This window comes from Phragmites australis, chromosome 2 (assembly GCF_958298935.1).
Source record: "Phragmites australis chromosome 2, lpPhrAust1.1, whole genome shotgun sequence".
NCBI lineage: Eukaryota > Viridiplantae > Streptophyta > Magnoliopsida > Poales > Poaceae > Phragmites > Phragmites australis.
The window spans coordinates 6,200,706-6,261,653 of record NC_084922.1 but is presented as its reverse complement, the minus strand read 5'-3'; the positions used below and the strand labels follow the sequence as shown (position 1 = coordinate 6,261,653).

The 60,948-nt window shown below is 43.9% G+C and overlaps 3 protein-coding genes, 1 long non-coding RNA gene, 1 other non-coding gene and 2 pseudogenes across 7 annotated transcripts; 3 read left to right on the top strand and 4 right to left on the bottom strand.

The window, feature by feature from the left end:
- The first annotated feature begins 16,550 nt into the window (after nt 1-16,550).
- On the top strand, nt 16,551-18,703 carry LOC133896181 (transcription factor DIVARICATA-like). The gene is made up of 3 exons (XM_062336733.1): nt 16,551-16,820; nt 17,288-17,779; nt 18,101-18,703. The coding sequence occupies exons 2-3, from the start codon at nt 17,334-17,336 to the stop codon at nt 18,486-18,488; spliced, it is 834 nt and encodes a 277-aa protein (XP_062192717.1). The 5' UTR covers nt 16,551-16,820; nt 17,288-17,333; the 3' UTR covers nt 18,489-18,703.
- A 1,466-nt stretch (nt 18,704-20,169) lies between these two features.
- Nucleotides 20,170-20,937, bottom strand: LOC133909799 (uncharacterized). The gene is made up of 2 exons (XR_009908436.1): nt 20,796-20,937; nt 20,170-20,696 (listed from the first exon to the last, which is right to left on the bottom strand). It is a non-coding gene; the product is annotated as an uncharacterized LOC133909799 (long non-coding RNA).
- A 1,073-nt stretch (nt 20,938-22,010) lies between these two features.
- TRNAD-GUC (transfer RNA aspartic acid (anticodon GUC)) lies at nt 22,011-22,082 on the bottom strand. Its single transcript has one exon. It is a non-coding gene; the product is annotated as a tRNA-Asp (tRNA).
- A 766-nt stretch (nt 22,083-22,848) lies between these two features.
- On the top strand, nt 22,849-23,949 carry LOC133910326 (cytochrome P450 89A9-like; annotated as a pseudogene).
- A 178-nt stretch (nt 23,950-24,127) lies between these two features.
- LOC133896171 (sulfoquinovosyl transferase SQD2-like) lies at nt 24,128-33,655 on the bottom strand (annotated as a pseudogene).
- Nucleotides 33,656-33,749: 94 nt separating this feature from the next.
- Nucleotides 33,750-45,131, top strand: LOC133896161 (probable zinc metalloprotease EGY2, chloroplastic). 3 transcript variants are annotated; one of them, XM_062336705.1, is made up of 13 exons: nt 33,750-33,967; nt 34,054-34,123; nt 41,440-41,535; nt 41,719-41,805; nt 41,895-41,948; nt 42,166-42,273; nt 42,527-42,601; nt 42,692-42,797; nt 42,947-43,040; nt 43,495-43,648; nt 43,988-44,195; nt 44,376-44,536; nt 44,670-45,131. In XM_062336705.1, exons 1-13 carry the CDS (start codon nt 33,804-33,806, stop codon nt 44,928-44,930), a joined length of 1,638 nt encoding a protein of 545 aa, XP_062192689.1. In that variant the 5' UTR covers nt 33,750-33,803; the 3' UTR covers nt 44,931-45,131. The 3 variants fall into 3 exon arrangements, with proteins under 3 accessions (XP_062192689.1, XP_062192678.1, XP_062192697.1); XM_062336694.1 differs by having other exon boundaries at nt 41,716-41,805; XM_062336713.1 differs by lacking the exon at nt 33,750-33,967 and having other exon boundaries at nt 34,106-34,123; nt 41,697-41,805.
- Nucleotides 45,132-50,241: 5,110 nt separating this feature from the next.
- Nucleotides 50,242-55,166, bottom strand: LOC133896157 (uncharacterized). Its single transcript, XM_062336682.1, has 5 exons — nt 54,672-55,166; nt 54,439-54,544; nt 52,667-52,781; nt 50,819-51,919; nt 50,242-50,729 (listed from the first exon to the last, which is right to left on the bottom strand). The coding sequence occupies exons 1-5, from the start codon at nt 54,886-54,888 to the stop codon at nt 50,487-50,489; spliced, it is 1,782 nt and encodes a 593-aa protein (XP_062192666.1). The 5' UTR covers nt 54,889-55,166; the 3' UTR covers nt 50,242-50,486.
- Between the last annotated feature and the right edge of the window lie 5,782 nt (nt 55,167-60,948).

Here is a 60,948-nt window from a genome sequence, read left to right as displayed (position 1 = left end):
ATGTACCTGGGGGTTCATAGTGGTACCAACAAGCTGAGCCTTCAGGACTCCGGACTCCGTCGGAGCACGTTGTAGAGGCGTCAACACTTCCGTATGAGGATCCGTCATCATAGTACATGCAAGACCGAGTTAGAGGGTCTAGATACACATTCGGTGCGGGTCACACAGGGTGGGACGATGATGATGACGGTCAAGGGGACACGAGGCAGGGGCCAGCGCAGGCTGCTAGGATGAGGGCCACACACCCACCAGACGATTACACTCCTGGGGACTGCGTGCGTCATCGTCGTTGTTGAAGAGGCAATACTGTTATTCAGTGTACTTGTAATTCTTTATGACACATGTACTATTCACTACAATGTAATAGTTAGCCATATTATGTCTCATTCATTGTTATTGTTGTTGTAATTACTTCTAATTTATCTAATATTTGTCAAATAATTTTGGCACATAACTTTGAATTATCTAATGTTTGTAATAACCATACGACAGAGTTTTAAGCATTAAAAGACAACACCCCTATAATGAGACACCATTTAGACACGAAGTGACGATACGACTCAGCTTTCACCATAAAATTACAACACCTCTATTGTGAGTCACTCTTTAGACAGGAAGTGACTACACGACGTAGCTTTAATTATGAAATGACAACATCTTTATCGTGAGTCAATCTTTAGACAGGAAGTGACCACACGACGTAGCTTTAACTATGAAATGACAACTCCTCTGTCGTGAGTCATGCAATAGACATGAAGTGACTACACGACTCAACTTCCATAGGAATCCATGCCTCCATGCAGAGGCAACAATAACTTATGCTGAACTTTTGCAGAATGAAATGACCACACCAAGCAACCGCTTTCACAAGGAATCTCTGCAAAGCATCAGTGACGAAACTTTTCCAGCTTTCACATGGAATCCTATTCTCCAACCCCTAGCCATACTCATGCACTCAATCCATGCAACAGCCCCTAGCCACTATAAATAACTCTATCCTCATCCATGGATAGACTAGTCCATCCTCAGCTCTATCAACTGCAATATCTTACTCAGCTCTACCAAGCGCATCCAAGAAACATAGGGGGATTTCTATCCATCAGTGGTCGAACCGCCGATATGCTTCTGTGACGAACCTTGTAGGCTTCGCTAGTTCCAGGACATCTCCTACACATATGGTCTACGCTTCTTCATATGTGCTAACTACCAGTACGATAAGCCTCAACATGGACCATACGAGTTTCCACCATTATAGCGATATACATCACTCATGTGGTACTTTCCCTGTGATTTCACGCACTATCTTACTAATCTCTCATGTTCTTTCATTTGTCTAGTCTCCTCCACCTCTATGTGACTTCATGGAATGGCTAGATATGGAGCAAAGTGACAACCAGAAGCAGTGTGTCCAAATGAGCATGCGGTGAATGAGGAAAGCGTACGAACGCCGGGAGTACGAGCAACAGCAGGATGAACTACGGCTTAAGCGTCAGGAGGAAGAGAGCATGAGGAGGGCAGCGGAGGAGCGCACCGCGGCTGAATCTCGTGAGGATGATAGGTAAAGGAAGCGGGAGAGGGTCAGTCGCACTAAGGCTTTATCGAGGGTAATCCCTGACAGTGATTCTGGGTATGTTTGGACAGTGGGCGCGTGATCTTTGTTCGGAATGCGTATGTTGGACTTGGCTGTGTATGTGCAACTCAAGACACCGGGGTTTATCCAGGTTCAGACCCCCCCTCCGGGTAATAGCCCTACATCCTGTGTATTCTTCTTCTTATGGTCTAAGCCAGTTACAGATGATGTTCTTGCCCAACCTTCTACTTGTTGGGCCCAAAAAAACCCTCCCATCTACAAGCCTGATACTCATCCCTTTATATATCAGAGGGAGAGAGGAGTTACACGTGAGAAAAGACATAGACTCAAGCCTAGCTAGAGCTTCTCACCTAGGCACATCATTATTAAGAGTGGACGTATCCCATTTGCTCTACAGCGCACAGAGTCTGTCCCATCGCTCCACCGCCTGCATCATCCCGGTCGCCCGGACTGTCTTGTCCCGTCCCCACGTGCCGCCTGTGCACATGCAAAAGAACACCTGCACGCCTGTCATGTCGTCTCGTAGTGATTAATGCTACGGTATGGGTCACGGCCGCTCTACGCTGACTACGTAGTGGACGATCGGAAAGGGGACCTGAGGAAGAGAACTACTCAAATGAAAAGGCATTTATTGTGATTAGACCGTTTGGACACATACCTGCCCCGCGACCAGATGAGACTGGTCACGGGGTTTACTCCTGTGACCTGGGGACCGATCGCGGAGCTTGGTCGAAGAGTATGGTTGCGTGGTCGCTAGCTGGTCTCGCGGTTGCTGACTGGTCGTGCGGGAGAACCACGGTTTCGAACAAAACGTGACATGCGGCACCTGTTGATATCTTACCGGCGTGGATCCGCTCGCGAGGGACCCACTATTCTTTACACTAACAGTAGACCCCAAGCTCATTTGCAAATGCGGTAGACTGAACAGTTTGTCAGATGATCGTGGTTGGACTTGGTCAAAACACTTGGGCCCTAGGTGAACATGAGTTCACCCGGGGGGTGGTCAGTGATACGGTCCATTCTCATGGTCACCCCAAAAAACCGCATCCCGAGGAGAGGTTAACCGTCCATAGAAAAAGGATAGTGGGAGAGAGAAACCATAACGAGCGCTGGATTACAAGGGAATTTTGGTTCCCCAGACGGATCCTTAGGAGCCAGTGCGGCGGAACCGAGTTGATCCTATAAATGGGAGGACGGAAAGCCCAAGAAATATCTCTATCACCCGAGCTCTTACGCTAGAGACCTACACCTCCAGCCCTCACCGAAGCCTTTCAAACAACCACCACCGCATCCTCATGGCGCCGCGCACCGGAAAGGAGGCCAATTTCCCCAAGTCTAAATGCACCGCTACGAAGCTGAAGCAGATATACGAGAATCGTCTGCTTCCGCGCCCTTTGTCCTCCAGGTACCACTCTGGGGGAGATGTTCCTGCTCCCCGCCAAGGGGAGATTATAATCTTTGCTTCATTTTTCTTTGTCGGTCTCATCCCCTCTTTCTCCGAGTTCTTCTGCACCGTCATCTCCTTCTACAACATCTGCCATCTTCATTTAAACCCCAACTCCATCATCATGCTGAGAATATTTGCTCATATGTGCGAGAACTTCATAGGGGTCGAGCCATGTCTCGATCTCTTTAGATTTTTCTATGTGGCCCGGCTCCAGCCAGGGCCGGCCACCAGGAGCTGCGGTTTCCATCTCCAAGACGATGTCACCAGCTCCTACTTGAAGATGAACCTAAAATCATCGTGGTCGGGCTGGAGGGAGGAGTGGTTCTACCTTACGACCGATGACACCCTCGACAGCCTTCGTATGCCCGAAGTGCCAGCACGTCTTGCAGGGAGATGGGTGAGCTCTCCCACATCGATCGCCGAGCTACTATCCCTCGTCGACCAGGTTAGAGGGCTAGCGAAAGCCGATCTGTCGGGGTCGGATGTCGTGCGCGACTTCATCAAGCACCGGCTCTGGCCTTTATGGCGAAGGGCGCACCCGGCCTACCTGTATACCGAGAGCGACGATGATACCCGGGAGAGTTCCGCAGGTAATGTTACAACCATCTCCTTGCCTCGGGAGGCTTGATCGAGTGGTGTTTTACCATTATTATTTTTAGATCTTTCCGACGAGGTCATCGATCTGCGGGTCAGATCGATGATGGCGACGACCGCCAGGAAAGGAGGCCCTCCGTGCATCCCTCTATACGAGCTCCTTTCGGTGGATAGGGCGCGGGTTAGGCTGGTATGTTTGATATTTTCCCTAAATTCCCTATTCCAAGTTTTTTTCTTAGCCAAAGTATTATTTTCGTGCTATCTTCAGCATCTTCCCGAGGTCAATGCCCTGAGGCTAATAATCGACGAGGTCGACGAGGCCCTTCGGGAGATCAAACAGGAAGCGTCTGCCCTCGCCTTGGACGTCCATCGTCCTAGTTGCGCTTCGCACCTAAATGGGCCGGGGGGCGGCCAACCTCTGCAGGGCCCGATGATGGTCGACGGTGGTGGCCCCGTTAGTGGTGCCGATTAGTAGGACGCCGACCAAGTGCCACGCGACCGGTCCAGGACTGACCCGGCATCCTGCGGCCCGACCGGGACCGACCCGGCGCCTCACGGCCAGTCTGGGACCGACCCGGTGCCCTGCGACCAGTCCGTGTTAGACTCAGCGCCCCGTGACCGGTCCAGAACCTACCCGACGCCCAGCGACCAATCCGAGACCGACCCGGTGCCCCGCGACCAGATCCGTCCTGGCCAAGCGCAGTCCGACACTGGCACCGGGGACCTAGCGTCTGCACAGCGCGGGAAGAGGGCGGTGGAAGGATCGTTGGATGCGGGGGCGTTGAAACGTTCCTGCGAGACCCCAAGCACCAGCGGCCCACTCGTGGGGTTGTCCTCTCTGATCGGCTGATCTGGCGGGTTTGTGAGGTCCAAGCTAGTGCTTCGTTCTCCGTCGCAGAGGTAGGCCTTTCTGGGCAGTTGTGGATACTTTAAAGAACTCTTTTCTTCTTGATTCGGCAACTTTGCTAGTTTGTCGTAGGCCCTCGGCGACCATCGTGACCACCCCCCGACAGTGCCCCGGCCTAATGCCCCGATGCCCCTGCCAGTGTTGGCTTTGCCCCTCGGCGTATCGACCGTGGCTCCAGGCCCCACGGGCTTGGTCGAGGAGTCTGTTTTGATTCCTGACTTGCTCTCGTGGGTTGGCCATTTCCCGGTCATCGTCCGCAAGCTGGTCGAAGAGAAGGAGACGGCGACCATTAGATGCACCAAGCTGGAGAAGTAGCTAGCCGAGATGCGGAGGAGGTGCGGCGAGCTATCCCAAGAGAAAGCCGCGCTAGCCGCCGAGTGCTCCTAGCCCAAGGATGAAGAGCTCACTACCCTCAACATCCTCCGGGAAGCCTCCGAAGCGCTGGCGGATCCGCTGGGTAGCCTCGGGTTGGGGGTGATCGAGCCGAAGGATGGCCGCACCACCCAAGCCTGGGCCTACGCCCTCCGGGTCCTTGCGGAGCACTTCTCTAAGCTCCCTACCACCCTGGCGTTGAGAGGGGTAGATGACCTTTCGCAGGCGGTGAAAGCAACCGCGGAGTATATCTTTCGGTGCTACCGCATCCGTGACTTTAACTTCAACCTGGACTTGGTCTGGGAAGGGGCCTTCAGATCTTGATCCGATGTCCTGAGTTTGGGACATATCGGCTCCGTCTGGGTCGTACCCAACGAAGAACACCTTACAACAATTTGAATCCTGAATTCGGAAATGCGCCCCCCTACTTGGCGCGTCAAATATCGAGGGTAATCCCTGACAGTGATTCCAGGGTATGTTGGACAGTGGGTGCGTGATCTTTGTTCGGAATGCGTATGTTGAATCTGACTGTGTATATGCAACTCAAGACACTGGGGTTTATCCAGGTTCAGACCCCCTCCGGGTAATAGCCCTACATCCTGTGTAGTCTTTTTTTTGTGGTCTAAGCCAGTTACAGATGATGTTCTTGCCCAGCCTTCTACTTGTTGGGCCAAAAAAACCCTCCCCTCTACAAGTCTGGTACTCCTCCCTTTATATATCAGAGGGAGAGATGACTTACACGTGAGTTAAGACATAGACTCAAGCCTAGCTAGAGCTTCTCACCTAGGTCCATCATTATTAAGAGCAGACATATCCGATTTGCTCTACCGTGCCACAGAGCATGCCCTATCGCTCCACCGCCTGCGTCATCCTGTTCGCCCGGACTGTCATGTCCCATCCCCACGCGCCGCCTATGCACTTGCAAAAGAACTATGGCCACGTCTGTCATGCCGTCCCGTAGTGATTAATGCAAGGGGACATGTCACAGTCGCTCTGCGCCAACCACGCCATGGACGACCGAATACGGGTGAGCAGTGTTGTATTCGGCACCTGGGGCTAGTCTTTTTTTTTTTTTGGTGTTTCAGGTCCCGAAATTGGATTTTTAGATTTTCAGGTGCCGAATATAAGTGCTAGATTTGCAAATACACCTATCTATTACCTATTTTGATAAATACACCAATGTATGTTATCTATTTTTCTATTTTTACTTTGAAGTAATTAGTCATGAGCATTTTTCGGAGAATAACAGAAAAGGATCTTTGTGGCATGGTGGTCCATAATTGTTGGTGATACCGAGAATGTAACCAAAAGAACGACAAGAATTTGATGCCTTGGTATTTTCAGACGGTTACTTGAGTGGTAGTGATGAACACAGATAATGCATTCTATGAAGTTGAATTCAAGCATGGAAACAGCATTTCTTTCAGGTGGATTATCGAAATTGAATTCTAGATTCTTCTGGTCAGCTGATGTATTTGTGAACCTTCATGACCATCTGATTTAAGGATGATGCCTTCTATTGAGGGTTTTCAGATCATGCTGTGATTCAGACATATTTATCCATAGTAATCAACAATTTACCTATTGGTGCCCTCCCCATCTATGTTTGGATGAGTTTTATTTTCTTGGATAAACGAAAATGAGTTTGCAATTAGTCATTCAGCATTACACGTCTTGCTCATCTAGTCAACCTTTTCTTGATTGCAGACTCATTATTTTTATTGGAAAAATATTTTTTTAGGTCTGTGGATTGTCCGTGTGCAATTCAGTCCTATGTGGCATCTTCTATTGATGATGCTAGTTCCACCAAATATGAGATTGGAATTGAATCAGAATTCCACTACCTTGGCATCTTATATTTTCTTTGTCTTGTTTACCATCAGCTTTGCAAATCTTTTCCTTCTTCCTTTTGGTCCTGTTCTTTGCCTTCTTCAGAAAGGCATCCATAGATATGGGGCAGATCCTTGTGACAGCAGCATGGAAAAAAAATTTGGATTTAAAAAATCGGAGGGCATGAGTAAAACAATTTCGATCAAAATTTGGAAGTTTTTGTTCCAATTTCAGTCAAATTTTAGCTAAATTTGAATAATTTCGATAAATTTTGGCCAGTACCACAAATAACATAGGTGACCGGTAGGACCGAAAATCGCTGATTTTTAAACAAATTTTTTTCATATACAACATTACTCAAAACCCAAAACTTTTGTAGGTGCTCGTGCTTTTCTGTGTCCCGCCTCCCTCTCACTTTGCAAGTTGGAGTGCAAAAGAAGAACCACTCACTGCTGGAGACACTGTTGCATGGAAGATTCTGGTGTCATGTGGCTGCTGCTGCTTCAATCCTCCCTTTGAGTACTGTAGCACACTGAACTGCAGGCTAGCTGCCATTCCTGTCACCTTCTGATAGATCACTCAAACCAAATACTCCTTTGACTGGTAGATTCCATCGTGCAGCCTCCAAAAAAAAAAAAAAAAAAAACTGACCTTTAAAACTCGTGTCGCCTATTGAACCGTTGGACATCTCGATTCATCGATTGATGGTCTGACGCCAATTCCGGCCAAAAGAAAAGAGAGGCTAGATTCGATTACATGCTGACCGGTGTCATAGTTTATGTGTGCAGCCGGGTTTTTTGTCATGTGGCCAGCCGAAAGTACGTAGGTGCTGTTTTTTAGTTGGAAAAAAATGTAAAAACCTCTAAAAATCTATTGGATTTTGATTTTCCTCTAGAAATTATTTTGTTGCAAAAAAATCTCCAAAAGTTTGGTTTGTTGCAACCCCCCAAAGTTAAAAAAATCAAAAAAATTCTTAAAAAACTATAGACAATTCTAAGACCTTTTGTGATTTTTTTTTCAAAAATATTATCTTTTGCATCATATTTCATGAAGAGAAAGTTTGGGAAAAAAAAGAAATATGTGCAACTCATTTATTAACTCATGTTATTTTAACTTTTTTTCATGTCTACCATTATTTTTTCTACACAAATCATTGTTTAAGTAAACTAATAAAAGTGGTTTCACTAATTTTGGAGATGTTATGGATTAGTTATGAATTAATCTATCTGCAACATATTTACTCAATCATGTATGTTACAATAACTATTTTAAGATTTCATGTATTTTTAGAAGATAGAGGATCATGTAAGAAGACTAAACAATTTGTTTCATGATTTTTAGATTAGTAAATAATTAATTATGCATTTAACTCGAATTAATAAATGAGTTGCACGTTTTTCTTTTTTTTTCAAACTTTCTCTTCATGAAATATGATGCAAAGGATATTATTTTTGAAAAAAAATTCACAAAAGGTCTTAGAATTGTCTCTAATTTTTTTTTTTAGAATTTTTTGTGATTTTTTTTAAAAAACGAATTTTTTGAGGTGCTTTTACAACAAAGCCGAAACTTTAGGTTTTTTTCGCAACAAAACAATTTCTGGGAGAAGTAAAAATCAAGTGACTTTTTGGGGAGGGGTTTGCATTTTTTCCTTTTTAGTTTTTTTGTTAAATAGGTGACCTGGCGGTTTTTAAATGACATACAAACCCTGTCGGTGAAATGCAATATTGTTTATCTTCTAGATTCCCTCGTATTTTAGCCAGGTTGTTACGAATTAAAATTGTTCTTAAGTTCCCATGTACCAAATCGGCCATCATAAGCTTTATTTATGGTACTGTCGAAGGATTAACTCCTGTCGCAGGGATCCCGAGAGACTCCTTTTTAAAGATTCGGTCGGGGGGATGATCCTAAATAAGTTCGTCGGAGAAATAAATGGAAGTGGAAGTAAATGCAACGGCCGGTGGTGGGGGATGATCGACCTAGTGCAAAGGGAAGTAAATGCACCGGAGTTTAGACAGATTCGGGCCGCACGGGGGCGTAATACCCTACTCTTATATGGATGCAATAACTTACCCTGAGGGGGATCCCTCAGAAATATATCTAGTTACAAGGATATATTGTCTAACTAAGAGCTTGAGGCTCCTTGTTCTAGCTCTGCTCAGGCTTGCTTGCAATGTTTTCGTCTGAGTGTGGCACGGTCGACTGCTTGGGCTTGTCTTTTTTCCAATTGTTCTCTCCTCCAGTGTTTCAATGTCTCAATCTCTCTGTATGCCGATCCTTTTATGCACTCGCCGGCCGCGACGTACCCCGAACGGGAAGGAAGGGGCACAAGTTCCAAGATGCCACAACTGAGAAATGCGTCATCATTTCCTCTGGGCGAAGTGACAGGGGCGGTGGAAAAACGCGGCGCGCGTCTGGTCACTCGTCACTGTGGACGCCCTAGCGACGGGCGCCGTTGAGAGGGCCCACCGGGCAGCCACAGAGGCACCCGGCGTGCCCGCCCTGTCTTGTTCCTCTGCCACGGCAGGGCGGCAGGCGGAACGCCTTGATTCTGGCAACGTTATCCCGAGATACACCGGATGTTACGGGACGGGACCCGTGCAATTAATGGCCCCACGCTTCTCTGCCAAAGCATGGCAGGGACTAACACTGCGGCGGGAGCAGTTAGGGATGTCAAGCCGCGCACACCCATTAAATGCGGCATCGGACCTCTGACTGGTTGACACCTCATCGGCAGGCCCCTCGGGGGCCCTTCTGGGTCGTCGGGGCACCGAGTGCTCGGGGGTACGGTTCACCTCCCCGAGCACTCTCTCCCGAGCACTCTCGCATGAACCTTCGGGGAACCTAGTGCTCGGGGGCCGCCACGTACAACCCCGAGCACTTTCTCCCGAGCACTTTTGCACTGACCCCTCGGGGAATCGAGTGCTCGGGGGCTGCCACGTGCCACCCTGAACACTCTCTCCCGGAACTTAGCTCTTTTGGTCGTCGGAGGACTAGGGTGCTCGGGGGCGATCGGGCACCTCCCCGAGCACTTTCTTCCCGGTACTTGGACTCTGCGGGTCATCGGGGAACTGGGGTGCTCGGGGACCAAAGGCTGTGGCCCCGAGCACTTTCTCCCGGAACTTAGATTTTCCTCATCCCGCAGGAGGGACCTCGCGGGATGGTGACGCGTGGCGGACGACTGACCTGGCCTCGGGACTCAGGGACCCCCGATTTCTGATACACCGACAGGTATATATATATATATATATATATATATATATATATATATATATATATATATATATATATATATATATATATATATATATATATATATATATATATATATATATATATGCTCGCATGCAATAATGTTGCTCTAGTTCTATTGTATCCCTAGTATATAGTTTGCCCTCCTCAACAATTTTCTTTCAGCTCCACCCACTAATGATTCATCTTGTATTTATGACTTTTTTTTACCATGTAAATTCTCAAGTGTTGATTGATGTCGGAGTATTGAATAAGATGACATCTTGGCCAATAGGCCACATGGGGGTGTGACATCCTGTGCGAGATATTCTCTGAATCCTAACCCATCGCGCGACTAGCCCTTGGCTCGCATGACCAGCGCGAGACTTGCGCGATCAGACTTCTTACAATTTAATGTGATCCCACGATCATTGCTGGTCACGGGGCGTCCAGACCTAACTTGTCTAAGTCGCATTTACTGATATCTACTCAAGTATTTTTCTTCTTGAGACTCATCCTCCAGCGAACAAAGTCGTGGCCGGTGCAAATGGGCAACGTCGGTGTAAAGAATAATAGGGTCCTCTGGTAGGGGAACCCATGGAGGTCAAATAGAAGACTTTTCTACACGTTATGTTAGGCAGGAGCATGGTCCCCTGGCGCGTCCAACCAGTGACCACGTGACCAGTTTCTTCGACGAGTCCCCAAGTCTTAGAGGGAAACCCCACAACCAGTTTTCTCTGGTCGCGGGGCAGGTATGTGACTAATCATTCTAATTCCATTACATACTTTTTCACTCAAGTGTTTTCTCTTACCTAGGTCGTCCTTCCGAGCAGATCTAGGCGTGGCCAGCACATGCTTACCATGTCCCGTTCCGTAGCATTAAACACTACGGGATGGCTTGACAAGGCGTGGCAGTAGGTTTTGCAGGAGTGCAGACGACGCGTGGGGACACGAGATGGCAAACCAAACGATAAGGATGGAACGGGCGTGAGAGCAATGGCACAAACCCTGCAAAACGACAGGGCAAGTGGAATACGGCCACTCGCTCTAATGATGGGCATAGGTTAGAAGGATTAGCTAGACCTAGGTCTACCATAGATCCCTATGTAAGTTCTCTGCCTAGATATATAAAGGGAGGGAGACATGGAATAAGGTAAGTGTATCTAGTTTATTAAGACCCATATAAAAAATATATATGATGTAGAGCTATTATCCTAGAGAGGTCAGAACCTGGATAACTCCCGGTGTTCTTGACTTCATCACACACACGCAGCTAGGACATACGGCCCTAGGTCAACGGATCCCATGCCTGTCGTCAGGTATACCCCGGTATCATTGTCAGGGCAACCCTTGACATTTGGTGCGTCAGGTAGGGGGCGCATTTTTCACATCTTGGTAAATTTCTGTACTGTGTTTGGACTACTCATAGCTGGATCCACCGCAACCGACGAGCTTGGCTCCAAGGACTCGGGTTGCCTTGAGGTGTTCACCATGAAGCAAGATCCAGACAAGCCCGGGGGCTGTAGAGACCTTCACATTGCTGGGTCCTAACGATAGACTCTAGACCGTGTGCCTTGGGGGAAAACCGCCCTGGCAACTACAGGGCCATCCGGAAAGTCCCCCTCCATGACGGGATGGTTCGCCAACCGTCCCGTGCGTTTCCTCTTTTTACGGAATGACCTAGAGCCACCGGCAAGGTAAGATCCTTAATCAGGTAAAAGAGTACCCTGAAACTAACCAGATATAATCTCTCTTTGAGCAGGTTCATCTGGAGGACAAAAAAGGGTCTTTCGCTCTTTATTTTTTTTTGAAAGAAAGAACAATCACTTTTTTACGTATAGCAGGAAAAGAAACAACTTGTTTAGAACATTAGAAGACCACAGGTTGGAGACACGGTACGGGTCGTCTGGCAAGAAGGGCGTCCAAAATTGGGGATGAACGAGCACAAGACCATAAACGCCAATAGGTCATTCATGATAAGGGGAGCGGGGGCTGGAACGAGCTCGACCCCACCAACTAGCGACCTCCTCAGGTACATAGTTTAGTTATATTTTTTTCAATTATTACATGATATTACAGAGTATATGGGCATGTTAACTGGAATACGAGTAACGCTTGTACAAAGGTTAATACACCAACTAGTGATGAAAGACTCGTTACTAGGCATAACCCAAGTACATATAGGGCACCAGTGCTTGGGCCAGCCAATGGTAATGCTCCGAAGTAAGAAAGCTAGGGCGACACTTTATCGACTTTAAAGTCTAGCAACACCTTTACCAACTATTTCAGAATAAACCATGGTTGGAATAGCCCTTTGCCACATTCTTAGATCTCAAGGGAGCCACAAGTGCATAAACAAATGATCACCAAGACCCAAAGAGAGTCGTACAAATGTGCAATTGTGCGAGCTAATCAGGAGAGGAGGTGAGAGGAATCCCAAGTAACGCAAGTTGCGTATAGGGGCAGAGTGGCCCATGGTGCATGGTAGAGCCACTCCTCCTTGTTTCCTCCTTGAAAAACGGCACCCCTGTTGTTTCTCTGACCCCAAACCCATGTGTTTTCAGACCTCAAGTCGACAGCCCCTAAAAAAAAAGAAGTCATCCCAGCAGAAGTAACTGTGCTTTCTTGAATAAATAATTGTGATTTATTATTTACTTAAATGTTATATGCTAGTACAGTTGACGCAGTTTAAATTAAATATTTAGTGAGTCAAATAAAACTGTTTGCTCTTAAAAAAATAATTAGTGAGTAAAATATACAGTATATATATCTATTATATACCTAGGTGTATTGGAGTTTATTGTTACGCCACCCTGCAGTTATAACTAAAAAAACAGTATAGTTACGATTCACAAGATAGATCAGTTACTGCAAATATATATGGTCGTAACTGGTACCTTATCTAGTCGTAATTATACATTTTTTAATGTGATTGTAACTAGGTTACTTTTGCGCACGCCATCGGTTACGATTAAAAAGCAGTATAGATGCTATTCTAACTGACATTTTTGTCATGTGATCGTAACTCAATTATCTATGATGTCGTAACTGACTATTTTCTTAGTCGTAACTATAATCACAATTGATTTACCTCTGCGAACACCCTAATTACGATCCAGAAAGCAGTATAGTTGCTATCGTAACTAACTTTTTGTCATATGATCATAACTCAACTATTTGTGCTGTCGTAACTGACTATTTTCTTAGTTGTAACTGGGGGTGACACAGCAGTAAACTACAATACTTTTTATCATGTGATCGTAACTTATCTATATGTGTCGTCGTAACTTACTAGTTTTTTAGTCGTAACTGTGATGATGTGAAGGTGGCTGCAACAACTGAGAGTGACGCAACGTAGTTCACTGTTGCACCTAGATACAGAATAAACTCGCTATGTGTATATATGTATATATGTGTGTCTATATATATATATTGGAAGGCTTATTATGAAGCCGCAGCGTAATATTTTCTCTTTAGTACTTCCGATAAAATTGGAGCGACAAATAGCAAGCGGAGATAGGAGTACATCATTTTCAAATTCGAGTCCCTTTCCTTCGAATTTCCAGAGCATTTCTCCTGGACATGCTGCGTGAACACTCATGATTGGTCAGAGCTCCCAGGTGAGCAGTACTATTAAATTTTGTAGTACTAATAGCTTCCTGACAGCCTTACTTGAATTCAAAGCGAGGCTGTTGTTTAATTCAGATGCATGTGCGGTTCATTCTTTTGCTACTATGTGGGGTGCAGATCTTGACATGTCCTGTGGGCATGCATGTTCATCAGATGCAGAAAGCTCCGCTGCTTCCGTTGTACTTTCGCAGTCTTTTTTATGGTTCCTGCTCCTGCTTTTGTGGCGATCTCATCTGGTTTTTCAGTCAAGCAAGCATGCGCCATGAAATAATAAAACGTATGGGAAGAGAAATAGAACAGGCACAAGTTAGAAGAATAAGTCAGCACAATTTAGCTAGTGACATAGAGTAGCCTAGCTATTTTAGTTAAAGGAATTGCTTAAGTGCTCAACGGAAAAGTGGGAACAAATTCGGAAGCACATTGAAGACATGGTTTTGCAACACCCATCGCTTCACTACTAACAATATTTCTTCAATATTTTGCGTGATTTAGTAGATTAGCCTCGATAGAGTTCGATGAGCTCGAATATGTGCATTTTAGGTCTAATATCTTTGATTCTTATATATATATATTTCAGTGATACTTGATCTATTTAAGTAATTTGAACAATGAAACATGGTCTCATAGTGGTGCAGAGTCACGCAGGGAGCTACATCAGATGAGATGGCGTGGTTTGCAGCACCAATCATTCTGTTCAATGTTTGAGACCTGATAATTCAGATACCAAGCAGAAACTCACACCAGCTGCCAGCGGCACGGACCACACTAACTGCAATGCTTTTGCAATAAAAGAATGACCGCCCAATCCTTGTCCAGCAAATCATGTGTGCGCGTTACCAAACGGCTGATAGCAACAGATGAATGAAACCCTGAAAGCCATGTCTACTTGTCAACGGCAACCAATCATCCTTATCTCTCATGCACAAATAAAACAATTCATGCCACAACTCCACCACCACTTCCAAAGCTCCAACTAATCAAAACTCCACAGGCAACTAGATCAAATTAACAAAGTGAGAAATCAAATTAAAATATGCATTGGTTTATATACGATGACTGATCGATAAGTTTATCGATTTATTTTGTTGAGTTTTGGATTGTTTGAGCATTTTGGTTATGGATTAACTGAAGTTGGAGTTAAAGAAATGTGTTTGTTTGTCTTATGGTGTGTTGGCGAATGCAACTTAACGATCGATGGTAGGTGATCGGGGCTATGTTAGTGCTTGGTGCTGAACGATCAAGAAGGTCGAGCGGAGTCAAGGGTGATCCTAATTGTATACATGGAGGTCAAGCAAAGTATGAAACGGAGGATGAATATGGTGTGTTGACAAAGTCAAGTGAAAGAGATGCCGATACAAATGATAAGACGACCCAAGAGATCGGAAGCAGGAGAAACTTATCGGCGGTTAGGATTGCAAGATAGAGTACACGTGTTGACATTAGAGCGCTTGCTTAAGGTATAAGCAAGTGACGAGTCACGTTTTGAGAAGCGTGCAGAGGGTTTCACGGTTGGGCCTCAAAACCGTGAAAGGATTAGAGGAATATGTGACACTATCGTGAAGGTTACGTTGAGACGAAGCTAAGTTTGTGAAGGTGTCGTGGCTGTTCAATGGATAAAGCAAAAAATATATTAAAATACCATCAGTGGTAGGTAGGAGTATACTACAAAAGAGAGATATTTTGATAACAAGCTAAAAAACTCAGGGGTTAAGTTTTTTTAGCCTATAAATAAATGGGTAGGGCTATGGGAGAGTTTGAACTAGTCACTTGATCCCCTTGTGTTACCCATTTGAGAGTCTAATGTTAGGGTTTTAGAGAAGAGTAAGATGAGTGCTTAATCTATGCAATATGTGAGAATTTTTAAGAGAAAAATCCTTATAATCCACTTAAAATAGTATTGATCTCTTTGAGTAATGAAGTTTATATTTTTACATATACTTAAATTTTCTTCTTCTAGTTTTTCTATTGGTTCCCTTGCAAATTTATAAGTTTTTCTTTTTTGGTTGTGATTTTCTTATTGATTTTCGTTTTTGTCTTTGAGCTACGATTTTCAACCTTAGGAAGTTGTTCTTCTTATTGTTAGAAACATAAATATTCATATACTCATATATATAAGAGGGTTTGAATTCCTTTATCTCTAGACCATCAACTTGGATAGTTGCTTCTTTCAATGACTATCTTTTTGCTTTGTTAGTTGTTAAGTTTCAAGCTTTTGTGTTCAAAGATACATGAAATAGTCTTGAATAGAGCCTATAATTTTTATTTCATCTGTGGAGTCATATTGTTTTGAAACTTTTTTCTTGAACATTAGGTGAACAAGAAATAGATCATCTATTTTATAAGAAATTTATAAGACACCTATTCACCCCTCTAATCACCATTTCTATCCCACACAAAGATTGTTGCTGCTATTTATAATTTAGACACAGCTAACATTCCCCAACCAAAACCTCTCTAGCTAGGAGAAGGCATTGACACGCATCTCATGCACATGTTTAGCAATTCGTTTGGGCTTAATAAGTGTCATTTACCATTTTGTGTCGATAATAGCTAGTGTTGCACAAATACTTTTTTGGCTGTAAATACTTATTGTTTTAATTAAGATCCAGTCAAATTTTTAAAATTTTAGCTATAAATATTTTCTCAAATATTTAGTTTGAAAACATAAAATCACAGTATAGATTTATCTTAAAAAATACTTTATAACTATTTTTAATAGAATATAATAGTTAATGTTGCATGTTGAAGATAAAAAATAAAATATGATAAGTATTTATGATCAGAAGAGATATTTTTTATCTAGGCCAAACCCAACTAAAAAGAATATAAAATTAAAAGAGGTCCAATCAGAGAGAATTTTGGGCAAAGTAGGTTGTAGTGGTCTAGTGGAGGTAAAAGCGAGGGAAGCCAAGAACAACTCCAAGTGTGCATGCGCGCGCACGCACATATATGCGGCCTAGCTAGCCATACGGCTACACGGGTACACGAGCAGTACTATATATTGTTCAAAAGTCGGCCACAAGCTCCTAGCCACGGCCCAATCACTGGCTGCCACTCTCAAGAACCTGCCTCCCTCTGGATTGCTCTCTTTTCTAGTGCTCAGGGAAAGCTTGCTGGAGAGAGGAACGGAAAAGAATCCTCACAGAAGCTGAGCAAGAACCGAGGCAGTTCGCTTTTGTCCTCGTGCCAAGAAGTAGGCTGCCTCGAGAGATCAACAAGAGGTCAGAAATATTGATTTCTTAGAGATATTCAGTGTTCAGTGTGATGTGTGTTTTTTCATGTTCTTGCGGTTGCGGGCGGTGTTATTGAGGTGAAATTTTGGTTCTTTTGGTTATTTTTTGGTCAAATTGTTAGAGGAGATGTGATATTGGGGTCACATGATTCACGATTTTGGTTGTGCTTGGGGGTTAGTTCACAGGTGTTCTTGAATCCAATCTAATTTGTTCTTCAAGGTGCCTCCTTTATCAGGTTTTGTTGTCGAGCCCTTCGCAATAGATTCCAATTTTTGCTCATAAAGTTTCCACCTTTTCCCCAGTATTGCCTCCAATCCCATGTTCATCTTATTTGATTTGCATCGGCGACAGTTCCCATTCGGACAAAAAAAATCCGAGCTGTCACAGTGTTCTTCGAATCTTATCTTCTTCCGAGATTCAAAAAAATCTCACCTTTGAGTCCATGATTCCTACAGTGATTTGAGCTGAGCTGAGACAAGAAGAACGACAAGTGAACCGAAGATGGTGCGGGAGGCGTATATGGACGTGCTACCGCCGATGGACCACTATGCCTCGCGGGGCAACTGGTTCCTGGCGGCGCCGCGCAGCTGGTCGCCGGAGGAGAACAAGCAGTTCGAGCGGGCGCTCGCCGGGCTCGACCTGCGCTGCCCGGACTGGGAGAAGGTGGCGCGGGCCATCCCCGGCAGGACGGTTGGCGAGGTTGTCAGCCACTTCAGGAACCTCGAGGTCGACGTCCAGCAGATCGAGTCCGGCATGGTGCCCTATCAGGTCTATGGCGGCGGCGGCGCCAACTCGTTCACCCTGCAGTGCGACGGCAGTGGCAGCCACGGCGCCGAGGGCTTCAGACACGGGTACCGGTTCGGCGCACCTTGCGGGAAACGGCACCCTGGCCGCACACCGGAGCAGGAGAGGAAGAAGGGCGTGCCATGGACCGAGGAGGAGCACAAGTGAGTATACGACTTCTGACTTGTGAGAGCGATGGCTCTGCGTCATGTAGAAGACTAGCGAGATTTCCCTCTTGGATAGTTGAGTTTACATCATCTGATGGCCATGGTAGAGTTTGCAACTTGCAGTCGTTCAACTATCAACATTAATCGCATTGATACCGGGGAATTTTCTTTGTCCACTGGGATCTAAGCTATGTAACCCAGTCGTGTAGCTTGACGTATGATGGCTTTAGGTTTTTGTAGTTAGTGTAATTCAACCAAGGTAAAACAAGAATTGATCAATAGTTACTGGACAACATCATGCTTTGTTCTTTTGCTCAGGTTGTTCCTCTTAGGCCTGAAGAAGCATGGCAAGGGGGATTGGAGGAACATATCGCGCAACTTCGTGCAGACGAGGACGCCTACGCAGGTGGCCAGCCACGCGCAGAAGTACTACATCAGGCTCAATTCTGGTGGCAAGGACAAGAGGAGATCGAGCATTCACGACATCACCACAGTTAACCTCACGGATGACCGGCCACTTTCGCCATCGCAGTCCTGTTTGGTCAGCAACCAGTCCAACGCAAAGCAACACGGCGCTGCGAATTTGCCCTTCAATTCGCCAAGCCGGCCTCCTGGGATGACTTACGGGATGGGTTTGCAAGATCAAGGTCTGCAGTGTGGTCCTCTACATGATCAGTTGGTTGGCAACCAGAGCATGCTGTTTTAGATGCAATCCACTTTGCACCATGGATAAGATGTCTAGTGTATAATACGGTCTTACTGTAGCTTCAGTACCTGTATGGAAGTAATTAGTCATGGGAATGTTTTGGAGCATAACAGAAAAGGATCTTTGTGGCGTGGTGGTCCATAATTGTTGTTGATACCGAGAATGTAACGAAAAGAACGTCAAGAATTTGATGCCTTGGTATTTTCAGACGGTTACTTGAGTGGTAGTGCTGAACACCGATCATGCATTCTATGAACTTATTACATTCAAGCATGGGTCCAGCTTTTCTTTCAGGTGGATTATCGAAATCCAATTCTAGATTCTTCTGGTCAGCTGATGTATTGTGAACCTTCATGACCATCTGATTTAAGGATGATGCCTTCTATTGAGGTTTTTCAGATCATGCTGTAATTCAGACATATTTATCCATAGTAATCAACAATTTACCTATTGGTGCCCGCCCCATCTATGTTTGGATGAGTTTTATTTTCTTGGATAAACGAAAATGAGTTTGCAATGAGTCATTCAGCATTACGCGTCTTGCTCATCTAGTCAACTTTTTCTTGATTGCATCTTGATTGCAGATTCATTATTTTTATTGGAATTTTTTTTAAAAAATCTGTGGATTGTCTCTGCAATTCAGTCCTATGTGGCATTTTCTATTGATGATGCTAGTTCCACCAAATATGAGATTGGAATTGAGTCAGAATTCCACTACCTTGGCATCTCATGCTTTCTTTGTCTTGTTTACCATCAGCTTTGCAATTTTTTTCCCTCTTCCTTTTGGCCTTGTTCTTTCCCTTCTTCAGAAAGGCATCCACAGGTATGAGGCAGATCCTTGTGACCGCAGTACTCAGAACCCAAATGCAGCCAACTTCTGTGGGTGCTTGTGCTTTTGTCTGTCCTGCCTCCCTCTCACTTTGCAAATTGCAATGCAAAAGAAGAACCACTCACTGATGGAGACACTGTTGCATGGAAGATTCTGGTGTGATGTGGTTGCTGCTGCTTCAATCCTCCCTTGATACTGTAGCACTCTGAACTGCAGGCTAGTTGCCAATTCCTGTCACCTTCTGACAAACCACTCTACCTGATTTGGTGAACAATATCAGCATGAACAACCAAAGCGACATGTTTTTCATTTTTTTTAATGGAACGAACTTCTGATGGTGAACTTTTTTTACCTTAAGACATGTGCTTTCAGTGATGTAATTCGCTTTGTCATTTACCCACAGCTTGAGTATTACGGAACCAAGAACACATTGGTAGACGCCGTGCCGAACATCCCTTTTGTATTGATTCAATTGGAAGGGACTTAGTCACTTAGACTCCACCTCTTATTTGCAGACACTTAATCGGTAAGTTTCAGATTCCTTTTAGCCGTCATAGTCTTGGCCACTCATCAGAAGATATTATGGAGTGAGTTCTCCCGGTTGCATTGTGAAAGCGTCAGTAAAACATTTCTGCGTAACAAGGACGACACCTTGTTCATTATAAATTCAAATATTAAAATATAAGAAAATTTGATAGTAGTATTGCACAACACTTGGAGTAGTACATTGTTACAAATCACAGGCACAGCAGTTACAGTGTCAGATTGAACCTTGTACATTCAGTATTCAGAAAAAAAGTTGGCAAACCAGGACGACCTGTGCACTGCAGTCTGCAAGCAGAAAGAAGAAGATTCACAAAGGACAAAGAGCTCTCCTTTCATCAATGGTACTGCAAGATCTCCCCATAACAATCTTCAACCTGACAAGAAAAACTAAGGAAATGAAAAATTGAAACAAAAGAGACAAATTTCAAAGTGCGGAGAAGACTAGTCAAGTTCTGCAATCTATACTGTCCTTAGCCATCTAGATTAACTTCAACAAGAACAAAATTGTCAAAGAAGATCGGTAGGGGTAATGCTCTCAACATCACTCAGATTTGAGAGCGTGTAGCTGTGAATCTTTTGCTGTTTGCTTCCACCTTTCAAGGCAGCATTTCCTTGCAGTCCCCTTTCCTTAGACATCCATAGTCCCTCCATCGCCATTAAATTGGGTGGCAGCAGTCCCGTTGGTGATGGATGAACAGACGCCAACACGATGTACAGCACAGAAAAGCGAAACGCTGACCCCCAAATTCCGAGCACAACTCTCAGAAGAAGATCACAGATGTTGGCAGACAGCTTCAGTTCTCACTGTTCTGCTTCCTCTTTGCCATCTAAGCCTGATTTCAGCATCAACAAAGGACAGAAAAGGAAAACAAGATATAATTTTTAATAACGTGTAGTGGCGACGCATGATTGAGCAAAGGTAGAGGATGGACCTGCTTTTTTTCTTTGGGCCTTAGCCCTTAGCTGACGTCACATATGCATATGCCCAGAAAGGGGCAACTTGGAAGGCCATTTGGTTCGTCTCGCGATTAGCCTTATCGGGGAAGGCAGAACCAAGTGAAACTGCTCATGTGCTGCTCATGGACAGCCAGAGCGCCACAGCGGCCCAAATGCGTCTACTACATCGGCGTTCAGCAAGAAAAGAAGGTGTTGCACACTGATTCCGGCGTGTGACGGCACAGGGGACAAGCAGGGTTATGTGGCCAGCCACGTCTTGCTAGTCTGTCTGATGTCCACATGCGGTTCCGACAGGACAGTCATGCTCCGAGTTTGCATTTCGGAGGTGCCCAATTTTTCCATACGACGGACGGTCTGAAAGTTTGTGTCAATTGAGCCGAAAAAATTGATTATAAATTTCAGATCTGAAAAACCCCTTCTTTGCATGAGCGCTGGCAGGTTCTGACATACATGAAGTTGCCGCGGATGCTGCGCTTCCTGATGAAAGCACTCTGGCTTTGTGAGATGATCTCGTTCGTGGAAGGGGCCAGCCTTAACGCTAGCACTTTGGAAATAATTTTCGCCACTGCATGAATGAGACTGGTCGGTCTGAAGTCCGCGACCTTGTCAGCCCCTTCTTTTTTGGGGACGAGGATGATGTTGCCTGAGTTGATGAGCTGGAAACCGGGACTTCTCAAGCTGTAGAAATCATTGATGGCTGAGACGAGATCATGCTTTATTATTTGAATCGAAGATCCCTTCTCCTTGGTTTTTTTCTGAAGCCGCTGGATGCGAGTCTTCCTTCTTCTAGAGTTCGCTTTGAGATGGAAGAATTTCGTGTTGTCAATTGTCATCGCTCAATTTGAGTCTATTTATTCTGGAGGCTTGTCCTTGGCGGCTTCTCTCTCAATTACTCCAGCTCTTGGGATAATAAACACACGCCAATTGATTTCTTTTTCAGACGGTTCCTTGCTAAAATCAACGGCTTGTTTCTGGCCATCTTGACCTTGAATCAAAATATCAAATCATAACTGCATATGATTTCCTTGTTATTACAAAATAGGCACAATGAATTCCGGTGAGAAGCAGATATGATCCCAATGACCTTCACAAGCACACAGCCGAAGCCTCAGATGCTTGCGCTTGCGCGTGAGTTCAATCGACTAGTACGCAGCTTTTACAGGAAAAGACACTTGAAAAAATTAAAGCTTCGCCGTTGCCGGGGATCGAACCCGGGTCACCCGCGTGACAGGCGGGAATACTCACCACTATACTACAACGACTTGGTGTTCGATACTTGCATAGATTTGCAAATATATCTATTCATATGAGTTCGATGAGATGGGACCAAGGACATGTTTGGTTGCTCATTAATTTGCCGCGTCTAAAATTAGGCAGCTTAAATTGTCAAAAAAATGGCTGATATATTTATGACGAATGAGTCAAGCGACTAACAAAATGCAATTTATTATAGCTGTGATAGCAATCTAATAACTTGTGGCAGATGACTAAAGATAGACATGGCAAGTTTAGGCTTAAAATAGAACGAAATTTAAAAAAAACAATATTATTTTATTATAATTTGCAAAAAATAACTAAAATTTAATATTTACATAAACAGGTAACTATTGGTACTTCACGTGTCAACATCCTATATGTCAGTAGGTTCAGAGCTTGTCGGCACTTCATATATCGACATGTTCTATATCTCACGGACGATATTAAAAAATTTATAATTTTTTTTATATGATCTCGGATGAAAATTATATTTATATAAAACTTATGGTCTCTAAACGAGATATACAACTTTGTAGTTGAATACTTTTCCATTTAAATCCATTTAAATGTTTAAAAAGTGATTGTAAATTTTAGATTTGAAACTTCTAACTATTTTTTTAAGTATCTAAACGAATTCAAATAGAAATATGTTCAAATATCAAGTTGGAAATCTCATCGATAGGTACAATTTTATATAAATATTATCTCTATCTAAAATCATATAAAAATTATAATTTTTTCAATATCATTTGCGGAACAACTAGGACTAGGATGTCGGCACGTGTCTCCTCGGACTCGGAGGCCATCACGGTCAGGCCGTTCCTGCGGCGAGCCATGTTCGATCTACTCGCGTACATGTGCTTCGCGCGTCTCGGTCAGAATCCGCTCGACGAGATCGAGGAGATGCAACGCAACGTGCTCGTCTCCGTTACCTCCTTCCCGGTCTTTGCCTTCTTTCCGGCGGTCACCAAGAGGCTCTTCCGCAAGCGGTGGGCGGCGCACGTCGCCGTGCGCTGGAGGCAGGACGAGATGTTCGCCCCGTTGATCCACGCCACGCGCGGCGTCGGCGACCTGCCGTGCTACGCCGACTCCCTTCTCGCGCTTCGGGTGGCCGAAGAGGGAGGCGACCGGCCCCTCACGGACGCCGAGATGGTCAGCCTCGATCTGCTCCGAGTTCCTGAACGGCGGGACGGACACGACGGTGACCCTGCTCCGAGTTCCTAATCCTCATTAAAATTTGGCTGATTTGACCATGAGATCATATTGCAATTCACTATAGCCGAATGCGGCCAAATTTACACGATCGAAGTATAGTTTTTTTTTAAAAAAATTGTACCGTAGTAAGTCCTTACTGAAGTATTTTATTTAGAAAGAAGTCCGATTTACACCCTTTAATTATCACAGAAATCCAATTCTCAATCAGAAATAGGTGTACTGTTTGAATAATTGTAAAAATAGGTGACTAGACGCGGAGATCGGCTACACGGTGCCAGGGAGATCGGCCGCGACGAGGCGGTGTGGACGGCAGCGCGCGAGTTCTGGCCGGAGCGGTTCTTGGACGGCAGCAAGGGGTGCGGCGTGGACATCACGGGGAGCAGGGAGATCAAGATGATGCCTTTGGGCGGCGGGCGGAGGATGTGCCCCGGGTACTCGCTGGGCATGCACCACGGCGAGTACTTCGTGGGGAGCCTCGTGAGGGAACTGGAGTGGCTGCCGGTGTCGGAGGGGGAGGCCGTCGACACGGTGGAGACCATGGATTTCACCACCGTCATGAAGCATCCGCTCCGAGCTGGCATCATACCGAGGAATCAATCCTTGCTCTATGCACAAAAGTACACCGTGCCCGATGAACCACTTGATTCGTTGCGCTAGCCCTCAGGTGGTTACCTCCAGAGACATTCGCACATCACCTCTCTTGCTGGGTGGTTTGTGAGCCTCCGTATTGAAAAAAAAACAAAAACAAAAGTACACCGTGCCCGGCCCATCGAGACAGCACATTGCCAGTTTTTCAATACGACGCAATACACGCAATCGATGGCCTTGCCGCACCAATCACAAACCCAATTTCCATACAAAAACGAGGAACTGTCTCCCTATCCACACTGCACTGTAGACCAGAGATGTACAAGGAATGCATATGCACCTGGCTCGTGACTGCAACAGCTTCAGTACTGGGTGATGCTGCTGGCCTCCGGCGCCGGCAAGAACATCTGCGCAAGCCACTGCAGCGGCTTCACCAGCTCCGCGCGCTTCTTCCGCCAATACCAGATGGCGGCGTTGTAGAACTCGTTGCGGATCGTCTTCGACGCGGCTCTCCAGTCGCATTTCTCCATCTCGGCTCTGGCCGTCCTCCCCATGCCGTCCCTGAACTCCCTGTTCGTCAGCAGCAGCTGGACCTTGCCGACGCAGTCGTCGAGGTTGCCCGGGGTGAACAGGAAGCTGGTCTTGCCCTCTTGGTCCTCTGGGATTATGTCCGGGATCCCGCCGGCACGGGCCGCGACAACAGGGACTCCGGATGACATGGACTCCAGGATCACTTGGCCAAGTGTTTCGGACTCTGACGGCATGACGAAAACGTCGCCACTGGCGTATGCCTGCGAGAGCTCCTCGCCTTGCATCATTCCGGTGAACACTGCTGGCATCCCCTCAAACATCTTCTCTAGCTCGGTCCTGTCATGTAATTGCAAAGAGCAGGTAAACAAACTTACCCTAAAAGGCTAAAAGCTCAACAGTGTTGATCTGCAGTAAAAGATGTACGATGAAAAATTTCTCTTAACCGACATTTGTTGTTAGCTTAGAAATGCTGAGGTTCAGAAGACAGTTATAGCATGAGTAGCATATATGCTAAGGCTGGAATACATGAACTGGATGAAAACAAAACATCTTGACAAACGAAAGCAAGGCACTGCATTGGTTATACCTGTATGGTCCATCTCCGATAAATGCAATTCTTACTCCAGGCAACCTATCCATTACCCTGATCAATCATAAAGCAAAATTAGTGCCAACTAGCCTATAGTGCAAAGCATAAAAGAACGAATATGTCAGTTGAATCATTTAGGCCAGATGCACCATGTTCGTTAACAAAAAATAAATGATAAAATCAATCAGAAAAGAGAAAATACAATAGCTTACGTCTTCAGAAAATCCAAGTTTTTCTCACGCCCAAAACGTCCAACATGAATTATCAATGGTTTTTCTGGCTCACCATCACTGAAAGAATCATCATACAACAGAGGCGTCAACAATTATCTCTACCTACTTTACATAACAAGAAGAAATGAAACAGGGCATCACCTTAGCCTAACTCGCATCTCATGACTGCGAAATCCGGGATGGAAGCTCGCAGAATCAACACCTTTGTTCCAAAGGCGTATTCTATTAGCTGAGAAAGGAGGGAAATCACATTGTTAACATTATAACATGAGAAGCAACAAAAAACATTTAAAGTCGTAATATGACATGTATAAACATCAAACAACCTGATATAACCTGGGCAGTTTCAAAATCCTTGCTGATAGCAGCAGATGGAACCAAAGTTAGATCAGCAGCTCTATGAAGGAACCCTGATTGAAACAGGACAAAATCAGTGCTTTTGTCACATAGGAGTTGGCATTTAAGAAAGCACAGATGAGTTGGTACTGGAATACTTACTTATTACTTGCCACATTGGCTCTACAAGCCAGCTAAATGTATATCTTGGTATGTATCTGCAGGGGAAATACATAACTATGAATGTATGATTCAGCAGCAATAAAAAGGGCTTTCTGTCTGCATGTTGCCCGCCTACTTTTAAGTCCTTTATTAACAATTAAAATAAGTCAATCATGGTAAATTTGTATTACATTTTGGTTTGATTTTCCTCTTTTTTTATTCATTTCAGCCTGATATTGCTTTAGACACTATCCAGTAATTTTCATATTTATTGGCTCATTGTCAAAATCAAGAAAGAATTGCACGGTATTTATTTTTGACCATGCAAGCATTACTGAACTGTTAATGAATTTTCAAAGAAAGAAACTAATGTTGACTACCAAACTAGCAAAAAAGTAGAAACTTGTTGCAGCATAACACATAGTAACTTACACTGGGACATGGGTGTGGTAAGACATCACTAAGGGGACCCTGAGCAGCTTAGCAATAGCAAGAGCCCCAAAAACCTGAAAGACCAACGAATTTTCATTGTACTCAGTGGCAGATAATTGAAAAGGTTTGATACTAGATGATTTGATGATCAAAGTAAAGTTACCATAATTCCAGGTGAAGATGCATGAATTATGTCAGGCTTAAACCTTGCAACCTCTGAAATGATCCTAGGACTCAGTGCCAGTGAAAGAGGAACTTTTCCATACATGGGGCATGGGAAGCTGTAAAGGATGAGCAAACAGTTGTAAGCATAAGAATATGTCACTAAAAGCCACTACAGATCATGTGATTCCATCAAAAAGAACACAACGCTTCCGATCTATCCAGCTTGATTTTCTAGAATTACTTTTCTTTTAGAATCATGTTATAGCGTTATTCAAGAAGTCCGTACAAGTTTTGCTAAACACAGTAACTGTGTTCACTTATTACTTCCGAGTTACAACTAGCAGATTATGTCTTAAACCACACAACCTGAATGTACTAATAGCAAAAGAGATGGTTCCAGGTATTAGCACTTTGAATGCTCTGCATCTTGTTGTAACTCTAGTTCATAGATGTTAGTAATAAATGTTTTCTTATTGTAGTTTTGCTACTCAGTAGGTGTTCCCGCTTCCCTTTTTAAACAACTGCAACAAAACCCAGACCTTTATTGCCTAATTGCTACTAATATTCATAAAGACAGAAGTAGAAACAAGTATCCTCAAAACTTACCTCCATGAACCAATAACCTTGGCGCCATGAAATTCCTGCGGAACTCCCTCATGGTTGGTCACAACAATGACCTGCACAACAGACCACAAAACCAAATTAAGTCACACCAACTAATAAACTTTGAACTATCCGCAACCCTTTGTGTCATCCTAAAACCACCATCGCTACTCCAAATTTACCCTACTAAATGATAGCACCCGGAAAAAAAAACTGTACCTCATCCCCCATTTCACGCAAGTGTTTGATGAAGTTCTGAAACCGGTTCTTATACCCAGAGATGTAGCTGCACAAATGAGGAACGCAAGCACACTGGCAAAATCAATGCATGGCAAGTAACCATTTCTACCTACTAGGAACGCAATATCAGTTCTATTCGCCATCGGAAGTAACCATTTCTCCCTAGTAGGTTAAAAAAAGCAAGTTTTTCCTGCCACCCCTATGACAGATCAATGCAATTCACAGATGATGTTTCGGATCCCGTTCTTCATACATCCTGATAAGTGGAGTACCAACTCAATTCTTTTGACAGTCATAATTTTTTCACTAGAATTTTAATACATTCATTTCACGAATCCCAAGACCTAAGAAAAATCCAAACTTTTCATATAAACGTAGAAAGGAGTGAAGGACAACGCTTCCGAGCTTGCTTGCTCGAAGTGGAATCTTTCAGCTTTTAACCGGAACAGTCTCACCTATCCAGTCAAGAATGCATACAAGGCCAAGAAGAGAAAAGCAAAGGCGAAGATCCGGCGACGAGGCTTACGCGAACGGCGACGGCTCGACGAATAGCGCGACGCGGCGAGGGCGCGCGGCCTCGTCCAGGAGCAGCGGCGGCGCCTCCTCCGGGTCGTCCTTGATCTCCTTCTCGCCAATTGCCATTGCCGCCGCCGTCACCCCAAGAGACCACGAACAAAGCGGAAATCTTTCGCTTCGCTACAAGTATGTGCAAGCGTGCACGGTTCGTGTGTAACTGTGTAATTGTGTATGTGTCTTAGCAAGGAAGAGGGCCGAGCTCGCCGTTGCGTATATAAGCGGGAGAGGAAGAAGACGAGCTGAGATTGCGGGGATATTCCATCAGGGCAGGAGAATATTGGAGGGAACCAAACCGGCTGGGCTGGGAACTTTGCGAGGCATATGCTCTCCTCTGCAAGATCTCCTCCTTCCCCTCTCCTCCCTTGAGTGCAAGTTACAATTTTCTTTTGCAATAATTGGAAGGGGATGTTGAGATCTTTGATACCCAATCCACAGTGATGTGCAAGTGTGCAGCTGGGTTTGCGCCCCTGGCTTAATACTGGGCACCTTGCTAAATTTAGGAATTGTTAAGAATGCCTTTCTTTTGGGGAACTATTTTTTGGGTATTTTAAGCTGTTAGAGAAACAACAGAAAGAAAAGGTCAACGATACTGTTGTAGACGAGGATAATCTCCTGAAAATATGAGGCTTCCAGTGCAGTGTGCCAGAGACAAGTGATAAAGAAACAAATGTTTTTTTAATCCAAAAATGGGGCTAGTAGGGGATCCTGAGCTAAAAACTAGGGACTATCCTCTTCTTCTTCCTTCTCACATTCTCTTTTTCTCTTCTTTTTCTTCCTTCTTTTCTTCTTCTCCCTCTTCAATGCCAAAAAAAATTGAAAGGAGGGTAAGTGCGGTTGAGGCAGGAATGTAAGGGGTGGGTGCTTGTGGACTTGTGCCGAGTCGACTAGGGAGGAGAATGGGGCAACCACGAGACATATAGAAGAAACCGACTCAATAAAACACAGGATAAGAGGTAATCACATTACTAGCTAAAGACAATTGGACAAAAGAAAAGACTGTCAAATATAAATTAGTTTTCAGGGATTCTTTTCTGGCATTTAAAATGGCTCAGTTGAATATGGTTGTTCTTTACAAAGCACAACCCCAAATTGCTAACTGTAAACTATCATCGTTCTCTCTCTAAAAAAAATCCTCTTTAGTCAAGTTGTCAAAAGAAGCATAAAAAAATCTTCTTTGTTCAATTTCAGATTGGTTTGGTGCTTCAGTTCTTTAATGTGACATTGCACCTGCTACTGGACTTATTATTTTCCGCTGCAACTTTTCTATGCTTAGTTACAGATACCTCTTCTAATTATATTGTGTTCGCACAAACACCGTGCGATGTTGAAATGTGGTTATCAAATTGATTCTATCACTATCTAGTGAGTAGAAATGGATTTAGCTTGTCCAATGAAAGCTTGTACAAGAACGCAGAAATTTGAATTGATCGGCATGGTTGAGAGCTCATCATTAAGTCTTTTTTATTGGGGATAAATGCAAACCCCCCCCCCCCAAAAGTCACTTGGATTTTGATTCCCCCCCCACCCCAAAAGTTGTTTTGTTGCAAAAATCCCCCCAAAGGTTTGATTTTGTTGCAAAAACACCCACAAAAATTCAATTTTTTTAAAAAAAAATCACAAAAAATTCTAAAAAAAACTAGAGACAATTATAAGACCTTTTGTGAAATTTTTTTTCAAAAATAATATCCTTTGCATCATATTTCATGGTGAGTAAGTTTGAAAAAAAAGAAAAACGTGCAACTCATTTATTAATTCGAGTTAAATGCATAGTTAATTATTTACTAATCCAAAAATCATGAAATAAATTTTTTTAGTCTTCTTACATGATCCTCTATCTTGTAAAAATACATGAAATCTTGAAATAGTTATTGTAACGTGCAGGATTGAGTAAATGTGTTACAGATAGATTAATTCATAACTAATCCATAACACCCCCAAAATTAGTGAAACCACTTTTATTAGTTTACTTAAACAATTATTTGTGTAGGAAAAATAATGGTAGACATGACAAAGTTAAAATAACATGAGTTAATAAATGAGCTGCACATTTTTCTTTTTTTTCCAAACTTTCTCTCCATGAAATATGATGCAAAGGATATTATTTTTGAAAAAAAATTTCACAGAAGGTCTTAGAATTGTCTCTAGTTTTTTTTAGAATTTTTTAATGATTTTTTTATTTTTTTGAATTTTTAGGGGGTTTTTTGCAACAAAGTCAAACTTTTGGGGGGTTTTTTTTGCAACAAAACAACTTTTGGGGGGGAAAGTCAAAATCCAAGTGACTTTTGGGGTTTTTTTTGCAGTTTTCCCTTTTTATTGTCTCAGGTCTCAGCTCTCAGGGGAGAAGAATCTTGCTAAAATGTCTATTTTTATCTGGTGTGTGTATATTGAGCTGGGTATATTCCCAGGATGTTTTTGTATGCCAATTGTGCAGCTATTAAACTACTCCATAATCATGACAGCTACCACTATGCCCTACATAGAGTTTGTACATGTATGTAATGGTGATGAATAGTCAAAACAAGTCAGCGGAAAAAAAATGAAGGTGGCTAATACTACTAGTAGTAGTAGCTTGCAAGCTTAGGTTTTGTCCACAATCACAGATTGGAGGGGGTAATATAACAATTGGAGCGAAATTATAAGAGGAAATGAAATAATTAAGGGAACAATATATGACCCATTCTATATATATTATCACTGGAGAAAATGATAAAGAGGAAAGAGACAAAGGAATAATACATGTGTTGTGTTCATATCATAATGAGATGATGAAATTATGTGGTATGGCATCTGTCCAACCTTACAATTGTAGAATGATTGAACCAGCTGGCATGTTGGTCTAACAACTATACCTTCTGAAACAACGAACCATATATGTGCAAAGGAACATCACCAGTGTCACAGGATATGATACTTTTGATCCTACTTTGTACGAACCTTATTGTTAGCTAGCTCTCCAAAAGTCATCTTTGTTGAGACAAGAAAAAATTCAAAGTTTGGGCAAACTGGCAGGATGCAAGAACAGCTGCAACCTGCGATGCCAGTGAGCTAAGCTAACCAGCCTAGACAGGTGGAATTCTTAGAATTTGGTCCTTTTAAAAAACTTTTTTATGCATAGATTTATTGGAAAATAATGTCGAAAAATGGAGCACTTTACAGCACCATGACATTTGGCGTTGTAGTTGAATAACACAATACCGTAACAATTAACATCTTCAAGTACAAAATAGAATATTGGTAGCACGACACCATACTATTCAACCACGGTGCCAAATACCATAGCTTTGTGCAAAAAAGGCTATTTGCAAAAATTGTTTCAGCAGAGGTTTATTGGTAGAATATGTTTTTTAAAAAGGTTAAAATGTAAAAATTCCACGAGAGTCCAGTCTGCCTTCGCTGTTCCAGCAACACGTGAACCCAAGGCATCAAGGCTGGTAGTGACCACCTCATCCTGGAAGGTGCCAAAACGATCGTGTGGCGCATCTTGCCCAGATTAAAATCGTGACCCATGATGCCACTGAAAGAGAGGTTCTGAGTCAGTTGCACAATATATTTCCATGACATGTTGCTTGCACGAAATGTGGATACGATGCGTTACAGAAACTCAATTGTTGCTGCGCTGTCATACATGTGGTTGAGAGCTACAACATCTCAGAGACTACAGAGCCTAACTATGAAAGGAAAGGTGCAGAGAGTTCAATCTGCACTGGTGGCAGAAGCACCATGATTGTTGAGGCCTTAGAGAGCATCTCGAGCAGCAATCCTGCATACAATGGCATAGGGCAGTGTAGATATTGATAGTTCTTGAGGAGGTATTTTATAATGCTGCCAATAGGAAAAAGGAAAACAGATATGATCTCAATCAGAATGGATAGCTATTACAAAAACCATATTAGTACATAACTAGCATCAAGTTCAAACCTTCAGTATCTGTGGCTGGTTTGCTCTTGTTCCCAATTCTGCTAAATCAATCTCGGTGCCGCTGATGAGTTTCTCCACTGATTTCATCTGTAATGTTGCGATTTTCACCTTCATACTTGTTGGATTCATTCATTCAAAAGGCTTTGTTGTTGTTGTTGTAGAAGGATAATAACTCATAGGCAAATGCATAAGAAAAAGAACTGGCATGGAACTGAGGGTGAATGCAGAAACAAACAGTAACATTTTGTTTAAAGAACACTACATTGTAGATTAGTATATACAGTACACTACTATTCTGTTGTTCAACTCAGTTAAACTTTCCAAAAGATTTAGAGCAACATGAACTGAGAGGGAGAGGGACATGTGTGCCTCCAGATCTTGAAGACAGTGCTTGCAGCTATGTTCTGCAGTTCTGCCACACTGATATGCAGGCTACTACTTACGAGGATACATAAATTTGGTATATTATGAAAGACATTTCTGTTAGGAAACAGTAAGCACATATGTGTTTCAAACTGCTTTGTTTTGTACTTTAAATTTTGCAAAATATAATTAGAAGAACTCATTTGATGGAGCCAAACATAGCAGCCTATAATGAACATTTTGGTTTGTTAAAACCTTCAGTCTTTGCAATTGCCCTCACAGTTGGTACTTAGTAATAAAAACCTAATCAAGCACATAGATGCTTGAAGTTGGTCGCAAAAATCTCAAGTCAAAACCAGAAACTTTAAATTTAGGGCACCACCCCCAATATACATACAGAACGAAGAGAGTACAAGTACTAGGAACAGGTTTTCAGAGCAGAAAGTTTTAGCATGGCTGAAACCACTTTCCAGTTTTTACATTTAGCAGTACCACATGAATGTGAAATTTCTTATGTGAACAAAGGTGATTAACATGTTGCAAATCCATGTAAATCTGATTCAAAGTAGTTTTTGCACACTGGAGCAACTAACACATTACATATACTAGCCAGCTCGAGAACACAATTTGTTGAACCAAACACACAGTTGATGCCAACTCGTACTGGGTTACTAACAAAATGTCATGACCACCTATGATGGTGCTCTACTTTCTAAATTACAAGAACAGCGAGACTCTGGTGGATTAAAACCATAACTCAATGAGATGAGGCATCCTAAAAGTCATACCTCCTCGTCAGATGCATCAAAACGAGCAGCGAGGATGTACTTCGTGCCATCAGAGATCCCGCAACGCTTCAGGGACTCCGTTATCTGAAACCATTGATCATGGACAAATCGTCAACACGCTGCATCGCAACAATCTTGTAATGCAAAAGCAACAACATCAGCTAGATCAATCACATGCTTCGACCCAGAGTAGTTGTAGACGAGCTCGGAGTGTAGAGTTCTTGTGGTCAGCGACTCCCTCGCCTTCGACAGCAGCGCCTTGTGAGCCGCAGCAAGGACAGGGAACACATCCGGCACCTGTTGTCGATCACACAGGAAATGAGTATCAAACCTCACAGTTCATCAAGTTCAATTAGGAAATTACTGATGTAGCACACATAAAAGAAAAAGGGCAAATCGCCACGCACCAGTGAGGCGTTGAGAAAAGCAACCTCCGGTTCCAGCTTCCCCGACCGCATCAAGTCCAGAAGTTCCCTGATGCGTTAGAAATGTTCAGCGAGTGATATCACAGTCACAGTTCATCACCGCGCAACTCATCCATGGAAACAGGAACTCGGTAGTGCTAATGGTTACGGTGGTGCTCTACAGCAGTACTAATGGCGATGAAAGAGGTGAATGGGAAGGAGCAGAAGCAGGTACATACCGGCTGTTGGAGACATCGGAGAAGAGGGCGAGGGAGACGCTGCGGCCTCCGGACACCGGAACGCTCTTCATGCCGCTCGCCTGCGATGAGAGCGAGGTTTCTTCTTCTTGGTCCGGCGGGCGGCGGCGCAACCGCAGAACCCTATTCCTCTCGTCGCGTTCAAGGTGCTCACGGCCGGTTGCCAAAAATGCCCTCGTGGTCGGAGATAATTACGTCAGTGGCTCCGGCTTTGAGATTCGCGTCGCTGAAAAATCCCCGCCGTAGAAAACAACTGCTATTCCCTTCCGAGGAGGAGATAAGCCGCGCGCTGCGCTCTCCTCCACTCCACCACCGACCTGCCCGCCATGAGTTCCTCGCTGCCGTCGCAGGCCGCCGCCGCCGCCGCCGCGTACGGATGCTTCCACCGCTTCCTGCTCGCGTCGAGAACCTTGCCTTCGAGGAGCGGGGGCGCGGGGCGCGCACGCAGCCTCACGCTCACGCTCCGCTCACTCCCGCTCGTTGGGCACAGGTCCGCTGCTTTTCTTGGTTTTGGCTGAAGCGGGAGACCTTGAACTGAGGTGGTCTGATTGGATTGCTTCCACTCCATTTATGAAGGCCGAGGAGTCGAAGGGTCGCGTGCCAAGCAATGACTGAGACTGATCCGGAAGGCAATGGCGACGACGAGGTACAGCCTTCCCCTCTTCCGAATTTCAGTTAAGCATTGCTTGAATTCGGAACCTAGTCAGCTACATATGTACATCACTGAGCCATGAATCGCATTTTGAAATGGCGAGTATAAAACTTTGCCATAATCAAATTATTTTCCTATGGTGTGTTATGCAGCATCCCCTGGGTTATGCTGTGACTAAAATATTAATGTTTGTGCCATACACATGGCCTACTTTAGTGGTGAGACATAAGGGCAAGCCCTGAACTATCCTTTTTTAAAGAATCCTACATATGATTATCCAAGTAAGAATTGTGATCTGTTGAATATTCTCGCGCTTACTATTAGTCATCATTTGCTCGTTGGAAACGAGGGTGCTATCATGCATCTTGACAAAAAAGAACTTTTTTGGCATTGTTCTTAACTGCCCAAATATTCTCTACATTGTACCATCAAAATTGCATGGATCATGTTATCATGTATATGTGATTATATTGAACAAGTACATGGAGAGGATGAAATGTGGATTTTTTTTTTAACGAAAGCAGTAGAGCTGCATTTATTTCATAAGAGAAAATTTCGTAAAACAACAAATACTTTGACAAAATTATTACAAAACTACAAATTTAAGCAATAGTTTCACAAAACTACAGATTTAGTGTCGATTTTATTGCAAAACTTTAGATACTTTGATAAAATTATCGCAAAACTATAGATTTAAGCAACAATTTCACAAAACTACAGATTTAGCGTTGATTTTATCATAAAACTAAAGATTCTAGATGATTTATTCCTAACCCTGTTACGAGAACGACGCCAGATCACCGCCGAAGAAGAGACAGCAGCGCGGCGCAATTGGACAGCACCTCCCTTGCACGGGAAAGGGCCAATCTTGCAAAGAAAAGAGGTCGCGGTGCCTCTAAGCATCACGACACGATGGCCGGACCACAATACCGAAAAGAATCACGCTGGCAGCAAGCGCAAGCACGGCGGCGGAAGCTATGCACGGCGTCGCGCGGCAAACAGCTAAGGGAGAGCACAGGGAGGCCTACACACTATCTAGGAGGGGGTGCTAGGGGCTTGGGGTGCTCACCGTGCTAAAAAACGATGAGAAGCGGGACGGCGGCCGGTGACTCGTCGAAGAGGTGGCGGCGGCGAGGCTCGGCTATTGGCGCTGACGGGCTCCCTGCAATTGGACGGTGGCACAAGGACGGTGAAGGCTCCCCGGTGCTCCCTGTCAGCACATCGACGGCAGATGGGCGACGAAGTGGTCGCAGCGCGCGACAATGGCGACGGCGGCAGCGCTGTGGTGAGGCGAATGGAGAAAGAGGGAGAGAGAGAGACGCGGGCCTGCTATTTATAGAGAGGGAGAGGAAGCACGGAGGCGGTGCGCTCGGGCTGGTGTCACGGGGAAGGTGGCGGCGAGGTGGCGGCCGACGCCCACCTTTTTCTCCGGGGCATGGGCTGACTGCGCCGGCCAAGCATGGGCAGGTTGCGGAAATCGTGCGTGTAGGGCATGGGAGGAGAGAGAGAGCGTGAAAGAGAGAGAGAGCAAGGAAGCAGAGGCTGGTCGGCGCGCGGGGATATTTCCCGGAGGGACGACGGCCGGCAAAATCGTCGTCGCGCTGGAAGGGAGAAGGAAGGAGAGGGAGTGAGTCGGTGGATGGGCGACACGTGGACGGCCAGCGAGGGGGAGGCGCGGGCTAGCGCTGGAGCGCGTGTGAGTGCCCGGCTGGGCCGGTAGCACGGTGGCGTGGGTCGAGAACTGGCGCGCGCAAGCGAACGGGTCGACACCGTGGGAGAAGGGGGGGGGAGGGAGAAAGAGTGGGCTGGCTCGGTGGGCCGGGAAAATGAGAAGAATTGGAATTCGGCCCGAGAAGAAGAAAAAGAATAATTGGGATAAGAATAAGGTTTAAATTCAAATTGAGGTATTTGAATTTGGATTTGATTTTGAATTTAGATCAACTTCATCTAAAATATCTGATCCTTGGATCTCGAGACCTTTTGGAGATAATTTGAATCCAAGAATTTGAATTCAGATTGGATTTGAGCTGAACTGAATTTAAAAGTAGGTTTTGAATTTGAGAGACATCCCAATTCAAACCACCACACAAAGAATCATAAAAATCTCAACCAAAGCATATGAACCATCCTAATATAGAGATTACTTTGGAATTGACTCTTGTGCTATTTAGAATACTTATTCAACTTAGCACATTTAACGTACATGAAGGTATATATATACATTCAGACTTATCTTCTTAACTTTAGTTATATTAATTAACTCTAAAAAGTTTTAATTTGGAGCTAAATTTGCAACTAAATAAACATGCTCAACTCAGGATGTTACAGCCACCCCTGAAAAGGCTACTCTGGATGAACTGGTACAACAGGTCACTCCATCCGACCTTGTTTCAAATTCTTTGGAAGTCACCCCCCCCCCCTCACGTCTCTCCTATGGCTGGAGGGTTCACGCTGTGCGCTGTTGACGTGGATCACACTGGTTCCCTGTATCCAGACGCGGGCTTATCTGGGCCGTCGCTTGAACCTTTGGTGGACTTGTTCCCTCAGGCGCTGGTGGACGCGGCCCACCTGGCTCGTTTGGATGGGGATGGCCCGCGCGCGGGCGCGCCTTTGGTTCGTGCACAGTGGGTATACCTCCCCAAGTTTTGCTCGCTGGTCTACCTTAGGTGTCGTTCACGGTTGACACCCACGTGTACGCCTTCGCCGTCGTGCGTGTCCATGCCTATGAAGTTTTCACTTGCGCCTGCGCCTACACCATCGTTGTCTCTGGCGCTTGCGCCTAAGCCGTCGTTGTCAGCCTCTGTGCCTTTGACGTTGTCATCATCGCCTCCATGAGTGCCTGAGGCCGAATTCGTTGCTTGGGTGTCCATGCCCACATCGTCGGTGCTTGATGCGCCGCCCTTGACCAAGCGCCGACCCAAGTCTACGTTAGCTTTGGTGGTCCCTTGCCATCGAAGCAGATGGTTGGTGGGTCGTGCTCCCCATGCTCATGCCATCCGTCGAGCACAGGTGTTGCTCATGAAGAAGTTAGGGATCATAGCAGATGGGGACAACGACATTGATCTGGACGCACATGATGAGTATGCTGGCCTCTTCGGTAGACCACTCTCCCGTGCACATCTTATTGCGCTCGCCGTGCTCTTTGGTTGGACCGTGCCGGATGTGGAGGAAGTTTGGTCTACTGACTTCCTCGCCGTCGGGTGTTGATTGTCTCGGACTTTATGTACGGGGCCTTTGGTCGTCTTTCTGTTGGTTTTCCATATGGATGTTGCAAATATTCTAATTTGGAATGTGTGCGGTTTGGACAATCCTGCGCGTCGTGACTCGGTGCATGCTGTCGTGGCTGTCGTTAGGCCTGACATCGTTTGCTTCCAAGAGACGAAAATAGCGGCCATGTCCGCCAGAATTCTGCTCTTGGTTCGGAGTTCGACCGCCACGTCGCCTTACCAGCCATAGGTTCGCGAGAGGGGTGCTGATGGCCTGGAAGGGGTGTGTGTGCACCGCCATTTCCTCCAGGGTCAATTCTTTCTTCGTCTCCATTCAGTTCATGGGCACGGATGATGGGCATTGGTGGCTAACGAGTGTATACGACCCACAACTGGATGCAAAGAAGCTTCTTTTCCTCCAGGAGTTGCGTGACGTCCGCTACGGCTACACGGGGCCTTGGGCTGTGGCGGGTGATTTCAAATGATATATAGGTAGGTCGACAAGAACAACACCAACGTTGATCGCGCAATGATGGGTCGTTTTCGCCGCCTCTTGGATGACCTTGAGCTACTTGAGATTGAGTTCCTAGGTCGAAAATACACTTGGTCCAATGAACGCTCTTCGCCGACGCTGGTTCATTTGGATCGTGTGTTCTGTACAACCGAGTGGGAGCATATCTTTCCAGATTGCCTCCTCCAGAGCTTTGTGGTCGGAATATTGGACCATTGCCCCTTTCTCCTGGGCCTCAGGGAAAACATCAGGGGGGAAGGGCGTTTTCACTTTGACAGCTATTAGCCCAGCCTTGACAGCTTCCACAAGGCGGTGCTTCAAGCTTTGTCAGTGACGATGGACGACATCTGCGCGGTGCATCGCCTCGCCTTGAAGTTCAATCGCCTTGCCCGAAGTCTGCAAGCATGGAGCCAACGAAAAATTGGCAATGTGAACTCAGCTACATCTAACTCACAAACTCCTCCATCAGCTAGACATTGCGCAGGATAGCCGAGCCTTGTCACGTTAAGAGACTTGGTTGCGCCGTCAATTGAAGAAACACCATTGCGAGTTCCCAGTCGCGGATTTCTTGGCTGCAGGATGGTGATGCCAACACGACTTTCTTTCATTTCCAGGCCATATACCGAAAGCGAAAGAACGTTGTAGCCAAGCTCAAGGTGGATGACTAGATTCTGAGCTCCCAAGAGGACAAGGCGCGAGCGGTATGGAGTTTCTACAATGAGCTGTTTGGCTCCCCGCACCAACGGCAAGCTACATTGATCCTCAGTCCTTCCATCCTGCTATCTTCGAATTGGGAGCTATGGAGTTACCGTTCGATGAATGTGAGGTGTGGGAAACTATAAAGCAGCTACCACTTGACAAAGCACCCAACCCGGATGGCTTCACGGGTAGGTTCTACAAGGAATGTTGGCTGGTAATCAAAGACGATGTCTTGGCTGTGCTGCAAGCTTTGCACGGTGGCGACTGTAGGAAACTGCATCTCTTGAATTCGTCCTTCTTGGTGTTGATCCCCAAAACGCTAGGCGTCAAGCATGTACGGGATTTTTGACCTATTAGCTTGGTTCACAGCTTTGCGAAGCCAGTCACCAAGATCTTGGCTAACCGTCTTGCGCCATGACTACCTTCGATGGTCTCTGTGAATCAAAGCGCTTTCATCAAAGGTCGTTGCATACATGACAATTTCCTTCTTGTCCAACAGATGGCCAGGTTCCTTCACAACCAAAGGATGCCTCGGGTTCTACTGAAGCTTGAAATTACTAAGGCCTTCGACTCGGTGTCCTGGGCTTTCTTGCTGGAGGTTCTTGTGCACCTTGGGTTCGGCCCTAGGTGGACTATGATGTGCTTGCTGTTGACTTCATCATCAACGCGAGTCCTTAATGGCTGCCCGGGAGAGTTGATTGAGCATCGTCGTGGTCTCCGTCAAGGCAATCCGCTGTCTCCGATGCTGTTTATCTTAGTCATGGATGTGTTGAACGTGTTGTTTGTCAAGGCTGGCTAGGAGGAGTTGCTGTAGCCGTTGGCGAACAGAGACATCGGTCACCGCCTCTTCATGTATGCGGATGACATTGTTCTGTTTATTCAACCGACGTCCCGGGATATCTCAGTAACCAAGGCCATTCTTCAATGCTTTGGTGTCGCGTCGGGTTTGAGAACCAATATGAACAAGAGCTCTATGGTTCCAATCCAATGCCTGGAAAGTGATATGGAACCTGTCCGCTCGGAATTGTTGTGCACGATCTCTACCTTCCCATGCAAATATTTGGATTTGTCGCTGTCGATACGTAAGCTGCGTAGGGCGGACTTGCAACCGCTCATCGACAAATTGGATGACTTGTTGCCGGGTTGGAAAGCGGGGCTGTTGATCACCGCAGGGAGATCCATACTTGTTCGTGTCGTGCTCATGATAGTCCCTATTTATCTGCTCCTGACGCTCGATGTGCCCAAGTGGGTGCTCAAGGCCATTGATAAGCGACGGAGGGCATTTCTCTGGAAGGGAAGGAAGCAAGTTCATGGCGGACATTGCGCTGTTGCCTGGAGCCGGGTATGCCGGCTACTGGATCTTGGTGGCCTTGGTTTACACAACGTGGAGCTTCTTGGTTGGTCCCTTCGGATGCGGTGGCTCTAGCTGCAGAAATCGCAGCCAGACCGGCCATGGGCGAAGGTTGGAGTTTCAGTCCATGCCAATGTCCAGGCACTTTTTGAGTTATCAACGGTGACTGTGGTTGAAGATGGCAGATCGACATTGTTGTGGTCCGATCGATGGCTTTTCGGTGGATCCTTGAAGGATTTGGCGCCAGCCTCGATTCCTTTTGTGCGAAAGAGGGTGGTGCGCAGGTGTACTGTCCTCGAGGGCTTGCAGGACCATGCTTGGATCCGTGATATCAGCGGCGACCTGACCGTGCCAGCGCTGGTGGATTATTTGCAGCTGTGGGATGCTCTGGAGGGTTTTGTCCTGCAGACCAATTGCCCGAACCAGCTGGTGTGGACACCAAGTGCGTCGGGCACTTTCTCCTCACGATCGGCGTATTGCCGGTTCTTCACAGGCGCCATCAACTTCGATCCTTACAGGAGGATCTGGAAGTCGTGGGAACCTTTGCGCGCTAAGTTCTTCATCTGGCTAGCCACTCTTAATAGATGTTGGACATCAGACCGCCTCGCGCGTCAAGGCCTTCAGCACCTGCAGTGCTGCCCTCTCTGTGATCAGGCGGACGAAACGATGCAACACTTGCTTATGGAGTGCGTTTTTGCGAGAGAGGCTTGGTTCAAAGCGCTGCGACGAGTTGGGCTGAAGGAGTTGGCACCGGGGGGGGACTCGACATCGACTTCCACGGCTAGTGGCGGCGTTCTAGGCGCAGAGTCTCCAAGGAGTGCCGCAAGGGTTTCAACTCTTTGCTAATCCTGGTGGCCTGGTCCATTTGGAAGCTTCGTAACCGGTGCGTCTTCGAGGGTGCTCGACCGAGTATTAGAGCTCTGCTACGAGAAATCATCGAGGAGGCTAGACTTTGGTGTTTGGGCGGAGCTGTGGGGTTGCATTTCTTGATGGGGTGACCTTTTCCTTTTTTTCCCCGGCGTGTGGTCGTAATCAAAAGTCTGTGGCACGTATGTAAATTAAAAACTAACCTGGCCATTTGGCGCGGCATTGTATTCGAACTCTCTTTTTCTTAATATAATGACACACGGCTCTCCCGCGCGTTTGAGAAAAAAGTTCAAGAACCTCCAATGCAATTTACTCTAAGAAGAAATAGGCATCTAAATTTGAGTCAAAGAGGACTTAGACTGGGTGGTAAGGGTGTAAACTCCCACCTCCCACCAACTGAGGTAGGCTCAGTTCCTAAAGCTACTTAGGGGATGAAATGTAGAGTTAACTACTTAACTGACTAAACAAAAAACAGAGGTCCTTCTATGCTCTCCCCAAAAATGATATGCACAAATTTTAAGCCACATTGAGGACCACCCACTATTCCACTACTAACAGATTTGTGCTATCTAGTTTTTGAAGAGCATAGAAGCGCCTTTCATAAAACCAAGAATTATGAACAATGTTAAAAGTTTGTTGGAATCAAGGGATTAGATATATTTGGCCTTTGTTTCAGGAGAAAGAAGAGTTTCGAAATGATGCTTCATCACCTTCAGTTGATAGTGCTGCAGAACAAAATGGGTCTGCAGAAAGCGACTCCAATATAGACAATGTACACTCCTTACTTACACTTGGTCAAATTAAGTTTTTATTATGGAAAATTAGGTTTCCTTTAGTGTTGGGCTTGAGTTGCCCTGTATTTAAAGTAGCACAGTCACTTCCCTTGTGCATCTTAGTCCTTGCTACATGAAATAACTGAACTATAATATTTAGCTTTCCCATGACTCACCAGAAGAAAGATGAAACATCGAATGCAGAACTGCTGGGCTCCAGTGACACACAGAACATTGATGGAGATGCCACTGCTACCAATGATACACAGGTATGCTTTTAATTGATGCCCAGCAGCTTAATATCTTATGAGTAATTGAGAATAAATTCATGACATATCTAATAATCTGTTAAATATAGGAGAATGTGGAAGTTGTTGAAGTCGCTAGCGGCTCTCCATTGCCAGGAATGAGGGTAATCATTGATATATTTTTTTCTGTGTATATGTTCACAAGTTGAGTGTGAGTTGAAACTCAAAGCGGGATCCTGCTTTTTCATCATTAGCTAAACGGTAGTCATTAGTAAATAGAGAAGATATGTATTACTCTTTTTGACCTTTTAATATTTCTGAACTCTGCGGTTGTGATGAGGTGCTGATATAGTTTACTTTTCTAATATGAATGATCTGCAGCAACAGCTTGATGATTCTGTTAGGATCCCCAAGGCTACAATAGACATTCTAAAGGATCAAGTTTTTGGGTTTGACACATTTTTTGTGACAAGTCAGGAGCCTTATGAGGTGAATGTCTGGGATGTCATGGTTTGCCTTGTTGTGTATAAATAAGATTTTTGTTAGAAATTGTGTTTATAGAGCTACATTCATACTCCACTGATACATGCCAATACCAGCAGGCATGCTCTTGGGCTAACTAAGCCAAACACTCTTACAGAATGACTAAGCTTTTAAACTAGTCATGAATATAGTTTATATCTCGTGCATAAATGTTTGGAATGATTAAATGTTATTTACCACCTTTACTTGTCTAAATAAGGGTGGAGTACTGTTTAAGGGGAATTTGCGTGGTAAGCCAGCCAAAAGTTTTGAGAAGATCACAAATCGTCTACAGGTAATAAGATATTTGCAAAGCTAGCCCTTCAGAAGTCTAAGCTTGTAGATGTGAATGTCTCATCTATGTTCAACTCCTGGTTATCAACAGAACAAATTTGGTGATGAATATAAGCTTTTTCTTCTCGTCAACCCAGAGGATGAGAAGCCAGTTGCAGTAGTTATACCTAGGCAGACATTACAGCCTGAAACAACAGGTAACAATATTTTCTTCGTGACTTCAGTGGAGTTGGTAGTACTTAGAATGGTCAAATATTATGCTTAATTGCTAGGCATCTAAATCGTATTATTATATTTATTCAGTGTTAAGATTGCTGAGTCGGTTCGTGGTAAATTAAATGTCCAGCTGTCCCTGAATGGTTTGCTGCTGCTGCATTTGGATTAGTCACCATCTTCACTCTGCTACTTCGAAATGTACCTGTTCTACAGAACAACTTGCTGTATGAGGTTTCTCTTCCATTTATTTGCCACTTTCCTTCACTCTATGTTGTTTTAAAATTTTCGTTTCTCTTTTCTAAAGAAATTAAGGTAAATATTCTTCGTATTTCTCTAGCTTGATGTCATCTTTGAATTGCTACATATGCTTATGCCATTCTGTTGTAACCTTTCTCAAATTGAACTTTGAAGCCTTAAGTGGGACCAAATGACGTATGCCTCGAGAAACACAGTATGACTTGGTAATAAATAAGATGCTAAAGCTTGTGTTCCATGTTATGCTTAAGACTTATTAATACATGTGACATTTATGTTTCCAATTCGTTAGTTTTGTATACAGATTCAGTGAATAATTGTATGCTTTTACCGCCATATCCTTAAGCCACAGATCACTATGGGTTTCCTCTTTTTGAAGCCAAACATTTGTCTACGACGTCTTCTTATAAGTCTCTCTTACAGATCAACATTTGACAACCTTGAGCTGTTGAAAGATGGACTATCTGGTGCCCTAGTAACCGGGCTTATAATTGGGGTCCATGAAATTGGACACATCCTTGCTGCCAGGGATAGTGGAATCAAGCTTGGAGTACCATATTTTGTCCCTAGCTGGCAGGTAAAGACAGGCAGACTACTTGTCTACAACTTCACCTAAGGAATATATCATGAATTTTTTCTAGCTTTAAAAATGTTTTATGAAATTACTAGAAAGAAATTACAAAACTTTGTTGAACCTTTTATTTAGCCATCTTGCAGAGTTATTTAATATGTTTAATATGGGATGTGCTTTTCAGATAAGCAACTGACATGAAAGGCCATTTGAAATTTGGGATATTACAACGTAGACCAGAGCTTTGGCTATGACCATCGCATCCATTTTGGCTTATTGACTGGCTTATCTAGCTCAGTACTTTCTCTTGCCATAAAAAGTCTTGCATTGTTCTCTTTGTTGTAGATAGGATCTTTCGGTGCCATTACCAGGATTGTCAATATTGTCCGCAATCGTGAGGACTTACTGAAGCTGGCAGCTGCTGGACCACTGGCGGGCTTTTCCCTTGGATTTGTTCTTTTGCTGCTGGGCTTCATCTTACCTCCAAGTGATGGCCTCGGTCTTGTGATAGATCCAACTGTATTTCATGAATCATTTCTTGTCGGTGGTCTCGGTAGGCATTTGATCATAATTCTTAAGCTCATAACTACACAAGGAGTCCTCTTTCTGGATGTTCATTAGTACTTGCTTGCATTCGAGGAAGTTTGCAAGAACGTATTGAATTGTGCACAGGAACAACTTTTTGTTGAACTATGAAGATTTTGTTTAAGAGATCAATCTTTCCTTTGTACAGCAAAGCTTCTTCTTGGGGATGCTCTGAAAGAAGGAACACAGCTATCCATAAACCCACTTGTTTTATGGGCATGGGCTGGTCTCCTGATCAATGCTATCAATAGCATCCCTGCAGGACAGCTTGATGGTGGCCGCGTAGCATTCGCCATGTGGGGAAGAAAGGTAGATATGCTATGATAAATTGATAAGTTCATGATAAATTTTTATCCTTACTTGTAGGCTTGTTGCTGAGAAAGGTTTACATCTTAGCTCATCATTGGCACTTCTGATGAATCCAAACTTGGAATTATGCCAGATATCGGCTCGGCTCAGTAGTGTCACCATTGGATTGCTCGGAATATCAGCGCTCTTCAGCGACGTCGCGTTCTACTGGGTAGTGCTGATCTTCTTCTTGCAGAGGGGTCCGATCGCTCCTCTCTCCGAGGAAATTACTGACCCTGAGAACAACTACATCAGCATTGGCGTCACCATTTTGCTCCTCGGGCTTCTGGTCTGCCTACCCTACCCGTTCCCCTTTGACCCATCCCAATTAACCAATTTGGATTTTGACTTGTGAAAAGAGAAAAAGAAACAGTCACAATCACAAATCACCGGCTTCTCTTCCTCCAACTGTATCTGAGATGTAACACATTACCTGTCGGCTCTGTACTCAGTTCTGTCATCTTTGCTCCCCTTGATCATAACCGTTTGGAGCCTATGATGCTCCATTGCTCCTTAGAGTAGCAAAATAAAAACAGGAGCTTTTTTTTTTACGTAATGGGCAGCACCCTTTTCATTCATTCATTCATAAGCTTGTTCTTTACAGATAATGGTCCTGATCTCATAAGGGGACTCATTAAACCAACAAGACCTAATGTCATGTTCTGCTGATTTAGAAAGAACATGAGCTGCTTAAAAATGCAAGATACAAACTTTGTAGCCCAACACTTAATGTTGTGAACTATGGCTCCAGTAGATCTCTCCAAACCTAAATCCTTCACCTTGTTAATCAAAGATAAACGGTTTGAAGCCACAATAATGTTCTGCGCATATGCATCTTGGGCGAGGATTAAGGCCTGACGTAATGCAAGAGCTTCTACGATTTCAGGACATCGAACTCGGTTCATGTAGCCACGACTTGCCACTTGCACTCTCCCCTGGTGATCACGAATCACCACACCAAAACCTGCTCTTTCAGATTGGGTACAGATTGTTGCATCAACATTTACAAGCATTGACCTCTCTGGTGGCGGAGACCATCTTTGAGTTGAGTTCAAGGTCTCACATCTGGTGGAGTTAGTCAGGCTGAAAAAGTGCAGATTAATAAAATCAATATAAGCCTTAATCTTTCCTTCAACACGAAAAGGGTGGGGGCATAACCTCACCATTGTGGCAGCCATTTCTGTTTTCCCATATGTGCCAAATAGCTACTGTTAGGACTATGGAATGAAAATATGTAGCTTCTGCTATCCAGTCCAAAAGCCATTGCCTGATGTGAGTAAAACCTTTTAGATTCAGGAAAATTCCATAATCATTTTTCAATTCCTTCAAGATTTCCTTCACATATTGACAATGGAGAAAACAGTGTTCTATATTTTTCCTCCTTATTACAAAAATAGCAGTCATACCTTGTGAGGATTGATCTTACTTGAAGTTGAGTTCCTGTAGGGAGGCAATCATGAGCCATTCTCCATAATATTACCTTCATTTTATTAGGACATTGTATTGCCCACGATTTCTTCCAAAAATTCTCCATCGATTTCTGTTTTGATGTAGCCCCTTTGCCTGCAGCACTACGGTCCCTCCAGAACAAATTTGTTCTTCCAAGGTTATATGCTGATCTGACCGTATATACACCATTTTTTGTGTGAGGCCATGATGCAAAGTCCATACAGCCTACAGAACTTAGAGTAATACTCAGTATTTTCTCCGTTGTGCCTTCCTTGAATAGGTTTTTGATTGCATCTTCATTCCACTATTGCTCATTTTCTATCATTAAGGAGTTCACTTTTTGGTGATTATCACCAAGAGAAGTAGAGAGTAGTGTTCCAGGAACAACTTCAGGAATCCAGTTGTCTCCATATATGTGTATTTGCTTGCCATCTCCTACTCTCCACAAAAGGCCTCTCTGCAGTAATTGCTTTCCATACATCAAGCAGCACCAAGTGTAAGATGAAGACCTTGGGCTTCTTGCTATCCAAAATTCCCCATCTAGAAAATACCTGCCTTTTAGTACACGAGCACATAGAGAATAAGGATCAGTTAATAAGCACAAACATTGTTTCCCCAGCATGGCTTGATTGAAAATTACCGTGTCTCTAAAATCCATGCCACCTAAATATTTTGGTGAGGATAGCCAGTTCTATGATCTCTAATGTAGTTTTCTTCTTCCATCTTCTACCCCCCCCCCCCCCCCCCAACCAGAAATTGGATATGGGTATCCTCATCTTTTCATACACAATAATAGGTAGTTGAAAATAACTCATCACATATGTAGGGATCGCTTGTACAACAGATTTTAACAAGGCTTCTTTCCCTGCTCTTGATAAAGGTCTATCACTCCAACCATTGAGTCGCTTCCACAGCCAGCCAGTGAGAAAATTAAAGCAAGTCGATGGAGCTCGTCCCACCTAGGTCGGCATGCCAAGGTAAGTAGCCTGTAACGTATAATCATGGACCCCCAATCTTTTGTTTCACTATTTCCTTTATCTGTTCATCACAATGTGAACCAAAGAAAATAGATGATTTCTGTAGATTGATTTTCTATCTAGATCCATCACAATAGGTTTGAAGAGCAGATTTAAGAGTGTCAATGCTTCTGTCATCTCTTCTAGCAAAGAAAACACTAATCTGCAAATAGTAGATGGGATATGGATGGGCCTTTTCTGCCATTATGAATTCCTTTTAGATCACCAAAAACTTCTTTGTTCTGCAATAAGCAAGACAAACCTTCAACGCACAATAAAAATAGATAAGTACTTATTGGGTCCCCCTGTCGAATGCCTCTAGTGGTTTTTAATGGCTCTGTTAAGTCACCATTGACTTTGACAGCATATTTCACCGAAGCAACACATCTCATAACCATTTCCACCCAGCTATTAATAAAACCCAATTTCAATAAGTCACCTTTGAGATAATTCCATTCCACCCTATCATAAGCCTTTGTCATGTCAATTTTAAGAGCAAAGAAAGGGTGTTTAGCTTTGTTTCCTAATTGTGTGAATGCATTCATATGCTATGAGAAAATTATTGGTGATTAACCTCCCAGGGACAAAAGCACTGTTGTTCAGAGATTACTTCTGGCAAAAAAAGCTTGAGGCGATTGGCTATAACTTTGGAAGCAATTTTATATAAGACATTGCAAAGACTTATTGGCTGGAAATTGGAAAGCATGTCAGGAGAGTTTACTTTTGGGATTAAGATGATTGCCGAATCACAGAAGCCTTCTGGAATTTCCGAAGCTAAGAGAAACCCTTCACTGCAACACAAACATCCTCCTCTAATAACTCCCAATGTTTCTGATAAAATAAGACAGGGAAGCCATCAGGTCCAGGGGCCTTAGTGGGGCCTATCTGGAATAGTGCATCATTTGTATACTTCCGACAAAGTGCTTCATTCATTTCTTCAGTTACTTTAACTGTGATTGCTTACAGGACAGCATCCATTGAGACACAAGATTCAGAAGTGAAGATGTTAGCATAAAATTCATAGACCATCCTTCCGATTCCCACATGATCTTCACACATTGAGCCATCAGCCTTCCTTAAGCGTTTTATTTAGTTTGTTCTCCTTCTGGCAGATGCTTGGGTGTGAAAAAATGAGGTGTTGTGGTCCCCTTCTCGGAGCCACTCAACCCTTGATCATTGGCGTGCCATGATTTCTTCCCTTTCAAATAGCTCACAGTCTTCTTTCAATTTGTTTTTCCTCACCAAAACTATTTGTTACTCCTCCATTTCTTATTAGATTAGCTAGGCACTTTTCAAGTTTTCCAATTTCTTTTTTGACAGACCCAAAGGAAACCTTGCTCTAGGTCTGGATGGAATTGGATAGCTTGTTTAGCGCAGCCCATGTGTTACTCAAAGAAGGAGCTCCATCTCTTTAACTCTTCCAATTTTCTTCAATCATATGGCTATAGTCTGGTGCTCTCATCCAAGCTACTTCGAATTTGAAAGAATGCTGGACTGGAATAGTAGCATTATGTTCTCTCTTTTTTTGCTATTGTTACCAAGATTGCAAAGTGGTCTGAAGAGGTAGTGATGATATTATAAACTGAGCAATCATCTAATCTCTGCAGAAAATCCCCATTTGCTACTGCTCGGTCTAGTCTAACTCTGATATTCATACCATCCTGTTGTCGATTAGACCATGTATATTTGGGGCCAATATACTCTATGTCCATAAGCCCACAGTCATCTAGGCAATCTCTGAACAGAGATATTTGATTTTCATCCATGTCCCTAAAACCCATGTGCTCATCTCCATATAAGACCTCGTTAAAGTCCCCAGCACAGATCCATGGTCCCTTCCATTGATCTTTCAAAAAACGGAGCCTATCCCAGAAAATGTGCCTTAAATCTCTCCTTGGTTCCCCAGACACTAGAGTTGTGCGCCACTCAGCCCCATCTTCTGTTCACCATGATGTCAATTAATTGAGTGGAGAGAGCTCTCAATGAAACTGAAAGAGGAGGACCAAAACAGGGCTAGTCCACCACTCAAACCCTTTTTTTTCAAACACGCAAGAGAACTATGCATTGTTGCATTAAGAAAAAAATGATCTAGTTTATAAGGAAAATCGAGCCTGAAAACCTTAACAAGCAAAGCGATACAACCCACAGAGCCCAGCTTACGCGCAACACAAGAAAGACGAGAAACCCCAATCCCGTTGACATCCGGACGACTTGGCACGGAAAGAAGCAAACAATGACCACCTCACTACTCACCGCTCAAACCCTCACTACTCACCGCAAAAGCACCTGAGTATCTCAATGACCACCTGAAATTTCGAGCTCTTGATTCCCTCATCTTCGTCTCGGAAAGGAAGAGGAGGGACGGTATTTACTGACGAGCCATTTTAGCTCGCCAACTGTTGCATCCATCCCCAGACCACGACAGTTCCAGCATAAGAAACTCATTGCGTGTGGCGGGGCTGCCCTTTCACAGCCACTGCCTGATCCGCCGATCATGTAGGTGAGTTGCTAAACTCCTGAATCAGAAAGTCCCTCATCTCCGACTGGCATTGAAATCGGAAGTGGGCAGCTTGCACTAGAGTTCTGTCCTCCAATTATGAGAGCAAGATTATCAGTTCCCTGCACCATTTTCTCATCAGAGATCAGAACTTGGCACTTGGACCTGTATATTTTCGTTTGCCTCCTCTTTTGTCCAACCACTCGAGCAGAGCTGGGCTGCAAACGAAAGAGCTCTTTGCTTACTTCGCTATATATGTTCACAGGAGCTTTTGTTGTGGTAACTTGTCTGTTGTATTTTAGTAGGTTGGTTGATCAGAGTAGAACAGTATAAGAGTACAATGTTTTGGCTGTAACTGTTGTGTTTAGTTGTGGCTTATCAATAGAAGGAGCAATCAATCCCTGGCAGAGTATCATTTTATCAGGTTTTTCAAACGCGCAAGATTCTGCACATTTTGGCTGAGACCCTTTAAGAACTTTGGCAGTGATGCTAGTCAATCTTTGTTAACTCCACTACACATACTAACATAGAGAAACGGCTAGAAATTCACATTGCCGACACAAAAGTTGTGAACTACGACACAGTTCAGCCAGTGCCCAAATATAATATGTTCACAGGGTGAAGCACAGATTGCATATCCAAGATGGTCTCAGCCGACTTAGCTAAAGCTAACCATAAGCGCTCATAATAAATTGCTCAGGATATTAACACATAAAGGACACTTTTCAATAGCATATAAGGTCCAGCGTTGAAATTGCACATGGGGCAGCTCATGACATGACATGAATAAACTGGATAAAATATTGGGCATTCAAAGAACCTACATATAACAAGATAATAAGGCTCCTCGGGTCATCTTGGAGAAGATCTTCTACCCTGCCGCTCTGAACATTCTGTAGTCAAATAATTTCATCAGAATCATGCCTTTATAATATTGCAAATAAGTGAATCACCGTCCATAGGGTCCTGCTCTTTCGCTGCACAACTCGTCATCGATATCAATACTGTCCAGGCACATCAGGTTGTTGTTGACGCTCGGCTCAGAGCTGGCATTGCTGCTTGTTGCGAGAGGTGAGTCTGAAACACTTATTGGTCTGCTCCTTGTGGATCCTGATCGTGCACTATGAACAGATGATGCCGGAATGCTTGTCATAAGAGGCCGTAAATTGTTTGGAATGCTGCGCCTTATGTCCTGGTTACAACATATAACACCTCAAGTTCAATTAACTTAACGGAGAAATTGTTGTTATTAACTAAACTAAGGGGGAAAGCAAAACATACCATATGCCGAAGTGCCATGTCCAGTGATTTTTTTGACAATGTCCTACCGAAGCCAGAGCTATCTGGAGAATTTGACGATTTACCAGATAGACTGTTGAGGCTGGACTTTTGATCATCATGTTTTGGAGGAACTAATCTTCTCATGTTCACCACCCTTTCAACCATCTTATTACCCATTTGAACTGGGTTCACACTGTCACCTCCGTTGAGATGTGATCTTCTCACTGCCGGCATGGAGCTCCCTGAAGGTACACTACCATTTAAAGTCCTTCCTCTGGAAGGAGAGCAAGACTGCCGTCTTGGTCGAGCAGCCGGCCCGCTCTCAACAGAGTTAGACCTAGAACTAGGCGCCCCAGGTCTACCCCGAGTGGCAGAGGTTGGTCTTTCTGGTAGCGATGTCCTTAGATTTGGAGGCGCATCAAGAGAGAAGCCAGGCATTTCAGATGGTTTCCATGGTCTTGATTTGACGGTAGGTGAGCTGCCTCTTGAAGGTGTTGGCACTGCTGTTTTTGCTGGTGAAGAACCTTTGGACATTGTAGATACCGGTTTGGAGATCGAGGACGATCTAACTGGTGCGGCCAAGTTACCATGCTGGGCAGAAGGTGCAGAAGGCCGCCTTGTTGGGGTGGATGCCCTTGATGTAGGCTTGCTTTGTGCCGGTATGGAGGACCTGGATGATGGTGTGGTTGACCTGGAAGCAGGTATTGATGACCTTGATGTAGGCGTTGATGACCTACCAGCGGGTGCAGATGCTCTGCCTGAAGGAGCTGATGTACTGCTAGCAGGGCCGCCTACCCTGGATGGGGTGGTTGACCTGGCTGAAGGAAGTGTTGACCTGGAAGTGGGTGTTGATGACCTCAGGGCAGAAGCTCCAGTTTTGGTAGGTACAGTAGCCCGGGAAGTGGGGGTTGAAGGTCTTGAACCTTTGGAGCTAGATGTCAATGCAGGGCGTCCAGTTGGCGTTGAAGGCCTTGATGAATTAGAAGTAAGCCCTCCAGATGATGGCGGTCGACGAGTTGTAGCAGCTGAGTTCAAACTGTTGGATGATGCTGATCTTAATGGGAGGTTGGATCTTGATGGGGGATCTGGATGATTGGCCAACTGAAATACCATATATGAGAAGGTATAACAGGAAGTTACTGAATATGACCATGTAGTGGTTATGATTGTACCATACTTATGGAAAGCAATGTGACACAAAATGTAAATCATAAAAAGGATTTCTAATAAACAATATAAATTACCGATGCAGTATAGGATTCGATTCATCACTGAACTTTCCAGATAAAAGACAAGTAAAAGGCTTTTCAGTTAACAGAGGCCAGCCCAAAAGCACACTTCATGTCAAATACACAAAATGCATAACAAAATGCTATCTATGAGGTATATCCGTTGTTAAGTCCAGCAGACAATGGATCATCTTTGGAGAGCTTGACCGTCCTACAAAATCTGAAATAACTTAAAAAGATCATGTGATGTTACTTTACTCTAGAGTTTTGTACAGAACTAAAAAAAAAACTCGACCATGGGGAGATGACATCCCCATGGTTGTCTTAAAGAAGGGGAGCACTGAACCCTGGCTGGCCAGGAAACTCACTGAAACCAGTTCTCAGGGAGGTACCCACAATTTGCGAGCACCCGGGTTCGAGCCCGGGTGGGTGGCCTCCTCACCGGGAGACTCTACCAACTCAGCTATCACTCGGTTCTCTTTTGTATAGATTTAGTCAGATCAAATCATTCCATATCCACTAAGAGCGGGAATTTTAGCTGAATTACGTGCATTGCTGAGAAGTATTGCTTGCAATAGAAATCAAGGACTAAAGCACAGCTTATGCTCAAATGACTCACCCTTGATTTTAAGGCAGTTGGACGAGTCTTTGGGGTTCCAACTTGGCCCACTGGAGACTTTTTCGACTGAGCCTCTAAAGATGGGAAAAGTGGAGTTCCTGGTGGTGTCAGAAGCCTGAAAGTTGACAAGTTCATTTTGGAAAGGTTATATAATTATTTCAAAACTGCAGTCCAGAAGGGACCTCCAAATAAAATATAGAATGCAACAGAATGAATTTAAAAGCTGGATATAGAGAAGCTAGCAACAGAAGCAGCCAAAATATATAACATACCACCCAAGTCTCAGAAGACATCTGAGGTTATCAAATGGTGGATGAACAAAGCATATGAGCGATATAAATATATATTAAGAAGATTGTTTCCACTGACTAATAAAGTGTTCTAGAAAGACACTCATGCAGCAATACAATTATTTCTCTCATACTTTTTAGTGCCGATATTGCACAGTTTGGATGGAATATGCAGGCACTGTACAGCTGAATTGATCGGTTCCCTCACAAACTCATCATAATCACTTTAACTCGCATCACTGCCCATTCAGATTAACTCGATCCAAACAAAATCACGAAGCCAACCCAGCATTTTAACAAACCATACAAGGACTAAAAAATATCATGTGAACTACATAGCCCAACTGCCACCAACCAACCACGCAGCACAAGCAGTCCAATAGTCAAACTCATAGCTACCAAATCGTCTTCAAGTGTTAAGATGGCCGCCTAGATATCAAAATACTCCAAAAACATATACCCTATCAACTAAAAAATATCCTGAAACCAACATGAACCCAACAATATGTCTCAATATTCCCAAAGCATCTACATTTCTCGATGCATTGAACTCAACATATATTTAGCAAACAAACCAAACTGTAGTACTGCACCAACCAAATACACTTCAAATCAACTAGGCCCAATATAGGTAGCCTGTAGGGCATAGGTTAAGGTATCCAATGTTGAAACGTGTGTCCAATACAGAACTATTGCATCTTCCAAAAAAAGTGCCAAATTCACAGAATGCACGCCAAGCTGCAGACACATTAACTAGATAACCAACCATAAGGCAAAGAGAAGAAAATGGGATCAATTAAAACTCAACTAATCGACAACTCCACAAGCAGATAGCATAACTTTATGAGGCGCGCATTAACTACGCAAGTAATCAAAGAAAGAAGTAGAAACCACAATAGAGCCAACTGTTACCTCCAACAACCACCACAACCCAACCTTTCAAGCAACATCAGCTAAATTCTAACTAACATCCCTAAATTTTCACAAAAGCCAAACTTTATGGCATCGCCGTGGCATCAACAATTTGACAGACTAAAGCACGGAAATAAGATGAAACTGTACTAAAGCAGAGGCAAAATTCACCCCCAAAAAAGCAAATGCAAAATTACAGAAATATAAGAACACGGCAAATGCAAAGCAGTTTGAAGAATGAACCATCAGCTGAGATCACCTAGAAGGCTAGAACCCCCAAACAATCAATTTGCAATTCCTAAAACCCCAAAGGTCATTTTTTTTTTCCTTCTTACTCTTGAAGCTACAACACATCAGAACAGCTTCGCATTTAGCAAGAAAGGTGAGAAATCGAGCTCTAGGGAACCTGCACCAAATATTCCACAGCTTAAACACCCAGAATACTAAATTCACAATGGCATGATTCGAATTAGTTAGAACCATTTTGGCACCGATATTTTTGTTACGCGCAACTGAAATAACACCAATTTACTCGATAATGCGAGTAACTTGAGAAGTAACAACACCCACCAGTCGTAATCGTTCTTGTCGCCACCGTCCGCATGGAGGAAGTCGTCAGCTCCGCCGGGCGCCCTCCTGAACCCGCCGGTCATCTTGTACGCCGCCGCCTTGGGCTCTTCGACCACACGGAACCAAAACCCCAAACCGGAATAAGCTAGGCTTTCGCGCAAACGAATCAAGATAAAAATGCAAAGGAACGGCCGGGGCAGTTGAGAAGCTAGCCCGGGAGTAGGAGCCCTCACCGGCGGGTGGGCGCGGGTCGAGGAGCAGCAGCCCGTCCCCCGCCGCGCCGTCGCCGTGGCCGGAGAGCAGGAGCTGCTCGGCGGCCGCGGCGCCGCGCTCCTTCTCGCGGCGGCGCATCTCGAGGAAGAGCGCGAGCTCCTCGTCCTTCTCCTTGATGACCGCGCCGAGCGTCCGCCCCCTGGCCTCGCCGCCGTCCGCCATGGCCGCCCGGCTCATCGATCCGCGTCGCTAGGCGGGGGCCGGCACCGGCGGCATTGCGACTAGGGCTCCGGCGAGATCTAGCGGAGTGGGGGAGTGAGCGAGGAGCAGCAGTGGGAGTGAAGCAAACGGCAGCGGCCGGGGCCGGGGGGTGGCGGTGGATGGGGATGCCCGCCCTTTGTCTCGTTCTTGTGGTGCTCTCTAGTGTGGTGTGTGAGCTATGATGCCTTCTTGGCTTTGCTTTCAAAATTTTGAGCTGAACTGCAGTTTGAAATTGAACTGGGTGAGGTACGGGGATTAATTTGATAAATTTCAGTTTTGAACTGTGGATAGGGGAGGACTGTTGTCTGTCTCTGACTCTATATTTTTTTTCATTATTATTGTTGTTATAGGTTGGGATGAGCTTTTTTAAATACATCAGTATAATTTGTAGACGAATAAAAACCAAAGCTAGAATTTAATTTTTGTGAGTAAAAGATACAACTAACTCTACAAACTATCCAACCTGGGCTGAGTTAATACAAAATAAATGGATAAGTCTAAAATGCTATGGCCACAGGTCTGGTGAACACGGAAGAGAAATCAGTCCTTCTGACTTGGTAAATTCACATGTGAATCCCTTACTTCAGAATAGTAACGCGTAACAAGGATGTATTGTATTCACCGAGTGCTTGCTTGGTCTTTTACTATTATTCATTGAGTAGACAATTAAAAATCTCTAGTTATTTGGCTCACTGTGCAAGCGGTGGTTACAACTACCGAAGTTCCGATCAATAACAAATAATTCCGACTAATTAGAACAACTCCTGGATCGTATTATGATTTGTTTCCAGCTTGCTCTAGGAAAACAACAAACGACCTTATCACATATGAGACGACATAGACAATCAGACCAAATAGCTCCTTTTGTCAACATGTACATGAAACCTATTGATAGCGGGAAAAAAAAACCCACAGCTAGACTTTTTTTTCACATCAGATAATCCGGTATTTAAGATCGTGTGATTACTGAACTATCTAGTGAGTAAAAAAGGATTATGTGTAGAAAACATGCTATATGTGTAAATTGGTCCGACGAGTGCTTCGATGCAAATGCTAGACTATTCGGTGCTTATAAGTTGATATTTGTCGAAAATATATTCTCTGCAAAAGATAGTCCGACGAGGGTTCTAGTACAAACGTCGAACTATCCATTGCTTATAATTTGAATCACATAGAGAGAATTGCTCTCTACAAAGAATAGTCTGGCGTATTATCCGAGGTAGCGTCAGATCATCCAGTGAGTTCAATGGCAAAACTTGTAGAGAAAATTGCTCTGTGCGAGAATTAGTCCGATAAGGCTTCCAGTGTCAACGCCGGATCATCTGGTGCACGTATTTCAAATTTTTGTAGCAGGATTTGCTCTCTGCAAATATTAGTCTGGCGATAGCCTCCAGTGAGTGTATTTCAAACGCCGGACTATCCGGTGTATATTATGAAAGAGTTTGGGGTCCAGCCGAGCTATCCGGTGATCAAAAGTTTATTCTTACCGAACCATTCGGTGTTCAGTTCGAGTCTGACTCGAGTTTGATTCGTAGATCTGTTCGGATTCCTTTCATGTTTTTAGCCGAACAGAGCGTGTTTAGAGTTAGAATAGAGTAATACTTTAATTTTCTAGTACCAAGATCACATCCCCTTATAAATAGTTGAGGGTGGAGGCCAATTGCAACAATAACTCAGTCAATCGCAACTATTACATCTACTTTTCATTTTTCTTCACTTCCTGCATATTAAGATAGTTTTAGAGTAGTTCTTCGCTACTACTTTGAGCCCCCGCGATTTGAGTGGTAGTTCTTTGTCGATTTACTTGTAAATAGTCCGGTGGCGATCCTTAAGGTTGCCAGTCAAAATTCTTTGCTTGTTTGCTCGTAAACGAGTCGTGTGTCGCTGCGAAAAGTGATAGTTATCCAAGACAGATTCGTGTTGCACATGATTACCAAACTCCGCACCAACACAAATTGACAACTCCGCTAGGGAACGACGGTTCTTCATTGACATCTTCATCTAGGGTTTCGGCGACTTCACTCTCTGCAATTTATTGATGCGCCATGTCTTTCAAGAGGGGACCTAAATCAACCCTGATAACATCATCGCCCCGACACTTGAGGAGCTTCCCAAGGAGAATCGCCAAGCTATTGAAGCTCAAAAACAGGAGGTGGAGAAGATGATGCTTGCATGCTATCAAAACACACGTCAAGGCGTCATCAAGAAGGACAATCTAATATCAATTGTTCGTGCCAAGCATGAGGTAAAGACCAATGTAAATAATTCTACTCATGATTTACAAGAACATATTGCATATATAGTTGATCAATCTGTTGGTGCTGCTATGTTTAATAATTCTGAAACATTAGTCAAAAGTCTAGATCACGTGCTATCTAGTCGTGTTAGGTCTTTATTTATTGAATTGCAAGATGAAAAAAGGTATAAAAAAATCCCCAATTTCATTATGCTAGTACCTTGAATTCCAATAATAATAGCAAAATTCAGCAAGCATCTTTAAGTTCATCGGCACAATTTATGTCACATTTACCTATATGACAAAATATGTCTATGCAACAAACCCATAACCGAGCCAATGAAGATTCGACCAACATGATAACACCTCTGTTTAATATATTGAGTACCAGTAAGTCGGAGGTTTCCTCATTTGTTTTTCGGTTCCTAGCACTTCATCTGGCATAACTAGTTTAGTTCCACAAGCGGTTAATAGCCGAGCTAATAAAATTTCAGCGAGCATGCCACTAGTTCCCTACAACACTATGGTATATAGCACACCTCCTATAACCCCACAATGTACTGGCATACCTTATGATTCACTGTCGGATACTTATTTCAATGTGACTTCACAAAATACTCCACACATGCAGCATATAGCTTCACACTCTCACGATATGCCACAACCACAACCATTTAGGCCGCAACCATATGCTAATGTGTCATCCAATTAGCCCATGGCCGAAACACTTTGGGGCCTAAAAGCATTAAAGAGCAAATGACTAATATTTTGAGGGAATATTTTGGGTAGCACTCAGAGGTAAATCGCATGTTTATCAAAAATTATATCCTGATTATTATGACATAATTCTATATCCTCGTGGGTTTAAAGTTCTTGATTTTGTTAAATTCAATGGGGAAGATGGTAGAACCATAATAGAACATATATGACAATTTCTTGCGCAATGTGGTGAAGCCCATAGTAGTGATGCTTTAAGATCACGTTTATTTCCTTTGTCACTTTTCAGAAATGCTTTTACTCGGTTTACTTCACTTGCGACTAACTCTATTCATGCATGGGCACAACTTGAGCAAAAATTTCATGAATATTTCTATACTAGGGACACTGAGTTGAGGTTAATTCACTTGACATCGGTTACACAAAAGTATAACAAGTCCGTTTCTGAATACATTCGAAGGTTTAGGATACTAAAAACCGATGTTTCAATGTATGGCTATCCGATAGAGATTTAGCTGAGTTAGCTTTTGCCAAGTTGCATGCACACATTAAAGAGAGATTAGAGGGGCAAGAATTTTCAGATGTAAACCAAGTTTTGCAGCGAGCTCTAGCTCAAGAAAGTTGTGCCAAAGAACATAGAAAAGTTCAAAAAATTAGTGAAAAACATAAAGTGGATTGTTCGGGTGTTAATGTAGTTGAATATAAGGATGATTCATCCGATAATGATAGTGTAGACATGTGTGTAGCCGAATAGGGATGGAAATCTAAATCTAAATCATTTGTATGCTCCACATTAAAGCCGACTCCACAAAAGAATCGGCAAGAAGAGATAAAATTTACGTTTGATGTTATTAAGTGTGATAGGATATTCAATATCTTTCTATAAGAAAAACAAATTAATTTTCCTCCTAATTATGATATTCCACCACTTGAGGAGATTAAAAAGCGTGCATATTGTAAGTGACATAATTCATATTCTCTTATTACTAATGATTTCAATGTCTTCCATTGACAGGTTCAATTGGCTATTAATGAAGGATGATTGAAATTTGCCGAAAATCCAAAGATAAAGCTAGATAATGATTCATTCCCTGTCAACATAATGGACTTTGAGGGGAAGAAGGTCTTGATTCGACCATCTCAAGTTGAATCGATTAATGGCAAGAATGTGATCATTACTGAGGATAATGTGAGGCCAAGGATGATCAAACCTTAAAGTCCAGAAGTTGGCTGTTGGAAGGTAAATGAGGACAAGAGCAATGTCACTAGGAGATTTGAAAAGCCAAAACCTATATTTAGTGCACTTTTGGGTAAATATGAGAGTGAAAAAACCGGCCAAAAAGGAGGCAACCGGCCAAATACTCTTAAACGTTCAAGATCACATCCGAAACATGAGTTTAGGGAGAGAAAAAGGCAATGAAATGACAATATTGCAGTAGCTTTGTTTCCTCATTTCGGACCACCAATGCCTATGATATGGGGACCTCCTCCTATGGTGCTTCCTTCATGTCCATCATAGGGTTGGTGTGGACCTTGGGCACCACCTCCTATGTCATTTGCATCATTCCATCCGGGGTGGACAGCACCACGACCTTCCGTATTCGACCAGTTACTTCATTCTAGACAAGACTGATTTAATAAGTAATCGGTCAAATAATGAGAGGGATAGAAAGGAAGTTAAAAAGGTATATCATGTGAAGAATACAAGCGTTTTTAATGAGAAATTAGATCTGTACAGGGAGAAAAAATAGCCGATTGTTGATGAAAACAAAGTGCAAAAACAATTGGTTAGTGACGGTTTGGTAGGCAGCAACAAAGAGAAAGTTGTAGAGGTAGTTGGTACTGATCTTAGGACCAAATTGGTGTCTCCTATATCAGCATCACAACTCATGGCATCAAGGGTTGAAGAGGTCACTTCTAGTGCTAAGTCGATCGATAGTTCGGACAATCGGAAGATTAGAAAAAGATATCCTTACTGCCCGGGACTAAACCACAACATTGATGGTGTCCTAGAGATCTCTCACATTCCCAAAAGAGAATGCTACAAAGGCCACGCAAGCAAGAGTTGGGAGAAATTCAAGCTGAAAAGATGAGGGATCAAGTGTTTAATGAAATTAAGCCGATGTTGCCTATTCGGAAAGAATAGAGAGTAAAGCAAGTTGCAGCGTCTATTGTGACACTTAGTGATAATGAGGATGACATGTTAGAAGACTCTTCGGTAATTAGAGATGATACTCCACCTCATGATATTATGGATGTTAATATGGTTTCTGTTTTGCCTTCAGAGTTTTGAGTCATTGATGAAGAGGTTGCTCAACTAAATCTTGGTCCGTAAAAGGTCATATTTGAGAAGACTAAAGAATCGAGACAACATTTGAGACCATTATATGTCAAGGGACATATTGATGAAAAGCCGATTTCTTGAATGCTAGTAGATGGTGGAGCTACCGTGAATTTAATTCCATATTCAGTTTTCAAGAAGCTACATAAAGAAGATAATGAGCTTGTGAAGACAAATTTGATGCTTAATGGCTTCACCGACGCTCCTACGGAGGCCAAGGGTGTGATTTCCATGGAACTCACTATTAGGAGCAAGACGGTGCATACGACTTTCTTTATCGCCGATGTGCAAGGTAACTACAATGTATTACTAGGCAATGATTGGATTCATACAAATCATTACGTACCTTTTAGTTTGCACCAATTCTTGATTCAATGGGTAGATGATGAAGTAAAGGTTGTACATGCAGATAAATCAGCTTTTGTTGTTTAGCCAATGCTTTGGTAGATTGACAACACAGGAATATTCAATGATTATTCGGTCAAGATCTTTCGGCTTATGATTTTCTTAGTGTTACTAGGGATAGTTTTGTACCCATATATGTACAGCCGATTTCTTCATCTCGACTTAGCAATGTAATGTTATAAATGGATAAACAAAGTAATTTAGAGTTGTTGCAACATCGTGTGGAACAATATCAGTCAAAAAAGAACGCTATTTGTGAAACTATTGATGATTTTGATGAGATAAAAAAGCTAGGATAAGGTTTTTCGTCGGCTGATCCATTAGAAAGGTAGATATA

Coding starts and splice junctions, on each gene's coding strand:
- LOC133896157 (XM_062336682.1), bottom strand. CDS start 54,888: ATGAGCCGGGCGGCCATGGCGGACGGCGGCGAGGCCAGGGGGCGGACG. Junction 54,545..54,671: donor CGACCCGCGCCCACCCGCCG/GTGAGGGCTCCT, acceptor GTGTGGTCGAAG/AGCCCAAGGCGGCGGCGTAC. Junction 52,782..54,438: donor GACAAGAACGATTACGACTG/GTGGGTGTTGTT, acceptor GTCAACTTTCAG/GCTTCTGACACCACCAGGAA.
- LOC133896181 (XM_062336733.1), top strand. CDS start 17,334: ATGGTGCGGGAGGCGTATATGGACGTGCTACCGCCGATGGACCACTAT. Junction 17,780..18,100: donor TGGACCGAGGAGGAGCACAA/GTGAGTATACGA, acceptor TCTTTTGCTCAG/GTTGTTCCTCTTAGGCCTGA.
- LOC133896161 (XM_062336694.1), top strand. CDS start 33,804: ATGAGTTCCTCGCTGCCGTCGCAGGCCGCCGCCGCCGCCGCCGCGTAC. Junction 33,968..34,053: donor CTCCCGCTCGTTGGGCACAG/GTCCGCTGCTTT, acceptor CCATTTATGAAG/GCCGAGGAGTCGAAGGGTCG. Junction 41,949..42,165: donor CTCCATTGCCAGGAATGAGG/GTAATCATTGAT, acceptor AATGATCTGCAG/CAACAGCTTGATGATTCTGT.